General features: G+C 39.2%; 1 protein-coding gene across 2 annotated transcripts; it reads left to right on the top strand.

Moving 5' to 3' along the window:
- Positions 1–15,226: 15,226 nt before the first annotated feature.
- Positions 15,227–51,293, top strand: LOC104608603 (protein CURVATURE THYLAKOID 1D, chloroplastic-like). Of its 2 annotated transcripts, XM_010274635.3 has the most exons (7): positions 15,227–16,057; positions 25,174–25,318; positions 25,423–25,494; positions 44,662–44,855; positions 50,708–50,812; positions 50,919–50,990; positions 51,084–51,293. In XM_010274635.3, the coding sequence occupies exons 1-7, from the start codon at positions 16,019–16,021 to the stop codon at positions 51,153–51,155; spliced, it is 699 nt and encodes a 232-aa protein (XP_010272937.1). In that variant the 5' UTR covers positions 15,227–16,018; the 3' UTR covers positions 51,156–51,293. The 2 variants fall into 2 exon arrangements, with proteins under 2 accessions (XP_010272937.1, XP_010272938.1); XM_010274636.3 differs by lacking the exons at positions 15,227–16,057; positions 25,174–25,318; positions 25,423–25,494 and adding an exon at positions 40,848–41,376.
- Positions 51,294–52,678: the final 1,385 nt, after the last annotated feature.

Here is a 52,678-nt window from a genome sequence, read left to right as displayed (position 1 = left end):
GGTTTTGACCCCCGCTAAGGATCTCACTGATTGGCATATCAAAGACAACCCAATCCAACACCTAGTGCAGTATAATAATCGAGTCTAGGGGTCAGGTGTAACTTTCCAGTTTTGCCCATCAATCTCCAAGGTCCAGGGCAATATTGGAAATCTGGTCTGGTTCAAGGATTCAAGTAATCCCACACTGCATGTGCCTTGGGTCTCATCCTGGCGGCTGAGACAAGCCACCCCAACACTTGGCAACACACCAGTGTCAGCCTTGCCAGGATAAATCTCCCTAGACTTATCCAATGACTATGAATGTTCAAAACTAACACAAGTCTCATTAAGTGTCCAGTTTAAAGGTCTTACACAGAAATATACCACACAACATGAATCAAACATGTACTTTATTTATTTACACTAATTGTCAAAAGTACATCAAATCTGATTGGAGCTAAGGGCATACAAAACTATCTAACAGTTAGAGCAAGGCCAACTTGGGACGAGGAGCCTTGGATCCTCCATGTAGACGGTTCATCCAATCAACAAGGAAGCGGAGCCGACGCTATTCTGCACGGGCCAAGCTTGGTGAAACTAGAGTACGCACTTCGGTTCGAGTTCGCGGCATCTAATTACGAAGCAGAGTATGAAGCACTACTAGCCGGGCTCACACTAGCGAACAAGGTACAAGCGAAACACATCGTCATCTGCAACGACTCCCAACTTGTGGTCAACCAGGTCACCGGTGATTACGAAGCTCGCAACCCCACCATGGCTGCTTATATAGCCAAGGTCAGGGAAGTTCTACGCAGCTTCCAATCGTACTTCATCAAGCAGATTCCAAGGTCCGAGAACGCTGAGGCTGATGCCCTGTCCCGGTTAGCCAGCACGAGCAGCAATACCATGAGGACCGTGTAAATAGAGAACCTACCTCGGCCCAGCATTCTCGGGGGGGGGGGGGGGGGGGGGGGGGGGGGGGCAGAAGAGGTTGCTCCTATTGCACAAACAGAGCCGAGCTGTATTGACCCACTCGCGAGCTACCTGCTTCACGAAACCCGATCTGCAGATTGCAACGTGGCCAGAAGGGTAGAGCGATAGACAGCCAAGTACGTCATGATAGACGGATGGCTGTACTGGAGATCCTACACGCTCCCCTACTTGCGCTGCTTGCGACCTTCAGAGGCTGAGCTCGTTCTAGATAACACTCATGAAGGCCTGTGTGGCAGACACTTGGGAGGTAGGGCTCTCACCTAGAAAGCACTACGAAAAGGATATTACTGGCCCACGATGAAGGCAGACGCACTCGAGTTTGTCAAGAAATGCGATAAATGCCAGAGGCACGCCAACATCCATCACCAACCTGCTACCGACCTGATGTACCTCACTAGCCCATGGCCCTTCGCACAATGGGGAATCGACATTCTTGGACCATTCCCGCCAGCGACAAGACAGAGGAAATTCCTGGTGGTAGCAGTGGATTACTTTACAAAGTGGGTAGAGGTGGAACCCCTAGCAACAATCATAGCTCGAACTGTACAAAACTTCTTTTAGAAGAGCATAGTATGCTTTTTCGGACTACCTTGAGTGCTCATCTCTGACAACGGTAAGCGGTTCGTAGATATCAAGTTCCAAAACTGGTGTGCCAAGATGGGGATACAGTAGTACTTCACTTCGGTAGCACATCCTCAGGCAAACGGGAAAACAGAAGTCACGAACAGAGTCATACTCCGCGGACTAAAAGCTCGCTTAGCCCGAGCTAAGGGACTCTGGGTAGACGAGCTGCCCAACGTACTATGTGCTTACCAAACCATTGTCAAGACCGCCACAGGTGAAATCCCCTTCAACCTCACCTATGGCACGAAAGCAGTAATCCCAGCCGAGATCGAAGTACCTACATTACGCCTAGAGGCATACGACGACGAAGAAAACGATAACGAGCTCCGTACCAACCTTGATCTGGCAGAAGAAGTATAAGACCTCGCATATATCCGGACCGCAGCCTACCAGCAAAGAGTGGATCGGTACTATAACGCCAGGGTCAAGAAGCGGCACTTCCGTGTCGGGGACCTGGTCCTTTGGAAAGTTATGGTTCCTAAGCCCGGTGTAGGTAAGCTCGGACCAAACTGGGAAGGGCCCTACCGAGTAAAGCGGGTACTTGTGGAAGGTACGTATGAGCTTGAAACCTTTGAAGGAAAGCAAGTACCTCGGGCGTGGAACATCCGCAATCTAAGGCGATACTACCTGTAATTGCCGAACTGAAGAACGGACTGTGAGTCACTCCCAAAAGTCCAAACTAAAAGGCCGTGTTAACAAATGACCTCGGCACGAGCTAAGTCCCCGTCGCCTCTTCGGCATGGGCTCCTAAGTTCCAATCGCCTCTTCGGCATGGGCAAGCTAAGTCCCAGTCGACTCTTCGACATGGGAACCTAAGTCCCAGTCGCCTCTTCGGCATGGGCAAGCTAAGTCCCAGTCGCCTCTTCAGCCTGGGCACCTAAGTCCCAGTCGCCTCTTCAGCATGGGCACCTAAGTCCCAGTCGCCTCTTCAGCATGGGCACCTAAGTCCCTATCGCCTCTTCGGCATGGGCAAGCTAAGTCCCAGTCACTTCGGAATGGGCACCTAAGTCCCAGTCGCCTCTTCGGCATGGGCAAGCTAAGTCCCAGTCGCCTCTTTGACATGGGCACCTAAGTCCCAATCGCCTCTTCGGCATGGGCACCTAAGTCCCAGTCGCCTCTTTGGCATGGCTGAGCTAAGTCCCAGTCACCTCTTCGGCATGGACACCTAAGTCCCAGTCGCCTCTTCGGCATGGGCAAGCTAAGTCCTAGTCGCTTTGGAATGGGCACCTAAGTCCCAGTCGCATCTTCGGCATGGGCAAGCTAAGTCCCAGTCGCCTCTTCGACATGGGCACCTAAGTCCCAATCGCCTATTCGGCATGGGCAAGCTAAGTCTAAGTCGCCTCTTCGGCATGGGCACCTAAGTCCCAGTTGCCTCTTCGGCATGGGCGAGCTAAGTCCCAGTCGCCTCTTCGGCATGGACACCTAAGTCCCAGTCGCCTCTTCGGCATGGGCAAGCTAAGTCCTGGTCTTCTCTTCAACATGGGCACCTAAGTCCCAGTTGCCTCTTCAGCATGGGTGAACTAAGTCCTAGTCACCTCCTTGGCATGGGCATCTAAGACCTAGTCGCCTCTTTGGCATAAGCAAGTTACTTCTAATGCCTAAGGCATAGACAACTCGGGTATAAACCCTACGATGTCTATACCACCTCGGCAACAATCACAGTTCGGGTCTGCCAGGGGACCAACATTTAAATAAGTAGTCCGTGCACGAATAGATCAGGTATATACCCTGCAATAGCGCTCACCTTGGCATGCCTTACGTCAAGTTGCCCCTACTAATAGTCTGAGTAGACAGTTCGGGGTAACAAACACTTAGACAAATTTTTACTTTGGTTATCCTTACTTGTTGTCCAGCTCGGTAGCTCGGCAATTCGGGTAACCTATACAATTTCTACTTTGCACAAAGATTGCTCAGAAAAAGTTATATTTCATTGATTGAAAAAGTGTGAGTACAGAGACTTTGTTGTAACCCGAGCTCGGTGGCCTCGGGGCATACATTCAAAACACAGAAAAAAGAAAGAGCCAGAATCACTTAGAAGGATTGTCAGCTGGGTCGGTCTCCATGTCCTCCTGACCTGAGGGGCCCGCCTCTTCGGCTTCATCATCACTTTCCTCCTCGGATGAGCTGGGCTCTTCGTTCGCCACCTTCGCCACCTCGGGAGTAAGGCCTGACATAGTAAGGACTCCAGGATCAAGGTCAGGGAACTTCTGCCGCACTAAGAGGATTCCATGAAGCATTCCACAGCGCGGCTTCTTTCCTCAGCTCGTGCCTCTTGGATAGCGGTCTCGAAGATCTCAGCCCGCTCCTGAATCATCGCTTCAAGACTCTCATTTTCTCGTTGAAGCTTCGCCTTCTCCTCGGTCAGTGTCGAGATCTGCTCCTGTTGCTTCGTTTTCTCCTCAGTCAGTGCGGAGATTAGTTCCTGCTGCTTCTCCTTCTCCTCCGTCATGGCCAAAATCAGCTCCTTCTGACTTCGGGCTTCATTATTGGCTTGAAGTATTTCACCCCGAGCTAGGTCCAGTTCGCGGTGAAGCTCACGTGCCTTTTCTTCGGCTTCCAGAGCCCGCTTCAGATAGATCTCAGACTGGCACATCAACGATTGAATGGCGGAGTTCACCTAGCAAACAAAACCCAAGTAAGTACATTTGAAATTAACAAAGAAATAAACTGTAAAGTAAGGTACTTACTACCATGTAGTAACCGGCACCTCGTCAGGGAAGGCAGCATCCCTGCTCTTGCGCATTGCGAGCTTAAGAGTCATTATGCTCTGATTGGAAGGTCTGGACCTTGGTGCAGAAGTGCTCTCCAGTCTGCGAGGTTGGACACTCTCCCGCTCGGGTACAAAAGTGCTCCCCGGTTCACGAGTTTGAGCACCCTCCTCTTGGTCGCCATCCAGGTCCACAACGGGGGGTTGAGGATGAACCTCCTCATCGGGGAGCTCAGTAGAGATTGGCTCCACAGCCAAGACCTCAGATGGGCCAGGGGCTGAAGGACCGGCCTCCCGGCGAAGCCTCTTCGATGCCTTCCTCTTCTTCCCTCTCTGAGAGCTCTTGAGAAGGCTCTCGGCATCGACCTCCGACATGGCAACTGCAAGAGCAAAAGGTTAGCCGTGAATTAAAAAGAACTTTAAAATAAAGAACCAAGGTGAAAACCTACCAGGAGGGCTCAAACCAGCTCGCACAAGCTTCTCCTCGGCCTAGAAATCCTTCATCTCGAGGCTGAGGTCCCTCCACGAGTTGATGACTGCCCTAGTTTTTGCATCCAAGCTCACCCCGGGATCCTTGATAGCTACCCTCCAGTGGGTTGGAAAAGACCACCCTTTAGGATTTTGGACAATGAAATACCTCCTTTTCCAGGATGGAACCTTGTTCGGGCAGCTGAGCAGGATTTTGAAACCAGGCTGAGGTGAGATGTAATAGCTTTGTCTGACGTTTCCGCGCAGACAAGCAGAGTTTTGCTTGATCGCACAGAGAGCTGAAGGTGTCTAAGGACAGAGGTTGGTTGTGTGTGTGGAACAAAGAGATAGTACCAACTATATTCTGAATAGAGTTCGGATGTAGCTGGTCGATGGTAATGTTAAAAAACTTAACCACCTCTATAATGAAAGGGTGAAGCGGGAAGTGTAGCCCGACCGCGAGCTACTCCTCAAAGACCGCAAGCTCATGGTGATCATGAGCCCAAGGGTATTGACCTAAGGGAAGGCTAAAAACCAAGCTATCGGGAAGACGATAGCGAGCTACAAGGTACATTAGCCTATCAGAAGTTAGGGTAGAAGGACCGAAGTCATCTGGATCCCGAGCCCGAGAAAAAGATGGGGCCTCTGCCCTAGAGGACGGACCCTTTAACTGAACCTCAGTCTCCCTGAGCTGAGATGGCTCAACTTTGGGAGCAGAAGCTTCCACTAAAGACTGAAGAAGGGAGTCACCCTGCGGTGAGCTGACCTCCCCAGCAGGGGCCACGGATTGCACCACGACACCCTCAACCTTGCTAGAACTACCCAAAAGTTTGTCTACGCTAGAACTGGACATGATTAAAAAACAAAGGAAGAACAGAAAAACATAGACTCACCGAAAAGAAGAATGACCTCGGAAAACAAAGAGAAGAGCGAGCTAAAGGATTCCGATGCAACCTCAGAACAGACTTGTGAATTTGTGGCGAGAAAAATGAGTCGCGGACCCCCTATTTGTAGCCACTCTACCGAAGAATCAACAGTCAAGATTAGAGCAATCTAACGACTCTTAAGAAAACCAATTGTACGACCCTCGAGGTCGAAATCAGTTTAGCGCATTTTTTGGCGTCCGCGGAATTTGTAGATCGTGTGACGTCCGCGCGTAGGCCAGGCGCGACCTGGGTTTTTCTGGTTGAGCCAAGTGGTTGAACAAGTCTGACCCGTGAATCATCTGGCTAGCTGCCCAGACATCGGACCAAATCCACTTGGCTCGTCATGAACTCCCCGCACCGGGTCAAGACCCCTGGCTCGGGGAGTGGGGGCAATTGATGAAGGGAAGTTTGGCCCGACCTCGTAACAGGGAGACACGTGGACATGAATCGGCATAAGTGACAACTCGGCGTGATCAGATCGGCGCGTGGATGTGACTAGACACAAATGACAGCTCAGCATGATCAGTTCGCTACAAAGCAACCTCGGTTACCCTGTTACCCCGAACTAGAGTTACTTCGAGCTAAGATCATCTCGAACTAGGATCACCTCAGTACCAGTTCGCGACTAGGATAACGGTACCAAGTCCACTGCAGATTGAGCTCGGACAGCTAGGCCCACCTCGAAAAGAGTTCACCTCGGGACAAGCCTACCTTGGTGCAAGATCATCTCAGTAGTAAGGCACTTCGGCATTCAAAGTAGGTCAGGTCTGAAGAATACGAGCTCAGGCAGCTTGCCACCATGTAGCCCAGCACTTCACAGGCAGCTCGCTACCTAGTCAGGCCGACCTCCACGTGACAACCCCGAGGAGCTCACCACCGTACCCCGCATCTTACGGGATTGTACCTTAACGGTTATATTAGCTCACCCACTCCCCGATTCAGACGGAGATGGGCAACCTTACCGGTTGGTGGCATTATCCCCACCTAACACGAAAGCGGATCCCATCACAGCGAGGATCCAGGAACTGCTCCACCAAACCCTTAGGGACTCCAGTATATAAAGACCTCACCCCCCAGGGGCGAAGGTATGATGTGTAATCTTTACTCTCTAGCTCTCTAATTCTTTGATATCATCTTCAAACTCTCTACTACGTGCTAACTTAGCCATCGGAGTGTCCCCGCCGGGTAAGCCACCCTAGGATCTCTGATTCATCTCTTGCAGGTTACTCAGTCCCCGTTGTTGCTCCAGCAGGGAGCAGCCGGATTACAACACATCAAGTTCAATTTACATTTTTTTATCCTCATAGTGAAAGAGCAACCAAATTCAAAAGTAGGGGTGTTTTAGTAAAGAAAAAGTCTACAAACCTTGTTTCCTATTTAGAATGAACCAAGGATTAAAGTATCGGTATCAGGTATCGTATTAGACCACTTGGATATGGATACACTTTGGAAACACATGGATATGGATGAAAAAACATGGAGATGCTTGGATACATTAGGAAATGCATATAAATTCCATAAATATATTAATAACATTACATTTAATGTTATAATAGTCAAAATTAATGTCTAAATGCATAGGAAATGTATATTCTAATGGCATTTGTGAATACATATATTACAATTAATATAGCAGGATGCATAGAAATCATACAATTTTTATTAATAATGTATCAATCTAGAGTCCTAAAACATATTATATAAATTTTCACAAATTAATACATGTACAAAGCTATTATTTATTTTCAATTCAAGTTCATTTCACAAAACACATGCAACTATTATATGTAATTATTATATCAATTATTTTTTATTTTTACACTTTAACATTAACAAAATAATCAACTAAAAATTAATTATTCTTTTTATTTTTGTAAACAATAAAACTGTTATTATAAAATGTAATTAAAATACCATTTAATAATTTATAAAAATATATAATCTTAACTTAAACTATCTCAAATATACTAAAATTTCTAAGATACATATCATATGCAAATTCATAATTTTTAATTACTAAAATTATTATTATTATTATATTATTAATATTTTTATTTTTATAATTTTATGAAACAAATTATCATTTCTGTAAATAATAAATATATTTTTATTTAATGCAAACTAAAATATTAATTAATAATTATCAGAATTTTAAGATACATTTCACATTCAAATTTATAAATTTTAAGTACTAAAATTATAATTCTATTATTAATATTTTTATTTGTATAAATTTTTTGAGATTAAAAACCTCTTTTTGATATGGATGTGGATTTGAGAAATTATTTACTCCATTAGTTTATAAAAATATTAATTTTGAATAACTTTTTTTAATCTTTACTTTGAATTATTGAACATAAACATAAGTTATTTGTTAGGATTACGTGTAGGCATTAAATAAAGAATTATTTTATTTCATTTACTAACGAAAGCTAACGGTTGTCTTAGTGGAATATAGGTGTGTTCAAGTTTGAAGCACAGAGTGATTTGGGTTTCCCGTATCTTGTATGACCTATACTGATGCGATATGCCCCAAATCGGGCATATCGTATTGATATTTAAATCCTTGGAATGAATTACACTTGAGTAAAAAAAAACTATAATCTGAACCTATTTCCCACTTGGGTTTGACTATGATGCTGAAAATACATGATATTAGAACATGTAAAAAGTAGAAATCAACCAATTGGGTTTTTATCAAAATTCGGAAGGGTTCCAGTGTCATATCTTTCCGGTATCATAGATTTTTCCTTACCACTTTTAAAAGTAGTACAGATGGGAGTTTAAAAAGTTAGTAAACAAAAACTTTGTTTTTGATATTTAAAAAAAATCAAAAGGTCAACTTCTCTTGATTTTCATTAGAGAGCCATCCGATTAATGGTTTGGCTAATACCGAACCTTGTCCACTTGTCACAAATTCAATGGACTTCAAAAAATCCCTTATGAAGTCCAATTGCATTGGACTGGAACTGCTCTTCTATAGATTTTTTTTTTTCAATCAATAGAGGCGATTTAAAAAGGATGCCATGTTTTAGTAGATTTTATACAAAAAAATTTTATAATGATATATAACTGATCAAATTGAGATTTAGTTCATTTAATCATTATTTCTTTTCATATATTTATAATCCATTTACAAATTTTGTTCCCTTTGAATGGGAGGAAAATTTACATATATAGTAGTTAGACATGTTTACAGGCCGAGCTTCAGTAATGACTTTACACTATGTCGGCCTTGGGCTTCGGGCCAGGCCTATTCAAATTTTGGCAAAAGATAGGCCTGAGCCTGGTCCATGAACTTGTCTAATAGTGGTGTATGTGTAGAAGTGTACATCAGGTCGTGCCGCCCATAGCCCGACACAAACTTGGACCGGCCCGGCATGATGGTCCGTGGGCCATGCCAGGCTATTAGTTAGACATGTTCACAGGTCGAACTTCGGGCATGACTTTACACTATGTCAGGCTCAGGCTTTGGGCTGGGCCCATTCAAATTTTGGCAAAAGCTAGGCCCGAGCCTGGCCCATGAACATGTCTAATAGTGGTGTATGTGTAGAGGTGTAAATCGAGTCGTGCTGCCCATGGCCCGACACAAACTTGGACCGGCCCGACATGATGGTCTACGGGCCATGCCAAGCTCGACACAATCATGCAGGTCATGCTGGGCCTAGGGTTTTAGGTCCATGGACCGGCACGACACGACACAACTGAGCGGGCCGTGCTGTCCATGGCCCGGGCCAGCATGACCCATATATATATTTTATACATATTATATATATTTATATAATATTATATAAATTATAATTATATAATAATATATAGTATATAATATATTAATAAAATAAATAATTTTTTCTAATTTTATTATACTAATTTATTTAATTATTGTATATATAAGCAATTATATACACAAAATTCATATAAAATTAAAATTTTAAGTTTTTTATCAATTTTTTTAAATAAATAGCTTTAGCCCGATGCATAGCTCGACTTGGCCCAAGGCTTGGCCCACGAGCCAACCTGGTCTGCAGCGTGGGCCTGCACGGGTCTGAGTCATGGGCCGTATCCGGCTAACTCCCAAAATTTTCACTAGGGAGGGCGGCACAGCCCGTAACAGTTTGTACTTTGCACGGGCCGCCCACGGGCCATGCCGTGCCAGCCGCACGACCCACTTTACACCTCTATGTATGTGAAGGAGAGGGTATGTTTCTTTTTGATTGGGTGAATTTTAATGGAATGATGAGGTGGCATCTATACACATCATGACTTCTATGGTTCAACAATGACTATTACAATGTCAACTATCTTAATTATGATGCTTTATCAAAGTACACCTTTGTCCTCAAGAAATTCAATAGTTTATGTCCAATGAAAATTCTAGAAAATTCGCACTTTTATAAATAGTATGGATATAGATAAATACATAGCACAATAAATGAACATGTAGATGCATATATTATCAAAAAATGTTAGGTGGGCTTAGGTTGGGTCGGGCTAAGCTCAAGCTACCTAAAGCCTCAATCCAAATCCAACTTTAGTTTAGCTCAGTCCCAAGTTTTCTGGCCTAAGCCTAGCCTGAGGCCAAAAAACTCAAGTTCAACTTATAAAAAGTCCTAGATTGGGTCAAGTTGGGCTTGCCCAAGTTGCACCCTTAATGGTTAGAGAACCCAAGGCCTTAACCATTTATAACAATGATGGGCCATGTTCCTTTCTAATCCAACAGATAAGAGGGCATTGGCAATGAGCTAGTGAAATGCATTGGGATAAGTGGGAATACCGAATGCAACCAATTAGGTGTGTGTAGTTAGGTCATAGATGAGGTAATGAAGTTGCCTTTGATATGAAAGAGGTGAAAAGGCTTATGGGATAGAAGGATTAATGTTAGAGGAAATTGTATTTTTTAATAGTGAGTGTGGAGGTGAAGTTTTCGCATATGATGATTAATGCTCTTTTAATGGTGTACGTGGAGAAAGTACATCTTTAATGGCTTAGATTGGTTGTGACTTTAATAAAAGCACAAATTACATGATTTGTAACATGATGATTAATACACCCTCATTATTTTAACTATGTCTTCTTTATTAAAATATTAAAATATAAAATTATCCCTTAAAAATTTATAATAATTTTGTGTGGAATTTGTACCCTTAACTTGACACTTTAAGTTTTTTTTTTTTTTTAATGATTGTAATTTTATATAAGCCTAAAGCCCTAATTGACTCATTTCAATTCATCCATTTGGCTGTTCTTCTTCTATTTTCACCATCACCATAAGCAAGCACCCTACACCTGTCATGTCCCCCAACCAAGGTTAGGCATGGGAAAACGCCACATGCTTACTAGCATGTAAGGTTTTACTTGTTCACCATCAAATCCAAAATTCTAACAATAACTTTAAATCAAAACAAATCATAAACTAAATGTAAAATCACATAATCTCTAATAATTCGAGTTCCATTAAATGTATAAGGTTTTAGTGAAAACTCTTGTATACAAAAAATAAATAAATAAATCTAAAATCTAACTAACTACAAGTTCTAATGTAAAGAAAATTTGTTTAGTGCTCTTTCTCTTTCAAGCAATCCCAAATAGTGGCTATTCTTCTTCGGCATTTGAAAAGGAAGAGAAGCGAGAATATTGAGTACAACCCTTATTAAGGAACATTTCATCCCCCAGTTGGACCAAGCATATGGAAGAAAATAATAATAGTAATAACAATAAATAATTCATAAAATCCCCATATTATTCACAGGATAAATTTCGAACAACTTAATTCGTCTTGGAGAAGAAAATTTTCACGTGCTTAAAAAATATCAAACTTTTTAACAATTTACAAAATCATAAGAACAATTTAGGTGGAACATATGTCATGGACTAATGTCAATATATTCAAATTCAAAGTCACATAGCAATTTCACAAGGGTAGACTATGACAACTTTCACCTCAATGATAAGGGATCACATATATGCCCTATGGTGAGGGCCCAAATTCAAAATGGACTAGTCTAAGATGCCATCGTATTCATCCCCAATGGTAGGGTCCAAAGCATAGTCATATATTATTAGAATATAATAGATGCATCAACCCACACACGAGTTTCACAAAATGACTTTAACATAAGAATAATAATATAGATGAATAAAAAATAACAAGTTCACAAAAAACAAAACAAAATGAGTCAAATTTCAGTGTATAATAGTTAACAAAAAATATCTATATTCCAAAATCATAATATTCACATGCTTGGATCCCAATTCAAAGAAACATAAGCAAACACAAATATATATAACCAAGAATTTTTTAGTTAATTTAATGATAATTGGCAAAAAGAATGAAAAGTCACTTATTCAACATATTGAGTTTAAAGTACTAGTACAAGTAGTGAGTCACGTTATATCCAAAAGCTTATAAATCAATGAATAATTGTCACCACCAATTTCAAAACTTATATTGATAAATTTATGATGTAAAAACTACAAACTTATTGTATCAGTCTGCTTAAACCTCCTGTAGTTTACTAGCTTAGGTTTTAAGATTCTTAGATTTCCATATTTGTTGTGTTCAATGAGCCAAATTTTAACACTCGTAACTTTTGGCTCAAATGTCCATTTTGCAAGTATGATATATCGTCATGAAAGTCTCATAGCGCACTACAATTTAAACATTATTCTCATCCAAAGAGATCACCTGATGGCCCCTTTTTGGTGAGCCCGAATCTCCTGTCCATGAGAACCTTACCCACGTTTATCGCAGCCATACATGGAGAACATCTCATCCTCTGCGTAGTATTATGCAGGGGGAGATGTTCCCAATTCACGGGGGTGGTGTATTGTGGATAGGCATGGGCAGAGTTCTTGTGGGTAGGAGATCCGGAGTCCTTTATGGTGGCCTAAAATTGGTTAGTTGCTAAAATTTTCTTTAACTCCCCAAATTTGGCAGATTTAGGATACCAACTTTAAAAGTTCATAACTTTTAGTACAAAACTCTAAACGATGACTTCTAGGTACCGTTTCAAAGATCTCATCAAGAACTACAATTTAAAACCAAAATTTAGAAAAAACATCACTAGAATGTCAGTTTCATGCAGCCTAAAGTCGGTTGACATCCCTTGTGTTTCAATTTGAAATTTAACCTAGCTTTTCTTCTACAAATTCAACAACACAAGGTTGGATTTGTTGTGTTCCTAATGTCAAGAGGTCTCTAATAAAACTACTTTTCTTATCAGAGATTGGCCAGAAAATGATCATCCAGAAAAATCATAATTTTAAGTTTAATATACAAGGAAACGAAAATCCAAGGGAGAAAAAGACTTACCCAAAGAGTGATTTGGTGCCAAAAATCACTAAGAGAAATCCCCAACTTGATTCTCCAACGATGGATTGTCTTCACCTTCTCTTAGGTCTAAAAAGAGAAAAAAAAAGAGATCTTGCATTAGCTAAAAAAATTAGATTTTCTTTTCTAAACACATTTTTCCTTGCTAAGAAGTCCCCCTTGAAAAGAAATTTCAAATAGCCCCCTTCTACAACACCTACTCTCCCATTATTAACCTTAGTGGCTTTTTTGGGGGGTATTACATCCTTCATCTCTTAAAAAAATAGTTTAGTCCTCTAAACTTTAAATACCCGAGTTTTCAAATAGTTGGGAAAATTTCTCTTGCATGTCATCCTCAAATTCGCAAATGACATCTCTTTTAGTGTCATGAATCCATTGGACCTTAACATAGCGAATAGTTCAATGCCTCAACACTTGTTCCTTTTGTCTACAATTCATATTGGTTGCTCCTCATAAGTAAGATCCTCTCTAAGCTATAAAGGGGGATGATCTATCACATGACTTGAATCCAGCATATATTTTCTCAACATTGAAACATGAAACACATTATGTACCCAACTAAAGATGGAGGCAAAGCAAGTTTATATGCTATATCACCAACTCTCTCCAAAATCTCAAATGGATCCACATATCTAGGGCTCAACTTACCTTGGATCCGAAAATCTCATCACTCCTTTTCAACCATCAAAAAGGCTACTACATGTTAATCGACCACCAAACAAACAAAATAAATTAGAGTTTGAACAATTGGTTATATGGTCTAAGTAATTGCTACACGTTCAAAGTAACTAGATTCTTCTTTGGACAGGCTCGTGTGTCTGTAGATTAGGAGGAGAGAAATTAGCAAAAGTCCATGCTTGCGTAGTGATATTAGGCTTGTTTAGAACAAATTAAAGTAAATGGACATCACTTAATCAAAATGTAAACGTTGAAAACTACAAAAGCTTGAAGCAATAGATGAGATACTGAGAAATTAGTTATAATTCTTTTCAAATGGTAAAATAGGAGTTTTAGAATATAAAAAGAGGTTCATGAAAGGGGAAAGGAAATAAGGATATGTTTAAGTACAATGGGGTCAGTAGGTTTATTTAAGTCTATTTCAATAATTGAGGGTATGTTTAAATCTTTAACCCTAATATTAATTTATAAACTAACAAGTAACAAGTGGCCTCCTCTAATCATCCAACCAAACACGTGTAACCACAATCTCATAACAATAAGAAAAGAATCCAAAATATATGCAACATCCTTTTATATATATATATATACATATGTTTTTGGGTTTTATTTATCAATAACTCCACCTAAAATTTATTACCCCCCTTTGAATTTTGATTCATTTCCCCACTTGCCACTATTCCAGTCACACTAAAGTTTATGGATAGACTGAACCAAAATAATAATAATAATAATAATAAATCCCAAAGAAACTTTCTAATAAAATTTGGTCCCATTTGACAGTTGATCTTTCATATTTGGACCCATTTATTTTTGTATAAATTACATAAACTCATCTTGTAATTAGGTGGTTGTAACATTTAACCCTATAAAAGGTCTCATTTGGTACATCTTTCTGTGTAGTTTGTTGGCTATTTAAAAATTCGACAGATCATATTGTGGTCTTTTTCTATTTGGTTCAAAGGAGATCTAGTCGTCAAAAGACATTGTGCCAAAAAGAGATGAAAAACCTATTTTGAACTATTTTCGAGAAGCTCCAAATGGAGCTTTTCGAATTTTTTTGAACTCGTCTTCATGTAAAAAGACATGCCCTAACTAAATAGTCTTCAAATTGTCAAGATTTTGATGCAAAAATTCACTACGTCTTTTAAGTGTCAAAGCTTTTAGAAGATATCTCAAAAAAGGTTTACCAAACGACCCCAAGCTTTCCTATAATAAAGCTCCCTGTACTCCTGGATTTAAACATTGCCCTTGTCGTTCATTCTATTGAATAGATGGAATATTCCTATTCATTTGTGCATGTTAGGTTTATGAATGATTGCATCATACTAGAAATTTATAGGCTTTAATGTGTTCGTTCGTTGACCAAACATGTTACCCATACATTTGTACAAGATGAATGGTTATTCCTAATTAGACGTGGCAATCACTACAAAAAATTACATTTCTAGCGGCAGTTTTCGAAGGGGCTGTTCGACGGCTGCCGCTAAAAATATTGATTTTAGGGGTAATCGTTTAAACCTGCCGCTAAAGATCAATCAACTGTTGCTATATAAATCACACACTTTCCCTCCTCCGCGCCTCTCCCTCTTCACGATTTGTTTTCTTCCTGCCCTTTCATCTCCCAGCCGTCTCTCTCTCTACTCTCAGTCATGTTCTTCTGGTTCGTTTTTCCCTTGCCTCGAGGAATTAATCATCGAGAGTTGCCCTAAATTTACAGTGACGCCAAGTTGCCTACTTCCTTCTCTCAAGAGGTTGGCGATTGAATCTAGCAATGCTTTGTTGATAAAACAAAGATCCTTTGAAGCCAATCTCAACTCTCTTGCTGCCCTTCGAATAGTCGACTGTGAAGAGCTTACAGTGCTACCGGAATGGTTACTAGAAAACAACAAAAGTTCTCTCCACGAGTTGACAATTACCAAATGTACCAAGCTTGAGCCTATTAACAAAGAAAGACTACAAGTCCTCACATCTCTCATCACATTGAGGATAGCTGGTTGCCCATTCCTGCTAGATGTATTATGCTTACATGAAATTGACAAATTAGGACCAGGAAAATTAATGCAACAAGTTAATCGAAGTGTTCATGAGAGAGGGGATTCAGATGCCTAATTTACATTTCTAACAACATTACCTTATTAATTGTGGTGTGGGATGCTTGTTTTCTTAATGAAAGAACTAGAAGGCAGAAGAATCGCCGAGCATATATATCTCTTTCCATTTCAGATGAATGAAGAATGAAGTGTTTATTAATTTAAGACGTTCTTTGATGATTTCCTGACATTATAAGATCAATTCGTCATCATCAGATAGATGGAGTTAAGGCTTCTACGCTCCACGAAGATCCATCAGGTTTGTCATCTCCTCTCCTTAGCAATTTCGTATATGGCAGGGTTTTGTTTGTAAGTGAGTACCAAATGTCTTCCGCGTGTTGTTAGTTCTAGTTTGGGTGTATTGTCATTCTACTCTGCTGTATGTTGTTGTGTTGTTTTCATTTCGTTGTTGGTATGTTTCTGGGAGTACTCTACTCTCAGTCATACAAAATGGACAAACAAGTAAAAGATATGCACCAAAAGAAATCTCATAAAATTAAGGTCGACCAAGTTTTAGAAAAATGAAAATCTGAAATGTTTTTGTAAGCTATGATGTTGGTAGTTTTCACAAGGAAAAAGTTTGGAAAATAGAGATTGATGTAACGTAACAAAATGAAGAAGCACTGTTTTTGAGATTAGGATAGCAAAAACACTAATAATAGTTATTAGTACAAAAATGGAAAGAAGAAGAAGAAGATAAAATGATAGAGGTAAGAAAGATGAAAGGGTATAACCTTACTACCAAAGCCAAATTTAAAGGATGTTAGAGGCTTTCTGGAACAATGGGATTCAGTCCAACATGTAGGCAGTATGATCAATAGCTAGAAAAGATAAATTGGAAATTGGTTTAAACATCATTTTTAAAGTACCAATGTTTACTTACAGTTCTCTGGCCAGGAATAATCTTTGTAACTGAGGTCAACCTTAATTGTTTTTCCTCCTTTCCAGAATACCAAATTAAAAGTTTTTCATCCTGAAACTCATGACAAATTATGTCAGAAACAGTTGATTATAAAATTCTCCGTATCAAAAGAGAAATAGCTTAATAAAATGATAAGCAAAGATTAATGATGGTCCTGAGACTTGGTGTCCAGAGACTTAAATTGGCCCCAAAATGAGACTAAAACTATACAATCCCATGATACCCTTGAAACCTTGAAAAATCACCTAAATTGGGCTTGATTGGGCCTTGATCCAGGCCCATGAAGGTCTGAGCCAAATTAGACCAGACCAATCTGGGTTATTAGAGTCTGGTCAAATCTGGATGTGGACTGGTTTTGATCTGGTCCCAGATCTAGGTTGAACCATACTATCTTGGATGGTTTTAAAGGAATAATTACTCATGCTCCATGTATGCATTCCCTGTATGTGCTCATTTAAAAATGAAGAGCTATGCAAAACAATGAAGTTCAGAAGGATGCAGTAAGCTAATGGTATCCATCCTTGTCCCTAAATACAAGTCAATGTAGTCACAGGAACCATTATTAAGGAGCACCTAGGAGGACTAGAGTTTTAGGATTTTCACTGATACTCCAGAGAAGGCTGTAAGTTTACTACCAAGGTTGCTTGTTGTATCTTGAGCCTTGACCAGAGATGAGTTTAGGGATTTTGCTGTGGATATCATAGGAGATAGCAGATTGTTGCATGGTCCTAGATGCATAGACAAATCAAGTCTTTTAATCACCACCTTATAGGGCAGTAAATTGCATGGGTCAAATCAGAGAGCTTATCTCTCCCTATTCCTTTCTTGGCTTTGTTTCTTAATAAAGCTATTGTTATTGAGAAAAAAAAAGATTCACCTGGAACCAAATTTTAAGAAAATCTTATCCATCAGATTTTAGATTAGATTCAGATTTTTCGGATAAATAGACACCAACATCCCTACCATCCTATCTGTTTTCTTTTTTCCTCAAGGAGTGATTGGGTTCAACTTTGACTTGTGTTTCCTTGGGATAGGAGAGACTATATTAGTCTTCTCATAGACAGTAGGCTCCAACAATTTGATCAGAAGAGGTTTTGGCCACTTTTCGGATGGCACTTGTATTGATGTTTGCCTTGGAATTTGCTAGGGTGGAGGTGGAAGGTTACTAATAGACATTGTGAGCCACTTCGGTACTCTTGATGAATACTGCTTATGAAATGGCCTGCTAGCCTGGACGTTACATTATTATATCAGACAGTGAACAGTCACTTGGATTCCTAGTTTGGCAGATTCTCTAGTAGTCAGTCTTGCTAGTGGTAGTGTAAGGAGGATGCTTTGTATTGGGGAGAGTTCCTAGGGTAGGTACCTTTACAAGAGATTGTGGATTGTATTCTAGTGCGCTACAGTTTTGTGTCTTTTCATGCACTCCACATCCTATGGTCCTACTCTCTCTTGTGGGCATGTCAATAATGAATTTTAGACCTCTTAACGGTAAAAGATGTATCAAACAGGGAGAAAATGGAGGAGATGATATAGGACTGGAGGCAAGAAACAGAGCCTGTTTACAAGTAGACAGTTTAGGCTCTAACTGTAAGTCCCATGTCCAACTCGTCCATTATACTTCTACAATAGCTATCCCTCATTGAACTTGACTAATTGACTGGCATAAAACCATTTATCCTTTTCCCTCAATTTCTGTTCAATCTGAACTTTAAAAACATCAAGCTTCTTGGTACATGACATCCATCTATGACTTCAATTCCCAATTCAACCATGTGGAACCCTGATTACACCAAAAATAGGTCTCTGTACCTGCATCCATGATTTTACCTGGGTTTAAAGAGATAAACTAACATCCATGCTTAATCCATCAGTCTGAAATCAAGATGTCCAAGGTATAAAACTTTAATTTCTACCCCATGAGAATCATCATCTCCTCTTTGTTGGGTGCATATACAACACTTTTTGAGTAAAAAAAAAAAGAAAAAAAAAACTTAAGGCTATGTTTGGTTTGATACAAAATAAGAGAGAAACAAAAAGTTAAGGGGAAATTCTTAACAAATTTCGTGAAATTCCTTAAGAACTTTCCTTCAAGTTTCTATTCCTCTCTCATGTTCTATCAAACCAAACACGGCCTAAGAGTACACAGGGATGGAAACGGACAGAGAACAATCTGAATTTGAAGTACAGAAATCGGAATTGAAACCATCTCTTTATGAATTAGCTGATTTGAACCATCTCTTTATGAAGTACAACCTAAGAGTAAACACAGGGATGGAAATGAACAGAGAACAATCATGATGGCTCTGTTTTCCCAATTTTCTTTTCTTTTCTTCGTCTTCCTACTCATTTGGAGATGAAAACGGGGCACTTGAATCCATCAAGAGGAACTAATGGTGAACATAATTGTTCTACACTAATTTTAGCAACGAAAACTTGGTCGGAAAGAATTAGGAAAACAAAAATCTGAATAGAAGAGCCCTGTTCATGGTGTGACTTTATTATCAGATCATATATGTTGAAAGCCTAGGATTGTCAATGAGTCAGGTCTGAATCGAGACTGGGACAAGTCCCAAATCAGTTATTAATCAGGAAAATATCATAGACCCAGAACCATCCCATTTAATAATCAGGAAAATCAGATATGATCCGATGGACCTGGTTACAATAATGGTACATGCATATTATATGAATAACAAATCAAAACTTGATTTTTGATAATATAATATTAATAAAAATGATAGTAAAATAGAAAATTATTCATGATGTTTCTTGACAGTGTAGCCGGCCAGAGATAAGTGGAAGAGGAGAGAAGAGAAGAGAAGAGAAGAAGAAGAGAAGAGAAGAGAGGAGAGAAGAGAGAAGATTTGCAATGTAACAGTACTGGCGGCGCCAGTGTTTATTTTACATATAGGGCGACAGAAATAACAAGGGAAAAGACCCTTGTGCCCCTGAGTACAATAACAAACATAACAGAAATAAAAAAACGAAATAAAAAAACACTTTAATTAGCCAAACAGGCCCTAACATATGCAACTAAGTTATTTTAACATTATTCCAACACTCCCCCACAAGTTGGAGCATAGATGTCAATCATGCCCAACTTGTCACACAAATCTTTGTGCCACACATGATGAAGACCTTTGGTGAAGATATCTACAAGTTGCTCTTCCGAGCTAACATATGGTGTGCATACTTCTCCACTTTCAAGTTTTTCTTTGATAAAATGCTTGTCCACTTCAATGTGTTTCGTCCTATCATGCAGAATTGGATTAGCAACAATATTGATGGCAGCTTTATTGTCACAGTAGAGTGACGTAGGATTGCTTATTGCGAAACACAGTTCACCTAACAGATTTCTTATCCACATGATTTCCGCAACCCCATGAGCCATCGCTCTATACTCTGCTTCAGCACTGGATCTAGCCACCACACTTTGTTTTTTGCTTCTCTATGTGACAAGGTTTCCTCCTACAAAGGCACAATAACCACTGGTAGACTTTTGGTCATTGACTGCTCCTGCCCAATCTGCATCAGTATATACTTCCACTTTTAAGTGACTGTGTTTCTGGAACAACAAACCAGCTCCAGGAAACTTCTTGAGATATCTCAAGATCCTCTCTGCAGCCTCAAAGTGAGTTGTCCTCGGGCTGTGCATGAATTGACTAAGGACACCCACTGCATAGGCAATATCAGGCCTGGTCATAGACAAATATAGAAGTCTCCCCTCGAGTCTTTGGACATCTTTACATCTTTCAAAAACTCTCCCTGACTGTCTCCCAGATGGTGATTAGGTTCAATAGGTGAATCAGATGGTTTTACCCCCAACTTGCCTGTATCTTCTAGTAGATCTAGTACATACTTCCGTTGGGAAATAAAGATGCCCTTGTGAGAGCGGGCAACTTCAATTCCAAGAAAGTATCTTAAGGGGCCTAGATCCTTCACCTCAAATTTAGTGGCTAAGAATTTTTTTAGTCTTTGGATTTCAGCCTCCCAATCTTCTGTGATCACTATGTCATCCACATACACAATAAGAGTTGCAATTTTACCTTCACCTCTTTTTACAAACAGGGTATGATCTGACTGGCATTGTTTGAATCCCATCTGTTGGACTGCTAAATGGAACTTACTAAACCAAGCCCGAGGTGATTGTTTCAACCCATATAGGGACTTTTTTAACCTGCACACCTTTTGTTCACTGCCTTTGGCACAGAACCCTGGGGGTTGGGTCATGTACACCTCTCCCAAGTCACCATTCAAGAAGGCATTCTTGATGTCCAATTGGTGAAGATCCCAGTCAAGATTTGCTGCCAAGGAAAGGAGAATCCAGATGGAGTTCATCTTCGCTATTGGAGCAAGTCTCTGCATAGTCCACTCCATATACCTGTGTGAAGCCTCTTGCTACTAGTCTAGCCTTGTACCTTTCAACAGTTCCATCAGCTTTGTGTTTCACTGTGAACACCCACTTGCACCCTACTGGTTCCTTCCCCTCAGGAAGATCTACCAACTCCCACGTACCATTTTTGTGTAAGGCATCAATTTCTTCCTGCATTGCATCTGTCCATTCAGGTTTTGACAAAGCTTTTGCCACGGTCTTAGGGATGGGGACACTATCCACAGAAGAGAGAAAGGCACGGTACGAAGGTGAAACATGCTCATAGGACAAAAAGTTAGAGATAGGATGATTAGTGGTACAAGATCTAACACCCTTTCTCTTAGCAATAGGAATATTAAGATCATTGGGGACAAGTGAATCAACATTTAAAGGAGCAATGGGAGCAAGTGTACCTGGCTGATGAGACGGATCTGCCTTGGGTGAATCCGATGATGTTGGTTGCATAGTGTCCGGATCCATGGCTCTTGAACTCTGCTGGCTCTTATGGTGATGATGAAAAACCCGGAACGGAGGAGGATCGGGTAAAGGAGGTAGTTGAATCTGAGTCGTCGCCTGTTTCTCCTCAACCCTACTCTCCTCCTAAGGAGAAACCGAGAAGAATGGTTGACTCTCAAAGAATGAGATATCAATGGAAATATAGTACTTGCGGGCAATGGGATCATAGCAACGATACCCCTTTTGAGATGAAGGGTAACTAAGAAAAACACAAGGAATAGCCTGAGGGTCAAGTTTACCACGAGTAGGTGACAGGTTGTGGACAAAACAACGAAACCCAAAAACACGCATCGGAATGGTGGACAGCGGGGCTGTAGGGAACAAGAGCTGATGTGGGGCCTTATACTCTAGTAGTCGAGAGGGCATGCGATTGATGATATATGTCGCACACAATACTGCATCCATCCAGAACTGTTTTGGCACATTCATATGAATCAGCAAGCCACGAGCAATTTCGAGAAGGTGACGGTTTTTTCGTTCAGCCACACTATTTTGTTGGGGTGTTCTGGCACAAGAGCTTCGCTGAAGTGACCCACTCGAAGCAAAGAACTTCGTGAGATCACTATGGAAATATTCCTTTGCATTGTCCGACTAGAAAATATGAATTTCCGTTTGGAACTGAGTGAACACCATGCGTTGAAAATCTTTCACAATTTGTGGCACTTCATCTCGAGATCGCCTAGGGTAAACCCAAGTGTATCGAGAATAATCATCAATCAAAGTAACAGAATACTTATAGCCAGCCGCAGTAGGTAGAGTAACAGGGCCCCAAACATCAGAATAAACAATATGAAATGGAAATTCAGATCTTTTATTTCTTAAAGGTAAAGAACTTCTACAATGCTTACTCAACTGACAAGTTTGACACTATAACTGACTCACTGACAAGGACTCAAACAACTATGCCATAACTTTTAACGACTCAAAAGAAAGATGACCTAAACGACTATGCCATAAATAGGCCTGACTCTCACTCGACGAACTTGTGGACTCAGTCGCCACTAGACCAGCATTATTCTCCAACACGTAGAGACCATCCACCATGCTTCCTCTACCAATTGTCTTCCCCGAGGTCAAATCCTAAAACACACATGAAGACGGAAAAAAGGTGACTGAGCAGTTCAAAGAGTGAGTAATACTACTAATGGACAACAAATTAATAGGTAATTTCGGAACATGCAAGACATTAGGAAGAGTAAGGCCAAGTGGGAGAGATATGGTGCCTCGGCCAGCTATGGTAGAAAAAGAACCATCAGCCAGTCTTACCTTATCTCTCCCAGAGAGAAGGTTATATGTCTGGAACAAATTTGACTTACCGGTCATGTGATTTAAGGCTCCGGAGTCAATAATCCAAGGTGAATCAGTAGTATGAGATGACACATGGAAGGCTGTGGCATTACCTGATGTAGACGCAAATGAGGTAGGAGTAGGCCTAGAATCCACCTGGCGGAGAGTCCTACCATACAATTCCAAATGTTCACGGAAGGAGTTGATAATATCTTCCTTAGGGTCAGAACCAGGATGTCTCTCCTGAGTTACGGAAGGACTAGTCTCTGTCGATGCCATATTAGCTGAGTTATACCTTTTTTGATTCTGCTGGCCTGGTTTCTTGCTCTGATCCGGTGCTGATTTCTTACCCAAATCCTCTGCCCATTTAGGTTTTCCATGGAGATCCTAGCATGTATCTTTAGTGTGTCGTGTCTTCTGGCAGTGAGTGCACCAAAGCTTGCTTTTATCTTCTGATTTTTTCTGAGTGTCACCCCTTTTAAAGCCACCTCTGACATTTGTATCTGAATTTCCCCGGACCGCTAGGGCAACTGACTCCCCTTCTACACCATTCATCACACTTCTTCTGCTTTCTTCTGACTGCACCAAGGCATACACCTCCTGGACTAATGGCAAGTCTTTACTACCTAAGATCTGTACTCTGATGGACTCATATGACGAATTCAGCCCTAGGAGGAAGGCAAACACGCGTTGCTGTGATACAAGTGACTTATAGGCTTTTGCATCTTCATCACACTTTCAATTCACATTCTGATAGTGGTCAAGTTTTTTCCATATTGATGTCAAATCAGAATAGTACATCGAGAGACTCCTCTCCCCCTGCTTGCAAGTAGAAGATTCAGCTTGTAGTTGATATATCTTGGCATAGTGTCTCTGTTCTGAATAAGTGGACTTCGCTTGTTCCCATATCTCACAAGCAGTTTCAGCCCACATAAAAGTCTTCCTTACACGTGGCAGCATTGAAACCAAGAGCCAAGACATCACCATACTGTTCTCTTGGTTCCACCTATCATGCTCAGCACTTCCATACTTCGGTTCCTTTACTCTCCCATTGATGTATCCTGTTCGCCCCCTAGCAGTGATGTAGAGTTTTATCCCCCTAGACCACTCAAGGTAATTCAGACCATCAAAGGGAATGACAGCCATGGGAAAGCTCATATCCATTCCCCCACTCACTCCATTGTGGCTCCTTGAGATCTCTGAAGTAGCAGAATTCTCAGTCGACATGGTCAAGCAGTTAATCAGTCCCAAACACCGGACTTAGGACCCCTCCTTACTCCACAAAACAATGCTCCACTCAGTTCACACCCACACACTCGGGTTTACCAACCAGATTGAGCACAAACAGTACCAAATTCCGGACAAAAACTGAGGTAATATTCGGCAGATTTCAGACCTGTATAGTTTTATCAGTCCCCACCTACCAGAATTCCAGAATGTCTAACAGCCACTAATCAGCAGGAGAGATCCTTCTTACTTATAGTCAACTCAAACCATTGAGAAGACAGGTCAAGCATTGACCTACAGTTGTCTTAACACATGAACAGGATCACACGATCCAAGAAAACTAGGGTTACACAGGTTCGACAGCATTCAGCCGCCCCAGATTCATAGGGTTTTCACTCGGCACATGACCAAGGAGAGTAAAGAAGAGAAAAAATAGGGAGAACTGTACCAGTTGTAGCTATTCTGTAGTCCAGAATCAGATTTCTTTTCTGCTAGTCTGTTTGATCTGTTCTTTGGGTTGATCGATCTTCTCTTGACAGTAGGGTTGATCGATCTGCTCTCTTTTAATCAGCATTCCCGCTCTGATACCATCTTGACAGTGTAGCCGGCCAGAGATAAGTGGAAGAGGAGAGAAGAGAAGAGAAGAAGAGAAGAGAAGAGAGGAGAGAAGAGAGAAGGTTTGCAATGTAACAGTACTGGCGGCGCCAGTGTTTATTTTACTATATATAGGGCGACAGAAATAACAAGGGAAAAGACCCTTGTGCCCCTGAGTACAATAACAGACATAACAGAAATAAAAAATGAAATAAAAAAACACTTTAATTAGCCAAACAGGCCCTAACATCTACAACTAAGTTATTTTAACATTATTCCAACAATGTTTATAACTAAAATGATCTTATATATTATTCAAATTCTCTTATTAATTAGTAAAAGGGGTTCAATAGCATATTCTTAATTAGTTTCATCATTCATGCTGCAAGAAATATCATTTAAGTTCATCTAAGATAGAAGGGTGACTTGAAATTCTCTTTTGCTTAATGATCAGTGGCTAGCTTTGAAAAGGCTGATAGATGTGAGTATGGGGGTTTTAACCCCTCTTTCAGAGCAACTAACAAAGCCATTGCCTAATGCCATGGTCCTAATAAATCTCAAGGAACTATCATCTGGGACTTACAAGCTTTTGCTAGAAGGTGCCAATTTGGATTTTTTTCAGAACCTTGTTAATTGAATTAGTCACATTTTAATTCTGCAATTCCTATAATTGATTGTTTCATTTTAAACCCTTATTTCTCAGGAACACGCTTGGCCATTTCTGTCTGTGGGGATGAACCCTATGAGGAGTTGGACATTTTCAGGAACATGCTTGGTAATTTCATATCATGCAAATCCTTACGTATATCTATACATATATATGCATTTACATATGTCTGTATGCACACAAATGGAACATTATTGGTGTAATTTCTCATGATATATTGCATTTGTGTGATCCTGGTTGATGCTATAATAGTTAACAATGGCTCTGATTGGTCCTCCAAATTTATTTATCTATTTATTTCTTGGAGTTAATATTTCCCTTGCAGATGTATGGACTGCTTTTAGGATTATCCAATGTGTGATAGATATTTTCCCATTCACTGGATGCTTTTTTCTTACTATACATGTTAAATTTCAGCTCAAAAAAAAAAAAAGATTACTGGTTATCCCATGTTTAGCCAATGCTTGACTAAACCATTTGCCAATCTTTGAACTTAATAAAATGTTGCATCTAGTTCCCTTGCAAAAAATCTGATTTTCCTCATAGCATGTCTATACTGCCACAATGCATGGTTATTTTTCTTCATCCAGCTAACCACAACCCCATGAGCAGTCCCATGAGCAAAAGTTGAGATGAATTTAGATACAGGTTGATTCTTGTTATAAGATAAAGGGAAGAGGGTTGGAAAGAAATTCCTCAAAAAGGATATAAAATGATATGGCTTAACAAATCATACTGAAGAACATCTGTATCTACTGAAATTTAATTAACTTGGAAAGACATAAGTATTAAGAAATGACAATTAGCTTCAAAATCTAGATATAGAAACATGATAGTACCATATTAAGTGAAATACCAATATCTCTATCCATGTCCATGATCTTAGGAAATAGAGAGTTCTCTCCCTGTTTGTTAAGGGAGAGTGGATACTTGATGTTCTTTTCTCTTTTCGAGTTCCTGGCTTACATTGGCCTTAACAAGTTTGTTTGCACCATTTTGTTCATCACCCTGCTGCAGTATGCTGAAATTTTTTTTTTCAAGAATCAAGAAAAAAAATTACTTCTTAAAGCAGTATGCAGTATGTTGGAATTTATGGTCTATCATGGAATAAAAAACATTACTTTTTAGAAAAATGGTTTTATCTATTACCACCATGAAGTTTTTGGATCAATCTAACAGATTTTACAAAGGCATTGTGCATTGATACACATTATTTTTTTTTCCTTTTTCTCTTCTTTTTCCTTGGAAAAGGTAGTTTGTTGATAGTAGTGGTTACTGAGGGTTTCCTACATGTTATTAGATCATATATTATATTCTATCTTATCTATGTGAAGGAACATTGTTGTCAATCCTTAACATCCATCAGATGGTTTGTCATCTTATATCATTGCCAACACAGTTTTCCATAAAGAATGTCATTAAAAAGAATACTCCAAATTCTGAGTAGAATTTGTGAGCCTAATTTCTTAGTCCAACCATTGGATTGAGTTAAGCTTTTGGTATGTTTTAAAGGGAATAGAAGGATTCCTCAAAGAAGATAGGAGACTATTTATAGACTACAACATGGTAACAAAGAAGAGAGATGATCAGGTGACTTTATGAGTGAGTGGAAATAAATAAGCTGCCTAGTAGACTGGTTCAGTTGGTAAGGTCTTTGGCTAGTTGAAACAGAGACTTGGGATATGGCAATTAGATGATTGAGTTACCATTTTCATATGATTCAATTAGTAAGTCTGAATCATTTCAATCTAATAGGATCAAAACACACACACACACCCACCACTATTAGGCTTTTGTCTTGCACTTTCAGTCCAAGTTCAAATCAAAAGGCCTACATCAATATGGCAATAGGCCTATACCTTATAGCCAAACTCCACAAACATATCTAAAAGTTGTCTAAGAAAACCAAAATATATAGTATAACAAAACATTGAATACTATATATACAGTCAGAGAATCTGGTGTCACACAGCAAAGTGGGACGGATAGAGTAAATAAGATCTAGATGGATTCATTTCCACAAATTGAGTGTTTGAAAAGCTAAGACCTAGTTTATAGAAGAGTTTTAATATAAAACATGGATGATAATATATACAATTACTGGATTCAACTTGGTTTAATGAGTTCAATAGAGCAGAATTCTTTTAATGGTTTACTAAAACTTTTGAAGGAATTTACTTGTTTACAAGCATTGGAGGTGCATATTCTGAAACTAACATGGTTGTTCTATACATGTGAAGGAATAACTCATCATATTTAATATTTATTTTATTTTCCAAGTGGATATTCTAGGATCATTTATGGCTTCACTGAATACAAGCATATTGACAAAGCGCTCTTGATATTTGATCAAATGAAGAGCCTAAAATATAAGCCAGATGTGATAACTTATAATACAATTTTAGCAATGTTGGGACAAGCAGGTCAGCTAGATGAAATGTTGCACAAGTCTGCAGCCATGTAAGAAGTTGATGTGGTCCCAAATAGCGTCTCTTACAACACTTTAATAAACAGCTTGGGGAAGGTGGGCAGATCGGATTTTGGGAGAAGACGAAGAAGTTTTTGTAAAGAAATCTTTTGAATGGAGTTTGTGTTTTTGTTTTTTGTATTTCATTTCAATTTGGAATGATTAAATATAAAATAGGGTATTTGAAGCAAATTAAAATCTTATTTAGTATTTAAAAATAATTATAGGTTATTTTGAATGAATTTCAGGTTATTTGGGCAGGTGTTAATATATATATAATAGTTTTAGCGAAAGTCAGTGCATGTCTTTAGCGACAGTCGCGACAATTTTGAAGCTTTACCGACAGTCAGGAAAACTGCCGCTAGAACTTTTAGCGACAATTGTTTTAGTGGCAGTTTGTCGACTGTCGCTAAAAGTCAATTTTCTTGTAGTGAATCGGGTTGGGTTAAAACACTTTCTGGTTAATTTAAGGTCGGGTTAAATTTTGGGTTGGGTCAACAAATGTTAAACCTTACTCATAAACATTTCCGGTTAGGGTAATGCCAAAATTAAAGGAATTAATCTTAAAATTCCAAATTTAAAAGAAATTTAAAAATTCAAACAATAAATAGTAAACAATAAATATTAAAGAGTGACATGTGACCAAACCTCGACCCAACCCCAAAATTTCTAGGTTGGGTCATTCTCATATTTCGAGTTGCTAGATATTAGACCTTGACCTTGTTTTTCTAGTTGGGTCTAGTTGGGTCTAGTTGGGCTCACAAGTGGGATCAACTTTTTTGCTATGTTTTTTTCATGGTAGAGATTGCTCCTTCTTGGTCTGACGTTTTAATGGCTTATATGCCTTTTTGGCTAACGTTTTAGTAGTTTTAAATCCTAATATCACAATAGGTTTGCATCAAAGAATGAAGGGGAGGGGTGAGGAATTAAAATAGGTTTCTCTTTTGGAAAGCAATTAGAATGGGTTTAGAAACAAGGAACAAAATAGCAAAATACTATGGTGCCACAATAGGTTAGTAAAGAAATGGAGAGAAGAGAGGGGAGATGAATTATAATAGGCTTCTTTTTTGTAAGCAATTGGAATAGATTTCTTGTGGAAAAGAAAAACCAAGTTAAGATAAAAAATATTGACACACCCCAATACTTCAAATGGGGTGTATTTAGTGTTTCAACCCCATACACCTTGTCAGCACCCAATTTTTGCTTGACCCCTTCACCCTACCTCTTTTATACCTTCATTTCTGACAAAAAAACTTGGAATCACAACCATATCAAATTGAGACTTTACAAAGTCAAAAATCTCTCTTTTGACACAATCCATAGGATAAATGAAAATCTCAAGACCAATATCGACATCCAATCAAATATAGCCTACAGACTTAGGAAACTATAAATTATTCATACATCCAACGTTCATCACACCAACTTCCTTTCTAATGGCCCTGATCCAACACACCCATCGCCTCAAGATCACTAGGATCCAATACTATTGCAAGTCTACAATGACCAATCTCAAAAGTGTCAATATTTCATTTTGATGGCACAACTAGAATTAGAAAGCCTAGATTAACCATTTCTTTCTCATATCATAACCATTCACTTGACTCCTCACCTTAATCATTGCATACCCACCAAATTTCATCACAAAATCCCCCCATTTGACTTGCCATCAAGCCTATATCCTATTTAAAAAAATCTCATCAAGTAGAGCTTATCATCCACCATCCCAATTTCATATGATTGGTCAGACCTCACCATTGTGTACAAAAACCCAAAAAACTCTAGAACGCCAAATTTCATCCCAAAGTTCCCCCATTTGACCCTTCATTAAACAAAGATTCTATTTCAACAAATCTTTTTGATTCAAACTTGTTAGCCATAGGTCTCCATCATCCCGACCCTATTTGGCCAATCGGACCTCACCACTATGTTCAGAGACCCAAAAAAACCCTAGCATGTCAAATTTCATTACCTAATTTGCCATTTGATCATTAAACAAGGAAAGTGCCATTTTGACGCACAAGATTGAATCACCACCTCATCTGTCCTAATATGAAACCTCAAAAGTGTGATGGCTGATGTCAGACCCATTCTTGACCTATTCAAATAGTTGGACCAGTGGAATTGAGCTTAATAGACCCAAAAAGCCCAAAAATCCCAAAGATACCCTCACTTAAAACTAAGAAGAGACAAAACCACTTTTCAAAGTTCATTAAATTTACATTTTTTGCCATTGTCAGGCCCAAATACGGGATTGCAATGTCCACCATACCCCAATCTTTTATTGGACGCACAAAACCTGTGAAAACCATCCCCAAATTGAAGAAAACCTTTCACCAAACAAGAAGGCTTGACCAAACACCATTTTTTTTTGAAAAATCTTTACGTAATTTTGTGAAAAAGTTGTCTTCAAGCCCAGGTCCTTTGATTGGACGAATTTCAGAACTCTCCCCCTTCCCTTCTCTATAAATATTGATCCAACTCGAGCTCAAGAAAAGGAGGGGATCTAGAGAAAGGAAAGACAAAAAGAAAGAGCCAAAGAGGCATTCCCAACTCCTATAGATGCCCCATTCGTAAGAAAACCCCCAAACATGTTAGACAGTGTATGCCCTTAGCTCTAATTAGATTGATGTACTTCTGACATTTATTGTAAATGATTAACAATACATAACTTTTTCATGTTATATCTGGTGTGTTTCTGTGTAATACCCTTAAGCTGGACACTTATGAGACTCGTGTTAGTTTAAAATTTTCACAGCCGTTGGATAGACCTGGGGAGGTTTTCCTGCCAAGGCTGACACTAATATTCTGCCAAGTCGGTTGGGGTGGCTTGTCTCTGCTGCTAGGGTGAGACTTGAAGCACATGCAGTGTGGGTTTGTTTGAAACCCTGAATCAGACCATTTTCTAGTTATACCCCAGACCTTGGAGACAAATAGGCAAAGCTGGAAAGTTACACCTACCCCTAGACTCAATTATGGTACTACACTAGGTGTTGGATTGGGCCGTCTTTGATATGCCAATTAGTGAGATCTTTAGAAGGGGTCAAAACCTGGGTATGTTGGGGCAGTCCGAGAATTCACTTGAGTGGGTGATCATAGTGACAAAATCAATCCCTTTGTCGAATAAAGTGAATGATTGGGGACAACACTCTCTCTGATGGAAACCTAAACTGCCGACAGTGGATTTCAAACATGTTTGAGATTTGTTTTGCAAAATATATTTATATATTGATATACATATATTATGTTTCATGAAAAAGGTTTGAAAAGGTTCTAATTCTTGAGATCCATCTTGAGTAGAGAGTGCGACATTGTACCTTGCAGCCGATAGAGAGGTCCTTTCTTGTCGGGTAGTGTGTGATCATTATGGGCTGAGAGGTTAAGTGTAAGACCATTTAGGGCTTTTACTTGATGGGCTAATCTCACATCTAGATACAGTTCTTAGGCATTCATAAGATGGCTAGACCCAATGACCATTTAGTGTAAATGTTGGGCTCATTAAGAGCCCATACTGATGGACTCAGGGGCTTACTGTATTTAGTAGTGAATTCGGCCAGGCCTTGCAACAGAGGCTAGGTTGAACCCATGTGGCTTATGTGGAGATCAATGATAGGGTCCCACGCCATACAAAGAGAGCCAAGCTAGCCATCACTTAAAGGAAAATGAGCCTAAAAGCTTAATGGGCCTAAAGCCCAATTCAAACTGGGCTTAATTATCCACTTAAAGAGTCCAAATCCAAATAAAGATTTGGATTAGGAAGCTTCTAATTGGATTAGGAGAAGTTGATCCTGATCTACAAATAAGATAAGGGATAAGCCTTATCACTTAAAGAGTCCAGATCCAAATAAAAATTTAGATCAAGAAACTCCTATTCAGATTAGGAGGTTAACTCTTTAAGGATTATATAAAAGGAGGAGGGCAAACTGGAAAAAGGTTATATAGTTTCATAGATTTCTGCATTAGTTCTCTCTCCCTCTGCTCTTATCGCCCTACCATGTTCGATCTCCAGTTCTTGGAGTGATCAAGATTGGATCTTGATATTGATTCTTGTTGGAAGAGTCAATTTTGAAACTGTGCTCACATCCCTGCTTGATTCTTGCTGAAGAATCTCCTTTCTGATCCTACCTCACCCTAAACTGTGTCATCTATAGTGGAGGAAGGATTTGGTGAACTCTTTGGGCGTGAACACCTACATTGGGAACTACTGCTATTTCCGTATCAGGTATATCCCTCCCTTAATCTTCGTTTCAGATTTGGCCCGATTTGTTTCAAGAACGAACCTTGAAAAATGCAAATTTTCTAAATCAGGGAATATGATTCCTATAAGGGAGAAGTAAATTTTTGAATTGCCCAACCACCTTGCATGGTTCGGCCTTCCCTTCAAAACATTTGAACTTGAAATTCCAAATCCACTTGCCACATTTCAGATCTAAAACTGGCACAACATATCCAAACTTCCAACTATCTGAAAGCTCTTCCAAGCTCATTCAAGCTATCGCTTCATTCAGTTCAGTTGTAGGAATCTCAATAACAAGGCAACATACGAAAGGTAAGCCTCTCACCACATTTGTAACTCGAGTTTGTTTTTCTAGGTTGTTTGAAAGTTTTGAGACCTCAGAGAATCATTGTTCTTGACTTCTTCGAGATTGAGAATAGAGACAGAGAGACAAGGGTCTTAGGGAAGTTAGTACCTAAGACCTGATAACATCACCTCAAAATCGGTCTTAAGAGAAGTTGATAGCAAGAATCAAAGTGTCGGTATCGGATATCGTATCAAATAAGTCAGATACGAATACACTTTGGAAATACATGGATACAAACGAAAGATATAAAAACGCTTGGATACGCTAGTGAAATGCATACAAATCACTTAAATACATTAATCATACTAAACCAAAAGTTGAATTATCTATGAATAAGATATAAACACATGGGAATTACATACTTCAATAGGTTATATGAAGAGAAATATTACAATAAACAATACCGGGACTCTAGAACATTCAAACATTATACAAAAATTATCACTCTTTTCAATTTTATAATTATAATTTTCAATTTTTATTAATTTTTGGGTATATTTATTAATTTAGTATTTTATTTAAATAACAACTATTTTTTAAATAATAAATATGTCTTCATTTTTAACATATAATGTTTTTATTTTACACATAATTGTAAAATAAAACAAATAAATCATTTAATGTGGATAAAATAAATTATATTTAATTTTTAGTTTTTATTAATTTTTTTGGGAAAATTAAATCTTAAATTATTTGTTTTAGTTTTTTATAATTATAATTTTTTGTTTTCCATTAATTTTGTTGGGAAAATTTATTTATTTAATATTTTTATATAATAACTCTATTTTTTTCAAATAATAACTATGTTTTCATTTTTAACATATAATTATGTGTAAAATAAATTATATAAATCATCTAAGTTGAAATATATTATTTTTATAATTTTTTTGGAAAAATTAAATCTTAAATTATTTATTTCAGTTTTCATAATACTATTTTTAAACTTGTTTTAAAGAGGAAAAACAATCCAAAAGTACTCAATGTACAATTTTTTCAAAGTAGACACAGATACACGTCCATATCAGTGTGTATCGGACCGTATCCACCGATACAGTGCGATATGACTCGATATGGAGGCATATCGTACCGATACACATGACTCATAGGACATGTATCTAGTCGTAGCATATCCTATATCCATGATCATGGATACGGATATGATACGCCCCATATCGGGAGTATCATATCGATACCTTAATCGTTAGTTGAGAGCATGTTTCTCCATATTTTAGAAATTCCGACAACTATTTCTATTGTTTTTCACGTGAAATAGATCCTAGACAACTCCAATATTGGGCTGTTACAACAGGTTGGAGAGAAGGTGTCTAACACCTTCCCTCTCCCAATCCTTAGGATCCAAAAATCTCTCGGTTTGATGCTTTTCTTGGCGAAGAACGGAGTTACTATCAAAACAAGTATATCAGTTTTTGAATCTAAAGATGAGGGCTCATTTCCTCTAAAAAAAATGTGTGGCAACTCCATTTCTTTGAGCTGACCATGAGCTTTCTAGAGCTCACACACCCTATGTGTATGCTTTTTTATAGGGTGAAATACTTGAAGTACCCTATGGTTTATCAAATGGACAAAAACTTACCTTAGTGTTTGAAAAATTACTTAAGGGCTCTTAAGTTTTCTGACAATGGACAAAATCCACTCCTATTGTTAGTGTCATTACAATCTATTCACATGTGATGTCATGTGACACATAATTTTTCTTAATTTCAAAATTACCTTTTTGCTGTCAATTTTTCCCTTCATTGTCATTTAAATTTTCAAAATAAACCAATTTTACTAAAAATAAACCGAACCAATTTACATTATGAAATTCAAGGCAGCCTTAAGTGTTTTCTGCTTGGGTTCCAAGATCCAACCACTATTTCAAAATGGCAAAAACAAATTTTAGAGAATAGGCTTGTTCAATAAGGATAAAGCACTTCCTGGACAGAGCTCTCAATGGTGGAGCAGGTGATGGAATGTGGCCACTAGAAATAGGGGATTAGTGTTGAGTGATCAAGGACAATGCCCCTAGTTGCTACTTACCTAGAAATGCTTAGTGTTGGTTTCAATCTAATGGTAAGGTTCTATGCAAGAAACGGAAACAAAAAACAAAACTAGAAACAGAGAATAATCTCTTATAAACAGGAATAGCTCTATCTTAGGTTGCTCATTGCCTCATTCATCTTTGGCACTGGTAGAGAGTGCATAGAAATGATAGAAGATTGTGTAGATGGCTATGGCTGATGGTGATTCTCAAACATGACATGAAATCAGTCCTCTCTTATGGAGAGAGAGAGAGAGAGAGAGAGAGAGAGAGAGAGAGAGAGAGAGAGAGAGAGAGAGTTCCTTGTTTGGAACAATGGCAATGAAATTTCAACATGACTTGAAATCAATATTTGAAAGTACAAAGCTACCCAAAGGAAAATTTATCTCTTATTTGGGCAATCAGATTTCAGCATATTCAACAATGAGTTTTTGTGGTTGTGGAATCCAATGATGAACTCCCCTTGCTTTAAAATGTGACCATCAAAGAACGTCCTTTACTGTAATTGAATCTATAAATAAAGCAAACAATAGAATGAACCTGAGACACAAGCCCTTGAAATAAAATACGAGGGACTAGCCAATCTGAAATGAGCTTTGGACTTTTCGAGGCTTTTTCGTAGAACACTTTTTCATGTGTTGAATATAAGTTGTGTGCCCCTTATATAACAGGTTCAGCCTCTAACGTTCTCTTATGCATTTAATGCTAATAGGAATGTTTTAAAAGAATCGTTTGGTTGACTGAGTCAAAGCTCCTCTGGATTGAGGCAAATGTCTCACTAACCAAGGATCTTGTCACCTAACCATCTAGTCTATACTAAGCCAAATCGTCTACCATTGACCTAGTAAGAGCTAGAGTGGATCTGGTTAGTATTCTAACAATAATACCTCTATGCAAAAATATTTCAATAAAAACCAAAAAATCAAATATTTTTTTTTACAAGAAAATAGATAAGTAATGATACAAGAAAACTTAGTTGTGTGTGTAAGAGTGCAACATAGAGATGATTTTTTTCTCCATCAACATGTGGCTTATCACATGGCTATTGGATTTCCTAACATGTTGAAGATTAGCAAATGATGACCTATGGCCACTCTTCCAACATCTACCACTTGGCCAGTTAGGCCCAAGATGAATACCTACCATTTAATCCCATTGATTTTACATGCCTCGCATAATCTGAAACCATGATGGGTTTTGTCAATGGGTTGGCAATCATATCTTTTGTGGGCATGTAGCCACCAGGATCTCGTTTCATTGGTAGACATCATATAAATACTAGCATTGGAGGTCAATTTATTTTCCTTTAAGACTAATCTCACCATTCTTTATTGTTTCGATGGCAACTTGGTTGTCATTGAACAACATCAGAGGTCCATTTGGCATACCAAGAATCTGGAGCTATTCTAGAAACCTTCTAATCCAAACTCCTTTCGAGGATGGAGAGCTACATGCAATGAATTTAGCCTCCATAGTGAACTTAGCCACACAACTTTGCCTTTTGTTTGTCCATGAGACAAAAGCCCCTCCTATGAGGAATATGTACCTGATTGTTGATTTCCTATCATCCCCAAGTCTCCTACAAAATAAGCATCACAATAGCTTAATAATTTTAAATCGTTTGCATGATAAGTCAATTTAAAATGTTTGGTTAGCTATAAATATTTGAATATCCTTTCAACAACTTTCTAATGGGTTTTTTCTATTGGATTACTTTGGTATCTATTGACAAGACCAACAACATAAAACAAATCAGATTTTGTACAAAGTGTTGCATACATTAAGCTTCCTATTGCTTCAACATAAGGTTTAACTCCCATTTTTTTGTATTTCTTCTTCATTCCTATGAGCCATTTCTTTACTTAACTTGGTCTCTTTGCAAATTGGAGTTTCAACTTTATTTCAATCCTTAGTGTTAAATTTTCTTAAAATCTTTTCTAGGTAATGCACTTGTGAAAGAGTTAATTTTTTTGTTTTCTGCCTCTTTTTATGTTGATTCTGAGCACATAACTAGCACCACCCAAGTCTTTCATTTCAAAGTTGGTTTTTAACCAATTTTGCTTTTCATTAACCATGGAAACATCATTACTAGTAAGAAGAATATCATCCACATATAATGAAAGAATAACAAAGCTACTCCCATTATTTAAGATGTAAGCACAGTGGTCAAAAGGATTGGAAATGAATCCAAGTTTTGATATTGCATTGTGAAATGTGTGGTACCACATTCAAGAGGATTGCTTTAAACTATATAGTGATTTCTTCAATCTATAAACCTTATCTTCTTGTCCTTTGACTCATAACCTTTTGGTTGGGACATGTATATTTCTTCATTAACTTTTCATTAAGAAAAACAATTTTTATATCTAGTTGACACAATTCTAAATCTAGGAATGCAACCAAAGACATTATGATCCTTATTGAAGTAAACCTTGCAATCGGGGAATAGGTTTTTTCATAATTAATCCCTTCTAATTGAGTATATCCATTTGCAACAAGTCTTACTTTATATTTTTTATGGATCCATCAACATTTAACTTCCTTTTTAGTACTTATTGCACCCTATAGGTTTTCTATTTTGGGGTAAACCAACCAATTCCCAAACTTGATTTTTATTTATTGAATCTAGTTATTATTTTATTGCTTTACACCATTTTTCTTCATCATGTGCTTTCATAGCATCTTCAAAATCAAGAGGATATCGTCAAGATATTCTTCATCAAAATTAGTGTAAGAATCCTTTAATGTTGATGAGGGATATCTTTCTCTTTGTATTCTGGTTAATGTGCTATATTAGATAAATTTTGTCTTTCAAATGTGTCTTCACCATCATTCTTTTCTTTAATAATTTCAAACAAACTTGGCAAATCTTTGTTATCCTGAATTTGGTCATCTAAGAATACAATATATCTGCTTTTCATTAGCTCAATGGTTCAATTTGATTTGTGATTAATGAATTTGTACCCTTTGCTATTTCCACTATATCCCATGAAGGTGCATCTAATACTCTAGGGGTGTGGATCAACAGAAACACAACTCTGTCAACAGAACCTCACAACCTACCCTTGCTGCCTAAAAACTCCTAGACTTTCTTCGCCCTTCAAGGAGACCACCGCACTTATCCTTAGCACACCACCTACACTCAGAGAACAATCCAAATTCCCATCTCTAGAAGATCCATATTCCTATTTTCTCCACCAGAGAGATGCCGGTGGTCGAAGGGAGTGGTGTTTCCAAGTTTGCCTGAGACTATGCTTAGGCTAAGACACTCTTTGGACCCCAAAGCCGGTCACACCATTGTTGAACTCTGAAGCTAGTGATCTTGAGGCTGAAGTTGGTGGCACAAGTTTGGGGGAGTTGGTGGTGCCACCATTGGGGGAGGAGAGGAGTTGTCTGACCTTGGGGTTTGGGCGTGTGAGGGCACCCCTTTTGATCCCTCTCTTCAACCACTGCTACATCCCTTATGAATCTTGTCAATGAAGAAAATAGGGTTTTTTTTGAACGTGAGGGGAAGGGGCGGAGGAAGAAGAAGATCTGGAAGTTCTTCAGGAGGCAACAGTTCTGGAGAGTTCTTTCACTGCTTTTATTGGATTTCCGGCCACTCAAGCAATGTAACTCCTCCAGGAGCCACAATCTGTGGGTGTTGTAGATCTGGAAGTTCTTCAGGAAGCAACAATTCCGGGGAGTTATTTCACTACTTCTTGGACTTCCGACCACTTAAGCAATGAAACTCCTCCAGGAGCCGCAATCCACCAACACTCAGCCGTTTCTAGCACCGGCATTCTTGTACCATTTTATTTGCTTTTGATGAGTTAAAACAAAAATATTTTTGTTTGTTTCGGTTAACACATCAAACAGGGTTCAATGCATCAACCATGGATAGTACCCAAATGGTTACTTTTAATCGATTTTTCCTTGGAGGATTCTTTGTGAAAGGGCAAGTGATAAGAGAACAAATGCAACCATGGAGAAGTCATGGAGATTGCAGTCATGCATCACGCATGAAGACACAATTAAATGCCAAAAATCCCAATGAAAGAATGGGTAATAAGTTATTGTCTTGGAAACTAGAGCAACTCTTATTTATTATTAGCAGGGTAGCAACTTGCTTTTGGTGTTCAATGTTGTTCATGTTGTAATTAATCATTCACTTTTAAAAAAGAACTATACAAAGATGAAAAAGGTTTCTTGATTATTTCTTCTTTTTTCATGCAAAGACCAAAAGATATTTATTGCTTCAGTTATTGACTTAAGCAACTTTGGAGTTATTTTGTTGGAGTTGTTGATTACACAGAATTTCATATTGTGTGAATATTATGTACGCTGCTCTTGTCCATCATGAACACTACAAGATCAGAAAACAAGGATGCTCCTCATCATTGTCTTCATCTTCGTTGAGAAGAGAGGAGGATCGAGCACACCGGTTCCAACATGGAAAATGAGCTCTAGATCCCCTAATATTGTGGTTGGAATCGTGGAATATCATTGAAATCGTATAAATCCCTAAAATCATTGACAAGGGCAAAAACTTATTTGGTTGGGCATCTTCCAATTGCCAGAGATGTAGAGAGAGAGATGGGTTGTAGTAAATGGAGGGTATATTTGATATTTTGTTTCTTTTTATTAGTATTTAATGGCAATGTTAATTGTAAAAAAGAGTAAGGATACTTTAAGACAATATGTAATTAACGTACAATCATTCAATTAATTTATTTAGAAAAAAGGAGGTAAATTTTTTAAACTACTCTTATGATTTAATTAATTGACTAAGTATACCTTTATTGTTTAAAAATTGACTAATGCTATTCTTATTATTTCTGATCCGTTAACTTTCCGTTACATGTGATATCATGTTACTAATATATTTATCAAAAATCCCAAAAATACCCTTCACACCTTCATTCCTAAAAATCCCTTTTGACCTCTCCAACCGCAGGTGCTAAAGGAGAGGCAGCTCTAGCTCCATCAACAAAGAAACATCCTTGCTCTTCTTCTTTGCCTTTCTGGTTATGCCTTGATTATCATTCCATATGGGTTACTTTGAGATGAGCCAGTCAAGCTCTCGGCTCCTTCTGGCTATGCCTTGATTATCAAGTTTAGAGTGGAATTTACGGGTGACTAAAACCTGCTCCTTCTACAGAAGCCGATTAACGTGAAGGCTACAGTTTGATCCCAAACCAGTTGCCTGATGCGGAACTCATAGGATGGGTGTGGTTTAGAAGAAGCACCTGAAGGGGTCTCCGATGGCTGAACGGGATGTGGTATCGGCAGATAACACTGATGGAGATGGTGCCGGCGATGGTGATGATGATACCGAAAAGCCAGTCCACAGATTTTCACGGGTGAAAGGTCTCGGATTTTGGACTCTTTTCCAGGAGCCGCAAACCTCTCTGAGTTCATTGAGCGATCAGGGACGCATTGAGTTTGGCCAAAATCCAAACTGGATCGAACAGAGAGTTGTTTGTCATTTACCCCTAGAATTTAATCCACGATGAAGCTTCATGGGTCCCTGTTTTATAGGATGTGGGCGCCCCTTTTCCTTCCTTTTCTTTCTACCGCTTATTATCCCCTCATAATTTAATCTACCACAAAGCTTCTAGAAACAACAAAACTCACATCCCTCTCCTCTCTCTCTCTCTTCCCCCTCTCCACCACCCTACCTTCTCGCTAGGGAAGGTAGTTGATTGTGCAAAAGCGAAGAGCCTGCTTGAATGACTTTAAAAGGTTTAAGCTCATGCTCGCAAAGATCAAGATAGGTGGTTTGATTAGGTAGGAGCTCGCAAAGTTGAAGAAGCAAGCTACAGCTTGTAAATAACGGCTGCCGGCGTGAATACAGCTTTCCGAAGTGAAAACCCATGGATCGTCGCCCCTGTTTTCGCTATTGTGGTCGTTTCGTTGAGTGATCTAGGAAGCTGGTGTTCATCACTTCGGGTGCAGATATCTGAGACAGGATGGCCGTCGAAAGGGGACGAAGATGAGGCTGGAGCGACGCTAGAGAACGCCAGAAAGTTGCCGGTGCTGTATACTCAAATCGATGCTGTATACTTAGCACCGATGGCGGAGCACTGCCGGTGGCAGTTTGGTTCTGGTAATGTGCCTAAGAAGAACGGCGGTTGTAGCGGTTTCAAAGACAACAAGAGGGGCGCCAACCTCTGCAGTTCCAGAGAAGAGCGGCAGTTCCGACGGTTCTGAGAGATGTACAATTCTGGCCGTAAATGAAGGAGTCTTATTGTTATCCGATCTACAGTTCCGGCGGTTTTGGTAGTTCCGACGAAGAGGATGAGAGGGAGAGAGGAAATCGAGTAATCGAGTAATCGAGTAATCGAGTAAAATAATCTTTTTCATATTTCCGTTGATGCACGTTAATGAATAAGAAGAATTAATTAATTGTAAGGATAGTAAAATAATCTTTTTCATATTTCAGTAAGAATAGTATTAATCAATTTTAAAACAGTAAAAATACATTTATTCAATTAATTAAATTATAAGGATAGTTTAAAAAATTTATCCAAAAAATGATTCAATCAGCTAAACCATCAAGGGTAGAAGAAATTTTCCCTTTTTAAAACATTGAGATGCGTTTGCATCCTTAGAGACCGTACGTCCGTAGATCAAAACACGTGTATTGAAGTCGAACTTGAGAGTGGAGAGTTTGGAGACAATAATGCTAAATTGCTAATCAATTCGGCAGTGTAGGCAGTAGCCTGTAGAGCTTAGAGCAAACCCGAAACAGTTCAGCCTCGTTTAATTTTGTAGCAACCGCTTCAAAATGGAACTCTGTACTTCTCTCGCCACCTCAAATTTTTCTCATCCCAAACTCTTTAGGCCGAACTGCGTTCTCCTTCGCTCGACGACATCTCTCCCTCTCAAACGCAACACAATCTCTCACAAGAATCCAGGTACATTTCCCCATTTCTGCCATCTTTCTACTCTTTACTTTCCACTATAAATCAAAACCCTAGGCTTCTTTCCTGAAAAAACAAATAAACCATCTCTCTAAATGCCGATATCAGCTCTGCATGTGGAGTTTCTTGTTTTGATTAATATGATCTATTCGTCTGTATTTGCTTGACGTCTTCTATCATTGCTCTTCCTATTCAGGACTATCTGTTATCTGCTATTGGATATTTGTTGCTATCGTTTACGAAAAAAAGCAGTTTCAAGACCCTAGAATGATTTAAACAATGATTTGCAACATCAGACTTCTGTAGTCGAAGTCTTGGATAAATGCCTAATGAAGAATATATTAACGGATTGAGCATCAGACTTCTGCATTGATTTTGAATAACTTTTTATTCTAGGATTCGTTTTTTTTTTAAGCCTTGGGTTTTTCACGTGAGGGTCAATTCGTTATTTTGTCAAAGTTCATTTGAGGCTAGCATCTATATCCTTTGTTTGAAACGTATAAAGAATGGTGCAGTTGATACTATCTCTTCATAGCATTTTGTCCCTCGAATATGCTCCTTCTCTGAGGCATTAATTAGTTTGTTTCCTTGAATATTTGAACTTCACACTATATAAATCATTATTTGATTTATGCTATTATCTTTTTTTGATCTACCACAAGGTGCCAGTACTTGCATGATCTTTTTACTGCAACAATGGTTGTAGACTTTTATACTGTACTATGATGTCAAAATATCTAAGTCTGACCTATTTGCTGAAATTCCTATACTGGAGTCTAGTTACATAGTTAATATATATGTATGTGGAAGACAATAATATGATTTATTAATTATGATGTTAAGTTTTAGATAGAGATATGGCCTTTTTTCTAGTACACAAGGTAACGAGAACATAATAGTTGCAAGACATTTATGGTATTGCTTAAGAAATCTCTATTAAAGCTCAAATCTGTGGTCCAGTTTATATGGCATTGATTTTCTGATCTATGTGCAGAACTCAAAAGAAATACATGGTAAGAGAAGATCAAATTTCATATAGAAGTTTCTATCTTCAAGTAATGGATTTAAACAACATTTCCAAATATCTTCTATACAAACTACTGAAAGAAATTAAGGATGCCTATGCCACCCATAAAAAAAGGAGATTGTTGAGAATGTTCCTAAGTTAATTGAATTTCAATTTTTGTAGAAGTGGTGATTTTAAGAAGTATAGAGATGCGAGCAAGGAATCTTGTAAGCTGACAATTTAGAATGAATAGTTATTGAAGTTAATCTTGAATCTTCACAGTCTGTATACTTCTTAAAATGACCACTGGCCTAGTAATTATGGTATGATTTGTGCTTCATCCTTCTCTTTCTTTTTGGAGGTTTGATTTGAGCAAATCCCATTCTGATAAACCAAGAAAACCCTAGTGAAAAGACAACAAAACACTGTTTATGATGGTAACAAACGATACCTAGGGTGTTTTTTCTTTTGCAACATGTGCATTTGATTAATTATTAAGGTTTTGCCCCCATACAATATAATGCTCCTAATTTACTCCTTATCCATCTGTTCTTTTCAATTTTTTTCTTCAATGGTTTGTCATGGTGGAGGCTGTTATGTGAAAAGGAACAAGATAATGTTAGCTAATCAACTGATTTTATTTCCATGGAGGCTGTTATGTGAAATCAATCTGGTGTTTAAGGATAATTGTATAATGCCGTACCTACTAAAGAATATTGTTGAATGGAAAACTTAAGGATATTGTGTGTTATCTATTTCCATTAATCTCCAATTGTGGTCGACTTTTCTCTTCATTGCTGCATAACTTTTGGATTTTTGGAGTTTCTTTAGGTTTTAGGGTAGCTGCATACTGTTTCCCCATGCGGTTGGTTTCAGTTACATCTCTAGAGAACACATATTCTCCTAGTGACCCAGTGCACACCCTAACAAACACCCCCCCCCCCCCAAAAAAAAAAAAAAGTAATAAAAAAATTGGTCTATATCCATTTGTTGAAGTTTCAGTATCATTTCTGTACAAATTTATAGGCTACTGCTCAGAATTGGAGTTGATGCTCTGTTGGTGGGATGACCAATTGGCAATGGGTAGTGGTACTTTTGCCATCACCTGTTCTGGTAAACGGACATTACAATATAAAAAAACAACATTCTAAAATCCATTACAACTTTGAAATATTTATTTTGGTAAAAATAAAAAATCATAAAAATAAAAGGTGAAGACAAGATCAGGTAACTTTAACACAAATCTCTAAAAATAATACTTTTTGATGGATAACTATAAGTGTTTCAGAAATAGTTTCTAAAAATAATATCATTTTTAGAACTGGGTCATATCATATTAAATATTAAAACTAAAAATACTGTTTAGAAACTCAAATTATAAAAAAATAAGACCTATATAGAAAGATAAACCCACATGTTGTCCATATTCTGGCCATAGCTATGTCAGATTGTGTCCAAGTCACATGAACCACTAATTTTCTAAATAGTGGAATGATTTTTTTGGTGTTACTTGAACAAGGTCCGGTTTTATGAGCAAAAGAGGAAGAAGCACAGAGGAAAAAGAGAAGGAGAGAATATTGATAAAAAAAGTGGAGAGACTAGAAAGCGGCCAGTCAGTCATATAAGTAGAGAAAGGGGTGGACTGCCGATTGGAGAGAAAAATCTACTACCCCAATTGATTGACCTCTATTTATATTGAACTTTTAAAATGGTAAAAGATTATAAAATACTCCCTGCTTAAGTAACAAAATGGGATAAACAACCATACATCTTTCTAACCAACTTATTCCTGAATATAACAGTACCAAGTGTGAGGTAGAAGCAGATATAACAATTTAAACTTCCAACAAAACCAAAATTGAGGCATTCATTCATGAACTATGGGATAATGAGGAAGTGAATGATCTAGCAAAGTCAGTCATTTCTTGTTTCTGTATTTTTTTGTGTGTGTTTGTGCTTGCATTGGGGATGGGGTATTATGCATACTAGGGCAGCTTTAGTCTTCTAATAGTTATGGGAATTTTTGTCGTTCTAGTGTATCTACCATTGTTTATTGGTTTATCACTTATTCACCTATTTTGTGAACTATCTTCTGCCTGCAAGATCTTCTTAGTTATATTTAAATAGAATGTTTCTATACAATTTACATTGCTCTCAAACCCAAGATGCCTGCATGTAACAAAACAACCGCAGCATGTCATTCTAAAAGACAGGTAGATAATGTGTTTGTAAGTAATATTCTGCTAATTGTGACTTTTTATTGTTTCTTTTAGGTTTGCATTATTTTGCTACCCCTTTTCTGAGAGCAACCACTTCTGAAGAGACTTCAACAAGTGTGAATGAACAACTCAAAGAAGCATCTGATGGAGTAACAATTGTTGAAGAAACTCCAATAATCCTGAAAAATGAACAAAATGCACTCTACGAAGCACCTATGGATGAACCACTGCAATCTTTTGTACACATGGTTAGTTTTATAATGTTATTCTGCCTTTGGAAGTAACAGCAATATCCATTGTACCCATGTGTACAAATATCTAGACCCCCATATGAGATTGTTAGCCAAATTTGGTAGCTGTTTTTGTAGCTATGGGAGTGTGGGACCAATCATTTTATTCCATGCCAGCCATAAATGCAAGTGAGAGATTGAATTGTTGCAGGTCACATGCACTTTATGGTTGGCATGGAACAAAATGATTGGTCCAACAGCCAGTAAAACAGCTATCAAATTTAGCTATTCCGTTTCACATCCATGATATAACTTTTGCACTGGTAGTGTGGTTAAATGATGACTGTATGGTTGCCATCTATGTATGTGCACTGGGAAATGTGTTATTTTTCGTTTATCTTTTATTGCAGTTCTTAATGCTGTGGTGGCTCTCTGTGTCCTTAACAAAAAGTGTTTGAGTATATTAAGAGTTAGGGGGAGCAGCATTAGGCTAGCTTGGCTATACTATCTGTTGGGATGTACATATCACCCCAATCTGATTCCAGCCATTTGTTTGGTCGGAATGGATTCCGATTCCCATTCTTGGTGGAATGGGATTCCCCTGTATGGGGGAATGGGGGAATCACCAAACAAAAGGTGATTCTTTTGATACTACCATTGCTTGGATTTCTTACATGAATGTTAGCCTACTTCTTGGCATATTGGCCTTGTTTCGAGCTAGAGAAATCTCTTCTCTATTATATTTATATTGTTGTAACTCAATAAAATCATGTTAGTTGCTAAAAGATTGCTTTAAAAAATCTTGTTCTGCACTGGAGGTATGTGGTAAGTGGTGTTGGGTGTTTAATTTTAAAAATTGAAGTTTGTGGAGGCAGGTTATAATGGCAAAATATGGATTGAGAAATTTTGGGTATGTCCCAGGAGAAGCAAGTGGTTCCTATTGGCTGCTCTATTTGAAGGGACATTGAGAAGAACCACCGTGAATTTAGTAAAGGGATAAAGTACAGGGTAGGGTAGGGGATGGTGGCAGAGTGAGGTTTTGAAGGGACGTATGGTGCAGCAACCATCCATTAATAGTTATATGCTGTCTCGTCTGTTTTCTGTTTTCTTCTTTCTTCTTATTCTGTGTTGAATCTCCTTAATTGGAGAGCTGAGATGTACACCGTTGCCTACTGTCCATCTTTTTGAGCAGTATGGTGGCTTCTTTCAATGAAATACTTTCTGTTATTCATGTCATGAGAGTTTTGTCAAGTTTTACTGCCGGGTGCCAACCTTATGCAACCCCCTCCTTTATTTGGGATTGGGATTGACAATGTAAGACAAGCACACACTAGTGAAGTTATTTTCTGTTATTCATCAAAAGAATTGAAAAAAAGGAGTTTACAGAGCTGTATTTGGTGGCTGGCAACAGGGATGCCACAGTGGTCGAATATTTTAAAAGGCATAGTGGACAAGTGGTCTAGTGTCCCTGCTTGAGGATGAACCTGAAGCTGAATGATTGGGAGATTGAAAATTTGACAGAATTGCTGGACTCATTGAGAAGAGTGTGATGTATCAATTTTTTACGCTAAGTACCTCGTCATTCGGTCTGCTTCCAAGTGGCCAATGTCTCAGAGGCCGAAGTGGAGAATTTTGCTGGGTGAGGACCTGGATGCCGAGCTGACCAGGCCAAGCTGGGAGTGGACTAGGTGCCGAGCTGACCAGACCAAGCTAGGGACAGGTTAGGTGCCGAGCTGACTGGAGGGCCGAGCTGCATATTAGGTGCCGAGCTGACCAGAGGGCCGAGCTGGATTGATTGTTGAGCTTCGTAGTTCTTTAGAGACCTAGAAGGAATCAATGTCAGAGACCCGGGGTGGCAAACCCAGCGAGGTCGCTCCGATGCTTAAGTCAGTACTCCCATAGTAGATTGCGAGCTAAAAATCATAAAGTATAAGAGCTAGAATATGCTTACTTGCCCCCCCCCCATGTCACTGGGGTTGGTGCCTTTATATAGGCATTGTTTAGCGTGGGCTTCACGCACCGCATCCTAGATTTTCGAGAGGTCGTCTAAGTGGTCTGAGATTCCCGGAGGCAACCGCCATGCACGTTGACCACCCTCCGGGACGTTAGGTACGTGGGCCAACTTCCAAGGACCGTGGGAGTGTTGGGATAGGCATGCCGAATTTGTCGGCGAGCACGTCTCGCAGGTTGCCACCTAGACCTCAATCAGACCGGCACGCCCTCAAGGGAGGTCGCTCCTTGCGTCGAGGTCACTTCAACTAGTGATGAGGTGTTGCAGGTCGGCCCTGGACGAGGTGCTTCTTGCCGACTTGAATTGTGGTCGAGGTCGCCAGGTCGCCAGTTCGCCATCATCTTGGCTAAGGTAAGTTGTTGCCTAAGTGGTTCTGGGTGTCACCCAGTTGTTCCAAGATGCCATGTGTCACAATGTCACTAGAGGGCCAAATCCGCCCTCATCAATTGCCCCCCACTCCCGAGCTGAAAGTAACTCGGCGAAGGGAGTAGATTGCTCCTTTTGGCCTGGAATGACTAATTCGATGAGCTCGTAAGCGTCGATCCAATTTGCTTCTCAGGTTGGAAGAGTCCAAGTGTTTGCAACCTTGTGCAGGACCTCTCCATCTTTATTTTCGGGGCACGAGAGCGAATTCATCTACTCGAGGAGAGGTAGAGTAGGTACCCCGAGGACATCTACCTTATTAGGGATGTGACCATCAAGAGGTTCTTTGATCCAGCTAACTACCTCAAGAGTGAAGCTCATCATGCCGTTCTTAAGAGGGGGTTCTGTGTGACTACTTTATCAGGTCGCTCCACCTAGGTAGACTTCGACGCAGCGTTCCTTCGAGCTGGCCCTAGCTAGTGAGTTTGATGCGGAGCTTGCAACCGAGGTGGAGGTCGGCTGTGAAGAAATCAAGTTTGCATCCATCATGGTGCTGAGAGCGAACTAGTCTTTCCTTTGTTTTCTCGTGCTGAATACGAACTGCTTTATATTTCGCCCATGCAAAAGAAGCGGCTGGGTGTCATGTGGTGCCGAGGTCTTTTATCAGCTCGGCACCTTAGCCCTTAGGCTTTGGGAGCGACTCGCAGTCCACTCTCCTTTCCCTTGATTTTGCCCATGTCGAAGAGGCGACTGAGTCTTTTACCAGCTCGACACCTTAGCCCTTAGGCTCTGGTAGCGACTCGCAGTCCACTCTCGTTGATTTTGCCCATGCTGAAGAGGCGACTGGGTCTTATGTGGTGTCGAGGTCTTTTTATCAACTCGGCACCTTAGCCCTTAGGCTCTGGGAGTGACTCGCAGTCCACTCTCCTTACCCTTGATTTTGCCCATGCTAGGCGACTGGGTCTTATGTGGTGCCGAGGTCTTTTATCAGCTCGACACCTTAGAGCTACGGCTGCGCTGCATCAGCCTCGTTAGTGATGCCGGTCACTCACTCCTACAAGAAGCTACTGGGAGCTCGACCTATGGGGGCAGCACTACTGACTTTAGGTCACCAACTTGCACGGGAGCCTTGGAAGGCTCGACTGGCAGGGGCGTCCATGCAGTCCGTTGGCCGCCAACTCCCGCGGAAGCCACGAAGAGCTCATTTTGTAGAGGGTACCTCGCGAAGAGGACTGATGAGCTTTTATCCGAGTTGAAGTAAAGTCGGCAGAGCTGCTTAGTCTGTTGGCCATCAACTTCCTACTTAGTCTTTGAGTTCATAAAAAATGGAAACTAGAAAGTGAGGGCTTTAGTTTCTAAAAGGTGAGAACTTAGCTTTCTGGAAGAAGAAGACTTAGCCTTTCAGAAGATGAGAACTTAGCTTTTTGTAGCGTTTCCCACAGACGGCGCCAATTGATGTATCAATTTTTTGCGCTAAGTACCTCGTCATTCGGTCTGCTTCCAAGTGGCCAATGTTTCAGAGGCCGAAGTGGAGAATTTTGCTGGGTGAGGACCTGGATGCCGAGCTGACCAGGCCGAGCTGGGAGTGGACTAGGTGTCTAGCTGAATAGACCGAATTGGGGGCAGGTTAGGTGCCGAGCTGACTGGAGGGTCGAGCTGCATATTAGGTGCCAAGCTGACCAGAGGGCCGAGCTGGATTGATTGTTAAGCTTCGTAGTTCTTTAGAGACCTGCAAGGAATCAATGTCAGAGGACTCGGGGTGGCTAACTCGGCGAGGCGCTCCAATGCTTAAGTCAGTTCTCCCATAGTAGACTGTGAGCTAAAAATCATAAAGTATGAGAGCTAGAATATGCTTACTTGCCCCCCCCTATGTCACTGGGGTTGGTGCCTTTATATAAGCATTGTTTAGCGTGGGCTTCACGCACCACATCCGAGATTTCTGAGAGGTCGTCTAAGTGGTCCAAGATTCCCGGAGGTAACCGCCATGCATGTTTACCACCCTCCAGGACGTTCGGTACATGGGCCAACTTCCAAGGACCGTGGGAGTGTTGGGATAGTCATGCCGAATTTGTCGGCGAGCACGTCTCGCAGGTCGCCCCCTGGACCTCAATCAGGCCGGCACGCCCTTGAGGGATGTCGCTCCTTGCGTCGAGGTCACTTCAGCTAGTGATGAGGTGCTGCAGGTCGGCCCTAGATGAGGTGCTTCTTGCCGACCTGAATTGTGGTAGAGGTCGCCAGTTCGGCGCCTGTGCCAAGTCGCTAGGTCGGCGCCTGTGCCAGGTCGCCAGTTCGACGCCTGTGCCAGGTTGCCAGTTCGCCATCATCTTGGCTAACGTAAGTTGTTGCCTAAGTGGTTCTGGGTGTCACCCAGTTCCGAGATGCCACGTGTCACAATGTCACTGGAGGGCCAAATCCGCCCTCATCAAAGTGCAACTTGATCTATTAAGTCATGACAATAGAACATGGTGATGGGGCAAGTTAAGGATTATTTTCCACCAACACTTTTTTAGAAGGTTGCGTCATTGAATTCCCCAGCAGCAGAGTTTGGATATCTCACGATACCCTCTAAGGTATCATTCCTGGTGTGGACTGCAGTGCTAAGAATGCCTCACTAGGGACAGTCTGATTAGAAGAGGAATTCTTATTGATTCTGATTTGTGTTATGTGTGGGCTGGAAAAATAAACTGAGATCACCTTTTTATGTATTGTAAGGTGGCTGGATCAGTGTGGGCAGGATTCTTCAGCAGTTTAGCCTTGTTAAGATTGTGAGGCACTTTCTGGAATTGCATACCAGCTGCTGTGGTTTGGAAAATATGGAAGAAGAGAAACACCTGTATATTCTCGAACTTGATTGGGAGTGAGGAGGAGTTGCCATCTAAAATAATGGGGACTTCAACATCCTGGAGCTTGGCTCACTAAGAAAATTTTGGATCGGCACATAGTTTGGTTTTGGTTTTTGAAAATTGGTATACAGATACATATAGATAGAATACCAAATACTTGTACATCTCATTGTACACAAACTTTTTGTACATGGGCTTTTGATTTATATTAATTAAATATACTTTAACATTTTCCAGAAAAAAATATTGTTTAGCTGCAAAAGATCCACTATATGTATCCTGTTTCCTCTTACTTGGGCTCCCTTGTTTTACTATAATTTGACATTTCATAATATTGGATTAACTATGTAGATTGGATTGTATCGTCATACAGAGGTTTTATTTTCATTTCCAATTCGAATGCATGAACATTAATTTTTAACTGTTAAGTTTTTTATTCATTTGTAAGCCATAACCTTTTGTGGTACATGATGGTTATAAATTAAAAATGAAGTGAATTACAAGTGCAATCTGAAGAGATTTTACAGTTACCAGTTTACCACTAGCACTATAGCTGAGGAATGTCTTTCCATTTCTTGTTTGCATATTTTCCTGCTTTAGAAATTCAATGTACTGGCAACTTTAGTTACTTAAAACTTAATAATTATTTGCAGCTGGACTTAGAAGATGCATATCCAATCCTCTTGTATGGAGGTGGTGCGTTGGTAGCTGTGTGGTTGGCATCAGTTCTTGTTGGTGCCTTTGATTCGATTCCTCTGGTTGGTATTTCTACTTTTTCAGCTGGAAAGCCTGGAATGACCATATTCCATCTAAGTGCCTTGTCCTTGGCTGAGATTACTAAGTTACTATTATTTTGTGAAACAGTTCTCGAAGGTGATGGAAGTTGTTGGTATTGCTTACACAATCTGGTTTACTACCCGCTATTTGATCTTTAAGGTAGTCTATTGCATTTGTAAAGATTTTTCTCTCAACAGATAATACTGTTATACAGAGCTGCACTTACTGACTTATGCTTCCCACTTCTTGTAGAAAAATAGAAACGAGTTGTCAGAAAAAATTGAAGAGCTTAAGGAGCAGGTTCTTGGATCAACCGATGATTAATACATGCCGAGTCATTTTTATTTATAGCTTTTCCCAAGGAATTTTTTATGCATAGTTTTTGCTTTCTGTGTTAGACGGAACCATGTATGTATAGTTTTAGTTAATCATATGAATCTAGTTAACATTGTTGAATCTTTACATGCTGAATCCCCCCCCCCCAAAAAAAAAAAAAAAAAAAGAAAAAGAAAAAAAAAACTAGTGGATTACCTACTTCTGTGTCACCTTCCCCAGCTAGGCATGTTTGATCTAGTTTCTCCTAAAGCGCTTAAACCTTCTAGTCACCAGTTACTTTGGGTATCAATGGATCGATTTTAGGTTTGGATGCATTGGACGGATCAATAAGACGTATTGAATTGGGACAGTCCAGACTTAATTGTCTAAAGTATTTATTGAATTGGACTGGACCTGGTGCATTTATATTTTATATTAGATTGGGAGGGAATGGAAGTCCATTGATGAAAGATAAAGAATATAGATGTTAATAGACTAGGTTTGGGTGGAATCAATCTAAATTAAAACTAATTTGAACAGATTGGACGGTCCAGACATTGAATTGGACTGGTCTAAAATGATCCAGAGTATTCATCAGGTTGGATTGGATCTGGCCCATTTGTAATGGAATCATACGGATCTGGTTCGGATTGGAATATATTCGGTCCAATTAACCCCCCTACCAGTTACTGCCTTGGGAAGATCAGAACATGGATGATGGTGTGACGTGACTTGTGACTTTTTTGCCTGACACGGAAATGATTGGTAAAACGTAAACCTGCCTTGGCCCGACCTTTTGGATCGGGTTGGGTTAATCTTAGACCATGAACCTTCTTCATTAGCTTAAATACTTCGAATAATTTTTTTTAATGAAACATGGAAATGATGGAATTACGTTTACATAAACCTTTGTGAATGCAGGACAAATGACATATTAGAATACTCATCAAACTTCGATAACAAACACTCACATTATAGTATATAGGAATCAGAACCTCTATTTAATGACATACATGTAAATATGTAATCAATCAATTGTGTTAGTGGGTTGGGCTCATCTCACATTGCCTGATCGTATGAAAAAAGGTATAACAAATAGTTATACACCAGTTGACATTATATATGTTCATTACTTGTATGTTTAGGATTAGGGATGCCAACTGGCTGATCTTTATGTCAGAGTATTCCAACATTTATTTCTATTCCCATTTCTGTTTGAATCAAACAGACTATGAAAATGGACCATTCTAATTCCTATTCTAAAGGATTTTAATTCCAATTCTGATTATGAACCAAACGGACCCTTAGAGGTTTGTCATGTTTGCTATCTCCCACATCAATGATGATTGAACAGAATACCCTGAACACTAAATTGGAATTGAATTCCCTTCTAATGGTTATCTTTCCGAAAGGATAATTATTTGTGCTTCCAAATGCTTTTTCCAAATCAGTATTGGTGCTATCAACCTGTTCCGTTGATACATAAGTGATCATTTGCAATGCATCCCATGGATCAAAGCCATCCAAGTTAT

This window comes from Nelumbo nucifera, chromosome 1 (assembly GCF_055504915.1).
Source record: "Nelumbo nucifera cultivar China Antique chromosome 1, China Antique-T2T, whole genome shotgun sequence".
NCBI classification, from domain to species: Eukaryota; Viridiplantae; Streptophyta; class Magnoliopsida; order Proteales; family Nelumbonaceae; genus Nelumbo; species Nelumbo nucifera.
The sequence above is the reverse complement of the archived record's forward strand: the minus strand, read 5'-3'. Positions and strand labels throughout refer to the sequence as shown.

Bases quoted from the DNA above. Each gene is read 5' to 3' on its own strand.
- LOC104608603 (XM_010274635.3), top strand. From the start codon at position 16,019: ATGGAGTTAAGGCTTCTACGCTCCACGAAGATCCATCAG. The intron at 25,495-44,661 runs GTAATTTCATAT...TGTTTCTTTTAG, and splicing joins CATTTTCAGGAACATGCTTG to GTTTGCATTATTTTGCTACC. The intron at 50,991-51,083 runs GTAGTCTATTGC...CACTTCTTGTAG, and splicing joins CCCGCTATTTGATCTTTAAG to AAAAATAGAAACGAGTTGTC.